Source organism: Erinaceus europaeus, chromosome 11 (assembly GCF_950295315.1).
Source record: "Erinaceus europaeus chromosome 11, mEriEur2.1, whole genome shotgun sequence".
Taxonomy (NCBI): domain Eukaryota; kingdom Metazoa; phylum Chordata; class Mammalia; order Eulipotyphla; family Erinaceidae; genus Erinaceus; species Erinaceus europaeus.
The window spans coordinates 36,142,727-36,214,815 of NC_080172.1; the positions used below are offsets into that span (position 1 = coordinate 36,142,727).

Genomic DNA, 72,089 nt, shown 5'->3' on the forward strand with positions numbered 1-72,089 from the left:
TCATCAGGATGCCGGCCAGGCTTCCCTAGACTGAAGACCCCACCAATTTGTCCTGGAGCTCCGCTTCCCCAGAGATCCACCCTACTAGGAAAAGAGAGGCAGAGTGGGCATATGGACCGACCAGTCAACGCCCATGTTCACTGGGGAAGCAATTACAGAAGCCAGACCTTCCACCTTCTGCAACCCACAATGACCCTGGTTCCATGCTCCCAGAGGGATAGAGAATGGGAAAGCTATCAGGGGAGGGGGTGGTAAATGAAGATTGGGTGGTGGGAATTTTGTGGAATTGTACCCCTTCTACCCTATGGTTTTGTTAATTAATCCTTTCTTAAATAAAAAATAAAATTAATAAAAAAGGTTCGGCTTGCTTCAACACATTATCTCTAAGCAATTAATTATCCCTCAGTTAAGTGAATAAAGTTGCCATCACAGTATGGCAAAGGGCCCATATGTAAGCTGATGTGATGGTCTCTCAATTGCGCTTCATATGTCAGAACCAAGTGGTATTTTATTTTATTTTATTTTATTTTATTTTATTTTATTTTATTTTATTTTATTTTATTTTATTTTTTTCCCCTCCAAGGTTATTGCTGGGGTTCGGTGCCCGCACCACAAATCCACTGCTCCTGGAGGCTATTTTTTCCCCTTTTATTGCCCTTGTTTGTTTTTTTATCATTGTTGTGGTTATTATTGTTGTTACTGATGTCATTGTTGTTGGATAGGGCAGAGAGAAACGAAGAGAGGAAGAGAAAGATAGACACCTGCAGATCTGCTTCACTGCCTGTGAGGCAACTGCCCTGCAGGTGGGGAGCCCGGGGCTTGAACCAGGATCCTTAAGCTGGTCCTTGTGCTTTGTTCCAAGTGCGCTTAGCCTGCTGCACTACCACCCAACCCCCTAAGTAGTTATTTTTAACAGGAAGGAGATGCTTCCATATTTTTTAAATGTCATTTTGAGCCTTTCTTCTTCCTCCACATGGACTCTCTCCTTATCAGATCTGACAAAGCTGATCTAACCAGTTAATGACAAATTACAGTCTTCTAGTTACCCCTCTCTCCTTAAAAGCAGTGTCTATGAGTTCTGGGAACATTTGCCTTCCAGAAACATGTCCCTGGACTTTAAAAAGTTGACAGAGAGCAACCTTTTGATGGGGCCTGGGAAAACTCAGCTCCCTTGCTCTCTCGTGTCTTTCACCCTCCAGCAGTCAGTATGACTTTCTTTCAATATTATTTTTATTATTTTATTACTTCCTTCACAAATGTGTCTTTCCATAATCTAGATTGTTAAACACCACTGCTTTAAATCTGTTTTAAATGGAAATAGGAACAGAAAGTTCATTCAGTTGTAGAAGTCTGACCTTGTAAGGATAGGAGTGGTGGTGAGGCACAGAATTCCATCACCAGAACCCAAGAGAGAGCAACAAAGGTAAAACAGTGGAGCAGTGTTTTTGTCTCTTTCTTGTTTAATCCCTCTCCTATAAAAGAACACATGTCTTGCCTAGGTTTGTTCTGTGGAACTTAAAAAATACATATTGTGCTACTATGAACATAGGTGTGTGTAGGCTTCTTTGGGTGTCTTGTTTCCTTTGGATATATTTGTAATAGCCCAAAACTGAATGCAACCCATATTCCTAACACACAAACACGACTACTACACAGCTATCAAAGTAATGAAATTATCTCTTGTGCCATCCCTTGGACAGAACAATTTGAATGTATTAACAAAAAGTACCGCTTCATGGCATTGACTAGGCCTTAAACAAATGGGGGCTTTATGACAACACAGGTTATTTAGGTACAGCAAAATAGGCAAAGAGGCAAAGATCAACCAGTCATGACGGTGGGAGCCATGACTCCATAAGCTACACATGTTCATGTCTTGGGAAAAGGGGAGCAGGCAAGGGCAGCAGGAACACAGGGAGCAGGAACAGAGTGTGCAGGAACCACACACTCAGGAACAGAGAGCAACATTCGCCAGACACTAACTTAAGTAACTTTCTATAAATCTACAAACCCTTGTGGGTTTGCCATAAGTCTGTAGTATGCTCATCAGGCTGATGTCAGCCGTATGTTAAGTACACTTATATCCCAAGAGAAAGTATCATATTGAGAAAAAGCCAGAAAAAGAAGGACAAATATCAAACGATTTCACTCATAGGTGGAACCCAAAAAGCAAGAACAGTAGGGAAAAAATAAGGTGAAACTTGAACTAGGCGTGACTAAAGCAAAGGACTCTGGGGAAAGACCCAAGGGATGAGGGTGTGGGTAGGGGTTAGGGTGTGTGTGCTAGTGCTCCTGGTAGAGCATATGCCTCAGGACTTGGATTCAAATCCCTGCTACCTGCAAGCAGGAGGAAAGCTTCATAAGCAGTAAAACAGTTATTCAGGCCTCTCTCTCTCTTTCAAATTATTTTTATTTATTTATTTGATAGAAACAGAGAAATTGAGAGGAGAGGGGGATATATAGAGGGAGAGAGACAGAGAGACACATGCAGCCCTGCTTCACCCTGCAAGTGGGGACCAGGGGCTTGAACCCAGGACATTGCACACCATAATATGTGTGCTTAACCAGGTGCACCACCGCCTGGCCCTGGTCTCTCTCTTTCTCTATCCCCCTTGCCTTTTGATTTATGTCTGTATACAATAAATAAAATAGAAAAAATAATGGGATGGAAGGGCTCTGGACTTCTGGTGTATGGTGATAAAAAAGGACTTAGGTTGAGGGATCATGCCTGGCAGACACCTATCATCAGGAAATGAGAGGCTGTAGTGATGTGTCAGTAGTTATATTGGAAACCATTAGCCCTCAAAAAAGTGAAAAATAAATAAATAAATAGATTTTAAAATACATAAAGTGGAAAAGGGTCTATGGAGTCTGAGACAGAGTTCAGTATTTACTGGACTAAAAAATATCCAATTATTAATTAAAACTGCCCAACTTAAAGGAATCAGCAAACTGATGCATATTTAAGATTCTGTATTTGATGAGACTTTCCCAGTCACATGGGCCTCTCTGTGCAACAGCTAAACTGTGCATTAGTGACACTGTGTATTATGCAAGGGAATAGATTAATTTCATAGTTACTATTATCTACAGTATTATTAGTAGTAATCACCCTATGTAGATACAAAAGAGGTAAACCTTATGGACATGTGAAAACATAGAAATGGTGACCTCCACCCCGTTTTCAGCTCTGATGTACAGATTACTTTCTGCTTAGTGGATTTGTTCTGGGGCAAGGTGTTGGGGAACTGAAATCTCATAGACAAAAGGTTGGGAACATGCTGTGTAGCCCACTTCTCCATTGATCTGGGTCCCTTCTTTGATGGCCATTAAGGAAGTCTTCTGGAATATTCTAGATAGAGATATAATTTGGATTTGGGAAGAGTCTGGAAGGAACGGATATTAACAAATAGAAGATTTTACTTTTAAAGGAAATGAAATAAATTCATTCATGGAATTTTGCAACACAGAAAATTGATCTGTGGTTCCTTCAGCTACTGCCAATCCTGCTAGAACACTGTTGGTTTGTTTTTCTTCCGCCATTTTATTCCACTGGTGTGTTTTCTCTGTTGTTTTTTTTTTTCCTTGAAGGTCTATAAGTTCAAGGACAGTAAATTTTAAGCCTTCAATCAGAAGAATAATGGGGTTCTTCAGGTCTCGTTCCCCGAGGGGAAGTATTTCTGGCCTAGAGTGAGTTCCTTGAAGCACAGAACATAGACTATTTTCTAGTCAGAGATTTTCAGACTTTCTTGTTCTTACACCTTTTCAAAGAGTCTTAATAAAATTCTATGATATAATTTTTAAGTTAATAGCAACATTTTTCCTAAGTTTAAATATTTTTAAGGTATATCGTTTGGTGTATAATGTAATTGTCACCATTTTCAAATGAAAGTTGAATTTCTCTTGTAACAATATAGTCTAAACACTATGGAAATTTATAGTCCATGATTCCAATTTGACTGCAGAGATAACAGAAGCAATAGGTGGTGTTACTCTATAAGACTCATTCATCTTTTTATAGTTCCATATTTCCAGAAAAACCAGGACAGATATACTAATTCATTGTAGTTTTGTCAAAATATGCTTTTGGTAAGGTGTTTGGACTTTATTCCATTACTTCGGAGCTGCATATTTTGCTGTTTTACAGAAAATGTTTATTACAAAACCACCTAGGTCAAGACAGTCTTCACTGTCAAATCATATATATATTTTTTTTTTCAGAGAAATCTTGGACTTTTTCAGCTCAAATGGCTGATTTGCTATTGAAAGATTATTAAGGCCAAATGATAACTGTAACTTACTAAATTGACCACTAAAAGCAAATTTAAATGACATAGTAAATGGCAATGTAATTATTCCATATTTGCATAAATTAGAAAAGCAAGATGATCAATAAAGTAAGAGGAATAATAAAATGTATGGCATATCTCTAGTAAGCTAGTGTGAATTTTCCTGAATACTACTGAATAATACTGATTTGCTTTGGAGAACAACTAAAAGGGGACTAATGCTGAAATCAGAAATCCCACTGTCAATACAATATTCCAGACTATGAATCAGTCACCCAGTTTTTTGTTATTGTTGTGAAAAAGGTATCAAATACTTCATAATACAAAACATCACGAGGATTGACTATAATTAAAATAAGTATTTCATTCTATGGATTAAGATTTTATTTATTTATTTATTTATTAATGAGAAAGATAGGAGGAGAGAGAGAAAGAACCAAATATCACTCTGATACATGTGCTGCTGGGGATCGAACACAGGACATCATGCTTGAGAGTCCAATGCTTTATCTACTACACCACCTTCCAGACCATTCATTCTGTATTTTGATACAATAGTTCTCAACAATTTTATTAACTAGTACAAATCAGCGTTGAAAGAACCTACATTAATATTTTCCTTGATTTTAATTTATTTTATCTTGAAAAAATATGCTATTTTTGAAAGGCACTCAGATTACACTTAAAATAACCTACATCACAAATGTTTATTGCTTTAACTACTTTTTATATATGTTTCTTGTCAATTAAGGTGTATCCTAAAGGAAAATTTGGTGGGAAAGAATTATAAATGCATTACCTCCGTTTTTGTGGTGCCTACTGATTTTTCTTTTTTAAAATTTATTTTTAAAAATCATCTTTATTTGTTGAATAGAGACAAATAGATAGATAGAGAGGGAGAAAGACAGAGACACCTGCACCACTGCTTCACTACTCCAGCTTTCCCCATGCAGGTGGGGATCAGGGGCTCCAACCTGGGTCTTTTGTGCATTGTGATAGGTGTGCTCAACCAGGTGTACCACCATCCAGCCCCTCCTACTGATTTTTCTTTGCTTAACTCTCTCACAATTCTTCCTCAAGAGCAAAGAATTCTGTAACAAGAATTACAAGGTAAAGAGAAAAAAGCATTAACAAAAATCCATCATTGGGAACTGGGCGCTAGGGCAGCGGGTTAAGCGCACATGGTGCAAAGCGCAAGGACAGGCGTAAGGAACCCAGTTCAAGCTCCGGGCTCCCCACCTGTAAGGGAAGTCGCTTCATGGGCAGTGAAACAAGTTTGCAGGTGTCTGTATTTCTCTCTGCCTCTCTGTCTTCCCCTCCTCTCTATTTCTCTCTGTCCTATCCAACAACGACGGCATCAATAAGAACAATAATAACAACAACAATAAAACAAGGGCAACAAAAGTGAATAAATTTTTAAAAATCCATCATTGTTATCACTCCACTTTTACCACATAGTGTATACTGAAAATTAATATAAGAATCATTTATGTTTTCTAAAATGGTACTTTTGTTCTGCAGTCAGATCTTCAGTGGCTTCTTGAGGGTGGCAGTGGGAGTTTAAACCGAGTCATGAAATTTCTCCCCTTGTGCAGCTACTCCCATGTGGTGTTGGAGCTCTTGAACCCACATCCTTGTTCATGATAAAGTGTGTGCTCTACCAGGTGAGCTATCTACTAGCCCCACATAACATTTTTAATCTGTGTTAAAAAAAAAAGAAAACCGAAAGCTCTATGGGTTTATGAATAATCATTAATCATTAAAGAACACTTTCTCTTTGCCACATCTGGGGATTTTGTGTCAAATTAAGGAATATTCATTCTCAGTATATCAATTTTTTGAAAATTGATTCTGAAATTCTGAAAATTCCCTTAAAACTATCTCACTGGAGAGACTTCATGTACATATATGTATTTCTGGGACTGAAAATTGTTTATTAGACTTCTATAAATTCTAACATGACATGGTCCAAATATATTTAGTAGAAGGATCTCATTGCCAAGGAAGAGTAAGTAAAAAGTTTAAAGAGTGCCTAGAGAAATGCAAATAGAACTGTAGCAGCATATGCTCCTGGTGATAGCTCACCAGGTGGGCTCACATGCCATGTGAGTGGCCCATATTTAAGCCTTGGTATCACCTGGAAGGTGGTACGACACAGGAGAAAGCTATCGTGCTGTGTTTCTCCAAAGGAAAAAATCAACCCAGAATGGTGATATCATTCATATATAAAATCAAGTTCTTCTGGCTCTTTGTTGGTGGAAATAAGCACCTCACTATTCCACTAAAACTCAAGAATGTGTCATAAACTCACATGCCCAATGAGGCTGGCAGGTGATAGTAATGAATAAAACAAGCAAGAGGTAATAAGGTCATCAGTGGAGACTTACTCAACTACAGCCCTAACCCTGAAGCCAGCCAGCACAATCTAATCTCTCAGTTCTGCATTAGCAATCACCTTTAAAAAATTAATAGTAGAATAACATGAGTATTATCCTGGTTCATGGATTGCCAGTGGTCAGTCTCGAGACCTTATGTTTTTAGGGCCAGACCTTTGTGACATTTCTTTTTTTGTATCTAACTTTTTAAAAAAATATTTATTTCCTTTTGTTGCTCTTGTTGTTTTATTGTTGTAGTTATTACTGTTGTTGTTATTGATGTCGTTATTGTTGGATAGGACAGAGAGAAATGGAGAGGAGGGAAAGACAGAGGGGGAGAGAAAGATAGACACCTGCAGGCCTGTGAAGCAACTCCCCTGCAAGTGGGGAGCTGGGGGCTCGAACTGGGATCCTTATGCTGGTCCATGTGCTTAACCCGCTGCACTACCACCCAATTCCCATCTGGAAAATATTATTTCTCCTTTCATCTTTTTAATAATGTATAATTCTAAACCACACCCAACATCACCAAAGCTATGTATCCCCATCCTTCAACTGTTTTTTTTTTTGTGTGTGTGTGTGTGTGTTTATCTTTGTTTTTTTCTTTGTTCTTTTCTGTTTTATCCCTGCCACCAGGGTTATTTCTGGGGTTCAGTGCCTGCACAATTAATCCACTGCTTCTGGCATCCATCATTTCCATTCTTTTCAATTTTTCTTTCTATTTTTTACTGGACAGGACAGAGCTAAACTGAGAGGGGAGTGGGAGATAGGGTAAAAGACTAAGAGACACCTGCAGACCTACTTTACCACTCATGAAGCACCCCCCATACACACACAGGTGGGGAACAGGGCCTCAAACCTACCTTGAGCATGGTAATGTGTGCACTTAACCTCATGAGCCACCACCTAGCTTCCAAAACCTATAGTTTTTTTTAGGGAGGCCTCACTCTCCAATGCTGAATTCTAGGCTAGGATCAATAGTATCTTTACAGGTGTCTATCTTTAGCTCCTCCCTTTCTTGCTTTGGTGCATATCTGAGAGGTCTTTTCATTGACTTCTGTTCAGGTGAAGCCTAGTTATCTGGATGTAATAAGTCAACTTGGTAGCTTATGTGTCAGCCACTTTGAAACTTAAATCTTGTATGTCTGAGAAGAAAACAAAAGGAGAATATGAATAGCCTTGCACAAGGAGAATATGAATAGCCTGCATTTCCAGATGAGGGTTCCAAGACCCTCAGAAGATTCTGTGATGCCATTTTACAATATGCTAGGTTTCCAGTTAGCAGAGTGTATCTGAGTTAATAACTTAAAATCCTGTCTTAGGAGTGTCTTAGGAGTGTGAGCTGGAACTCACCAGGCAGGGCTTAAGACCTGGCACCACCTGGGTGGCATTATGAAATTCTGGTGCCTCTCCTGTCTCACTGAGTGAAATAGGCAATGTGGGAACTATGAAATCATGTGTGATCTGCAATAAATAAATAAATATCTGATCTCTTGCAAGTATAAATATCCCCCCCCTTTTTTTGTATGTAAGTGTTAATGTTCTATGAGAAGTGAGATCAGGCATCTTTTGACATAGATGATAAGTATCACAAAATAGGTCTTGATGGTAAGGAGTAAGAAAGAGTAAGTTTTGGAATGTGTGGGAGTGCCCTAAAGTGTAGAAGTGACAGATCTCCTCTCTCTTCCCCTCCCCACCTGCCTCTCTGCCCCTCTCCTCTCTCTCCACATACCACAGAGGAAAAGCCATCATATGAAGATAAAGGAGAAGGCTGGCATTTAAAAGCCAGAAAAAACATTGTTCCAGGAACCAAGTCAGACAACACTTCTATTTGGGACTCCTAACTATGAGGGCTGTCAGAAAATAAATGTTTATTTATTGCCTAAGTGAAAAAAATACAAAGAGAAGGAAAAATAAATAAAAGGGGACTGGGTAGTGGCATACCCAGTTAAGTGTACACACTACCATGCATAAGGATCCAGGTTTGAGCCCCCACACCCTGCCTGCAAGGGGATGCTTCACAAGCAGTGAAGCAGTATTGCAGGTATTTCTCTGTCTCCCCTCCCCCTCAGGTTTCTTTGTCCTATCAAAGAAAAAATAACGGCCATCCATAGTAGTGGATTTGTCATGCAGGCACCAAGCCTCAGTGATAATCCTGGGCAAATAAATAAATAAATAAAACTGTTTTGGTTTAATTCTCCTATGAGTCCAGAGGCAGCTCTGTAAATGCCATCCTAATGAGCCACTGCATAGCCCCTAAATTTATAAAAACCTCAGAAGAGAAAATGCATGGAATGTTGAGTCAATTCTATCTCTTTTGCTATCCGCCATTGGGTCTGCTTTGAGAGCTCTGAGAACACATGAATTTACATGAACCAGTGAAGGTATTCAAAAGTAGGTCTTTTCCAATGATGAGCCAAGCCAGTTACCTTACAGCTAGCATATTTATTGAACAAATACTACTAAAATAGCTAAAATACATTGGGTACTTATCATGAGTGCATCAGTAAAGATCACACTGTTACAAGAGCCTGCATTTTTCAGCAGTACACAACTGCAACTCTACATAAATGCCACAGATGCACAATACTGTTTTCTTGCTCTATTTACAAAGCCAATATACCTATCCTAATAAAGGAGGGAGGGAAGAATTTGCACAAGAAACTCAGGCAAAAGGAGGAGCAAGAAGAGAAGGAAGCCTGGTGCATGCACTGTGGGTTCTAACAGTCAGAAGCAGAACAGTTCAGAATAAGCCTGTCCTGTCAGGAAAGAGCTAAAAGACAGTTATATAAAAACTCAAGGTGGGCTTTCAGACTGGCTAACACAACATTCCGTGAATAGATGGTATTAGTTTGATTGTAGTTTTTGTTAATTCATTTCACTGGGAGCAAGGACAAAAATGTAAAATCTGTATTCCTTGCTTATTAAAACTGCCAGAAAAGAGCGCTCTGCCTTTTTTTTCTTTAATTTTATTTTGTAGAGACATTTTTTTTTCCAACTTAATTTTTAGGAAAGGTGCAATTTTCATCTCCATTCTCGGATACTAGGTTTTTGGTCCCCCCGCCCCCCCCCCCCCAACAGGGCATTTATTAAAATAATAATAAAAGAGGAGTTTGCCCTTTTCCCCCCAAAGCTCTTTTTGAACAACAATAACCAAAAGAGACATCTAAAAAAAATGGCTGTTAAATTATTGCTTTTCTTTCTCTAAGTTAGGCAGGCTGTGCTACCAAAAGGAAGAGATTTGGTAAATAAATTACAGTTTTGTGATTGCTCCCGTAACAGTGACTGCACACCCATGAGTGCCAGCCAATGAGATGTGAGTCTCTCTCACTCTCTCTCTGGTAGCATTCACTCAACCTACAATGCTGAAGAAGAAAGCCACACTGAAGACACAAGGAAAACAAGTCAGTCCAGTCTAGAGAACAACATTCAGGGAAACAGAGTACCAATACCTTTCTTAGAACATGGAAATAAAAAATAACTCCATCAGAGCTACCTCGCCAAGGAGCATGTTGAAAGTCCAAAATAGCACCATTCATCAGTGTCTCAGGTCCTGTGGCAGCATCTCGGTCACTTACCACAAGGAAACAATGAGTTTCAAACTACTTCTATACATCAAAAGAGTACATGGATAAAATATAGAGATATACAGACAATTGATGAACATAAACTACTCGGTTTGTTACATCTAAATGAAAAATAAAAATAAAAAGGGGGACTCTCAGCCTCTGCAAGTAGCAGTCAGGAGCTGTGTGAATGAATGACAGGAGTGGACCGGTTGTGTGAGAGCAGTGGAAGTTTGAGTTGTGGAAGACGTCATTGCAGCGAACCAGGCCTGAAGGCCCACCTGTAAGGTTTGTAAACGTGGATTCACAGTGTGAAATTCTGAGCGTTTTCACTTGAGTCTGAATGATTAAAAACTGGTTTGATGATACCCATTAGTCCACTGTAAATTCTCTAAAGCAAGGCTCAGAGTCCCATATTTTCTTCTTATACTTGATGATTTACACAGAAAAAAATCCCATATATGATTACCATAACCTCATCAATACCCATACACCATATGTAATACAAATGGAGGTGTTTTACATTTAAGAAGAGTGGAGGTAACTGATTCGTGGAGAGTGGCTTTCATTGCTGCCAAGTGGAGTCAGAGAGGCAGCCTCACTCTCTTCCATCTTCTTGCGGTTCACTTCCTTAGGGACAGGAAGTCTTCCCTGAAAGGCAGGTGGACCCACACATGAACAAACATACACACAAAAAAAGAGAAACAATTAATCATGCTTCTGAATCATGGTTCTGAAACCACTTGAAAATTCTGACTTCTCTCTCCCACCCTTTTTCTTTGAATACCTGATGTTTTGCAAAGTTTACATATTAACACAGCTCACTTGAATGTAAATATTAGGTCTGTGGGGGCATGAAGTAATTAAGCACTAGCCGCCTTGACTTCTGTAAAATCAAGTACCTCTCTAATGGCTCTTCTGATGTGTGTGGGAGTCAGCATTCTCCAGAGTCAGACTTCGAAGGGCTGTTTCTTGAGTCAGAGAGGACTCAACATGAAACTGGGTGGGAGCCTCATAGGAGTATTGATATATACATTTGAACAGTTTAATGTGGCTGTCATATAGGGGTTTTCTGTTTTCTAAAATAGAGTAAAATACGTCACACCATGACAGAATTTGCACAAATGTAATTTATATGTATGATTTTGTCTATAAGCAGTTGATACAGTTCATGCAGTTCATCTAGTTAGAAGCAGAAGTGGGTAGCAAGCTTGGAAGTATTTAGAGGAAAGTAAAGGGGGCAGGAACAGTGGTTGTGGGAAAGAGGAGTCTTGAGGGAAACCGAAGCCAGAACAAAGTGAAATTAAGGTAGTATGAACTGACTGGGGCAATTCCAAGTCTTTTCTCACAATCCTTACACTGGTCCTTTCGCTTTGTGCTACCTGCGCTTAACCCGCTGTGCTACCTACCACCTGATTCCCCTTCTCACAATCCTGAGGAGTGGGATGGGTATATTTCTGACAAGAACACAAAGTGAACCTTAGACTGACTAAGTGTGGTGTTCTGCACCAAAGCAAAGGATTCTGGGAAAGAGAAGAGGGAATAAGATGGAGGGGATGTTAGGGTGCTACTGCATGATAGTTGAAAAGAATCTAAGTTAGGGTTGAAAGTGTTCTGCAAACACACATCAAAGATGATAAATGGTACACATGTGCCAACAACTATAGTGTAACCATTAACCCCCCTTTCAATAAAGCGACTAAAATAATAACAAACGAAGGAGGAGGAAGAGGGGGAAAGGGAGGAGGAGAAGGAGGGGGGAGGAGGAGGAAGGGAAGAAGAAGAAGGAGGAGGAGGAAGGAGGAAGAGAAGGAGGAGGACGAGAAGGAGGAGTCTAAGTGTGGTGGGACTGATGATCTCGAGTGCCCATAAGGAACAGCTTGCATTGATAGCCAAATGGCAAGACTGCAGGTCAACGAAGCCCATTTGCTCAAGGAGCATCAACATATTCTACCACTAGACTTTATGTCACATTCAATATGAAAACGCTGATTTCAGAAGAGAATGATCTCTCTTTTAGTCAAACTCTTGATGATACACCCACTGTAGTGTAAAAAATACTTTTTTAATTTTGTTTTCATTTTTTTCTTTTTGCTTTGGTAACATATCCTAACAAGACAATTATAATAAATCAACTAGATGGGATATACTACTATATTGAAGGGGGAAGGGTAAAGAGGTGGGATTAATGTGATAATCTTGACTTGTGCTTTGTAAATTATCACATTTGAATCTCTTCTCTCTCTCTCTCCCCCCATCCCCCCCCCTCTTTCTCTCTCTTTTACCCTTTTTGCCATAGCTGGAGCTTCACAGTTGCAGGTTAACTTATTTAGAGAGAAAGAAATATAGAGGCAGAGGAATGAAAAAAAGAAATACAACATAGCATCAAACTTCTTCCAGAGCAGTGGAGTCTGGGCTCAAACCTGGGTTGCATACAAGCACCTTTCCAGGTGATGCTATCTTATTAGTCTTTGGATTTATTTTTAAGAAGAGTTTAAATGTCAAAAATTTCTAAAATACTTGGAACTAAATAAATGGTTTGAGCAGAAGCAGAGCTAACTAAACCTAACAGATAATTCACCTTTGAGAAGTCTTCCTTACTATATAGGCTTTTTACATTATGTATGTGGTATGCTTAAATTTTGTGTTTGAAAAGAATCGACTTCGAGAAAATATAACATTTTGGGAATGTTTATAAGATCTGTTCTTTATATTTTTAATATTAATTTAAGATTGTGATTTAGAAGCTACTTGGTATCATTGAACACTAATAAAGCAAACACAAAATTAAATATAATTTAACACTTTCAAGCACTCTAGAGTCTAGGTGCTAACAAAGACTCTTTGCTTTTACATCACTTTGGTCTCTTGGTGATTTCTTTGGATAGCCAGACCCAACAATTTATCACTTTCAAACACTCTAGGGTCTAGGTGAGTTTTCAAAAGCACAATATTGGGTAGTTTCTTTCAGCTGTAGAATAGATGTAGTAGAGATGATGTGATACTGTTCAGTGTTGGGTGTCACATTAGACACAGTACCATAGTAACTGCTATGAAAATGCATAACTCTCCTTGAGGAAAACTAGAGTTCCCTTAGATTCTAAACCTCGAAAATTTGGCCTGCAGTTCCAAGACTAAAAAAAGGAAAAGAAAAGAAAAAGATCCACCAATCCTCGTATCTTAAAAATAATGTTTGCTCCCTCTCCCTCATCAACCATCTAGTTTGATTCCAGATATTACAAACTTGGGCTTTGAACAAATTGAAATTAATGGTTATTTATTGTCACAGGCCAGAAGGGAAATCAAAACTTCCCAAATGGTTGCTTTTTTCTACTGTGCTCTGACATGGTTGATCTTGAAACTACCTATTTCACTTAAGATAGACCCTGCTAAAGATAGAATAAATATATAGAATATTTGTCTCTATTGCCTCAATTTTACTAATATTCTACTTCTATGAAATACATATAGATAAATATGAAGAAATGGGTATGATCTGGGTAATTCAGTGATGGGTACTTCTAGGAAAAATGGGAAGGCTATTTAAGGTTGTAACTGGGAATTTTCTGTTATTTATTTATATTTTGAACCCCCAAAATATGTGTGCCTTTGGCATTTTCACAATTTATCTTCTGCATGCCTGCTATGACTTTGAGTACTCCACCTGATTTTAAATCTACAGAGATGAAACAGAGCCAAAATCAATCTCTGCCCATCTTATCTTTAACTGACTTGCTGTATGAAAGGCACCAACTGGACAGTGCACAAGGCCACTGAGTGTTAAGAGCTACTGTGCCAACCCCTCCCCCCTCCATACCTCAAGCATGGCTCAGTGTGGACAAGATCTGGGACCCCAACTGGCCTTCTATGAGGAAACCAAGTGAGGCATCCTGACCTTATTGAGGAACTTGTCTGATCTTATCTCTCTCTGGATGATATCACTAGTTTCAAAAAGACTTCTAGATGCCTGAACAGGGATCCCAGCTAGAGATATAATGACAGTGCAAGTGGTGTGGTGGTAGGTACATTTCAAAACTTCTAAAAACTTCAGTATTTTAGCTCAACTCCAATACAATTCTATAAGATCAGGACAAATCTGACTCAAGCAGGGCTAAGTCACCAACTTTCTTGCCAAGGATTTCAACCCTGACCTTCTGAAATTCTCTGAAAGAATTCAAAATGATTTAGAATTGTATCCATTTAATACAAACTGCCAGCTGACATACTCTCTTCAACTTCTTCCAGGCAGTAAAAGAGAATTGTTGAAATACTTTAGTGCAAATAAGAGTTCCTCAAACAGTAAAATAATAGAAATATGTGAGGAGGCCTCACCATTGGTCAACTATACTTATGAAACTTTTAAATGGGAGCTACTTTCAATGGACTCTACATTTCCTTATTCATTACAAAATCAGCAGGTCAGTTACCAAAAGTATAGTCCTCCTGCTTAAGGTCAAGTTGATATTTACTCTAACTGGCAATGTCCAACAATATCTACAGTAGAAAATGGTTGGCTTTTGTTTTTACTGTTGCTATCATTGCATTTTTAAGAAATGATGTTAAAATATAAAATGCTAATTTTACATATTTTCCTAAGGCAGAGAATTGTAACACATAAGCTATAAGAACAATGAAAACATGTTTGTGAAATATGCTTTTAGGTCTGAAAAATTAAAAGAAACAAATAGAATTATATTATATTCTTATCAGGCATTATTAGCAAATAAAAATTCATGCTGTAAGATATCACACTTGAGTTTGACTCAGGAGTGGAACAAAGTAAAAATTAAAATGCATATTTGATAAACTGACTCTGCAATTCTTAAATAAAAATTTACTCTAGAGTTCAGGACTTATCAAAAAAGGAAATAATCATAAGAGACATAGGGATTTAGAATATGCTTTTGTTTTTCTTTGTTTGTTCCTTAGTATTATTTCCAATATAACAGTATCATGTTAATGAATTATTATGACAGTGTGATGGATGTTAAAATGAAAAAAAAATCCTGATTTTTTAAATTGCTTATAAATTGGAAAAAAAAATCTAAACTAAATGGCAGCAAGGGATATAAAGTATCTTACCTTAGGAAGCCTCCCCTCCATTTCCTTGTTTGGAAATGGGTCTTGATTGACCCAGCCAGAGAGATCTGGGTAAAAAACCTATAGAAACATAAAAGCATATTCAGGTTACAAATAGGCTCCACTTGAAACTACATGGAGTTGGTTTACTGAAACCAATTTCTTTCTTTCTTTCTTTTTTTTTTCTTTTTTACCAGAGCACTGCTCAGCTCTGGCTTATGGTCGTGAAGGGGAATGAACCTGGGACTTTGGAACCTCAGGCATGAGACTCTGTTTGCATAACCATCAGGCATGAGAGTCTGTTTGCATAACCCTCTACCCTGAACTCAATTTCTTAAAGGTGCTAACCAGTTAGGAGCACTAGGAAAGTCTAGGTGGCCTGTCAGACTTAATGTACTTCTGAATGCACCCTGCATTCAGGAAAATTTTAGCTCATCCATCTTTCAAGACGCCATTCAGCATAACAGATTTGTCAATCATACTCTCTTCAGCATGCAAAGTGGCAGCTTCAAGACTTACTGACTGAGAAAACTTGGCTAATGAGGAGGTCTAACTTTCAGAGCAACCTATCCTATAAACATGTCATGTGCTTATGTTACAGGTTCTCCTGATCATGTATTAGAAGACATGGGATTATGTAGAAGGCATATGGAGCAAAGTCAGAACCCTAGATCTATGTGGCCACTAACAGTACTCATTTCAGCTGTCTGAAGATAAGTAGCATAACAATTGAGAGAGGGCTAGGGAGATGAGCATGAACAATGGTCATGAACACAATTTGGAAAATGCTAGCTGATGAATTCAAGGAGGGGGCTGGGATGGGGTGAGGTGGAAAAAGAGAGAGTAGAATTAAGTAACTCCTCTCTTTCAGCACATAGAGGGTTATTATCATAGGACAACTGCTGAACAGCTGTTCTCCATCTTCATTAAAGGAGGAGGGGGATGGCTTAAATTACAACTGTATATTTAGGTCATCTATAAAGAAGAACCTGGCATAAGAATCATTGAATTACTAAAAGAAGTTAGCAAAACTGTGAAATACTTTTTAAAGAAATTTAGAAACAGACTCTAACAACCATCTGCCAGGGCTAATTCACATTTGATACAGTCCTACTTGAAAGGAGGGAAGAAAATGAGCTAGAATTCCCTCCAGAGCTGATTCCATAAACTCTGTAAATAAACCTCATATGTGAAAAGTAATGGTGAGAATCATCTCAATTAGTAGGTTAAGAAGAAAACTCAGAAGTTATTTTGGGCTTTGGAAATACTAGATGAGGCAACTGTAACATTGGGCTTAGTGCAAGTCCCAATCAACTTATTTGGTTGGGGGCACAGGAAATGTGAATGAATGACTGTGTTGATTTCTAGGGAAAATTTAACTATCTTTTCTCTGCTCCAGTTCATGTATAGCATGCAGCTTACCAAGCAGTTTTGTATACATTACCTAATTTTCCAAATGACAAACCTGTAAGAAGGTCCTATCAAACTCACTAAGGTCACAAAACTTGCTCAAAGTCGCCTAGTCAGAAGTAGAACAAGGTAGGAATGATGCTAAACCAAACTAGGTTTTCTGATTCTAAACTTCAGTGCTTTCTGTTATCCCAGTAATGCCTCTGACTTATTCTACAACACAAATTACCCATCTCCTCTCTTCTAAAACAACACTCTGCAATCACTATATACATTTAGGTCTTAGACAGTTGAGCATTCATCCTGAAAGACTTGGTCCTATTTTCTGATTTTGCACTGGGTCCATAATCTAGGTCAAGTGATTACCCCAACTCCAACCTCCTTTCCTTTCCTTAGCTTCCTCATTTCTACTTAACTTCTGAGAGAATGCTACCATCTGTCTGATTTAGGACAAATTGCCACCCCTTACATTTCCTCTAGTTAGGAATGGGTTAAAAAATAAAATAAAATTGCAATCTCAAATACATCACAAGTTTTTTGTTTGTTTGTTTTTTTACAGTTTAAGATAAGGCCACAGAACATAATTCTAGCTATGACTTAGTGTAGGTGACCTTAACTATAAATTCACTTAATATAAGTAAGTATAAAATGGTTACACTTTTATATTACTACTTTTGAAACATGCTGTAAGTAGAATTAAAAATATTATGCACATTAACAAGTAATAAAGTTCCACTGGAAACCAGAAAAAGATTAAAAAAACACATGTAAACATTTAGTTGAGGAGAGATATTTCACTGGGTAGGTGGCACACCTAGCTATGCACACAGCCTAATTATAAGCCTCAGCATCACTTGGGAGATGCTATGGCATCAGTGGAAGTTCTGGTACTGTGGTGTCCCTCTGTCCTCAGTTTCTTCAGTAGAGGATGTAGTGGCTTAGACATACCATGTGTAGGTGTGAAAATTAGAACCCTAAAATCTAATAATTGTGCAAAACACTGTTAAATTACTAATAAAAAAATGAGAAAAGAGTGACCTAGAGCAGTGAAATTGCATGGACAAGGCCATGGCTCCATAAATAAAGTAATTAAGCAGGCACATAGCTCTAATGGACCTTGCAAAATCAAGTAATGTTCCTTTTTGTGCTCTTGAACTTTGTATGATAGCTATTTTATCAAAGCTACACTGGTTTAGCATTTATTTTCTAGGTTCAAAGCATCAATATTAAAGTCACTGTAGTCTGATCTGTACGGAAAAATACTTGCCTCCTAGCAATTATTCTTCCAATTTATTTTTACTAGAACTTTCCTTTTGATTAAGAAAAAATAGTCCATAGATTTTGCCAAAGAACTCAAAACAATAAGTGTCTGATAGCAAAGCCCATGACTAAGGAAACTTCGTCCCCACCTCAAATTTATTCCTTTGTAATTTGTTAATTTAGTCACTAGCTGACTAAAGGCATGTCTAGATAGGCAATTCTTAGTATTTGAATAATAAAATAATCGTTTTATGCTTTAGGAAAAAATAAATATCATTGTGGCCTTGTGGAAAATTCTTCCTGCCTCTTTCAGAGTCAGAACTTTAATTTTAAGACAAAAATGGCAGAAGTAAAGAAGTTTCTTTTACATTCTGAAGACCTGCTTGGCCAGTCTCTAAGAAATCATAATATGAGACAGGATATCTGAAGCAGATACTCAGACCTTTTTATTGTTTTGTTTAATTTATTTTTATTAGTACATTAATGATTTATAGTACAGTTTTTTAAAAAGTGGCAGGATATTGGAAATATATGTTACCTATACTACATATTTGTCTTTCTTTCTGCTTGTGATGCTTTGAGACTTTAAAATAAAGAACTTAAAAAAGTCTATGGCAATTATTTTTGCTTTCAAATAACACAGAATATTTATGTCCACACATTCATTCACCACAATTAGGTGACAAGGATTTCAAGAAGCCTTCTAGAAACTTAAGTTTAGGAGTGGGGAAGAGATAGATCTATTAGGGTTTAGGATGACACACACAAAAAATAACATTTAATAGTATGTGTTATGGGGACTGGGTGGTGGGGCACCTGGTTGAGCATACATGTTACTATGCTCAAGGATCCAGGTTTGAGCCACTAGTACCCACCTGCAAGGGGAAAGCTTTGCAAGTGGTGAAGCAGTGTTATAGGTGTCTCTCTACCTTTTGATTTCTGGATGCCTCTATTCAATAAATAAAGAAAAAATATATATAATTTTTTTAAAAGTATATGCTATGGGATGATTTATGTCCATTTCCAAAATTCATCTAAGTACTAGCCCCAAGTTGTTCAGGATGTGACTATACATGGACAGAGAGTCTTTTAAAAAAGTAACTAATCTAAAATCAGAAGCTAATCATGTGTGTGACAGGTGTTCACTTAAGGGGGGGAAACTGGGACACAAATACATGCAGGGGGAAGACTATGAAAAGACACAGAGAGAGCAGCTACAACACAAGAATAGATGTCTTAAAAGAAATACTGCCAATATTTTCTGCTCAGACTTCTAGCCTCTGTCATTGTGAAACAATTAAATTTCCATTGTACACACTCAGTGGTAGTACTAAGAAGCAGACATAATGTTCTATAAATGTAATTAATGTGTGTGTTCAAAATGTATTTATAGACTAAACAACAAAACCAACACTTAACAAAAAGTCCATCAGGGCTATCAACAGGAAATGAGGGCAGCAGTGGGCAAATCTGGCAGAGTGTTTGATGGATGCCAGGTACAAATGAAGGATGACAGAAGGTTCAGAGTAAGGGTGCAATGAGTCTTTTTTTTAAGATTTTATTTATTAATGAGAAAGATAGAAGAGAGAGAGAGAGAGAGAGAGAGAATCAGACATCACTCTGGTACATGTGCTGCCAGGGATAATCCATATTTAATTCCATTAGGATAATCCATATTAAAAAGCGGTCTAAAGTTCTGTGGTGTGTGTGGCCATGGTTTCCCTGTGCTGTGCTGTGCACTGACTTTTTCAGATAGAAAGAGCAATAGACCAAGGGAGAAAGAGAAAGACATCACAGCACAGAAGCTTTCCCCAATGCAGTGGAGGCTGGGCTTGAATTTGCCTTGTGCTTGTGGCAAAGAGGTTCTCCCATATGAGCTATTTTGCCAGCCTTCCTTTCTATTATACTCAAATAAAATTTGAATTATATCCATTTATTCTAAAGTCATATTTTTCACTGTTCAATTGTTATTTTCGTTAGTATTTTTTAGAAAAGGGGATTGAGAGTATTCCTTAACGGCATGGTTCTGGATTTAAGATCTAAATAAACCACACATAAATCAGTACATGCTGTTAACACTCCCCTCTCAGAAAGCTGCTAGGAAGATGTGACATGGTTGGTTGCTAACATCCACAGCTGTAACATTATCTTCTACCCACAGTGTAGTTCTATGTGCTTACAAATGCATATACATGACCCTGTAATAACTTAACAAGGATAGACACCGACTCCCTGAAGTTAAGAAAGTGGACAGTGGCGGCAGGTGTCCAACCCACATAATTAATTTTTTTTGAGCAGCAAAAGAATATATTGTATAATCTTTCTGCCAATTAAGAGTGTATGTTTGCAACATGAATATGTTTTACTCTGTTTAACAGGATAGAAGGTTGTGAAACCGAGTACTGAAACACAAGGAGAATTTGTGTGCTATAGCTATGCACTTCATTTCTGAAAACACACTTTGAAGTGGTGCTATTAAGAATTTCCCTCAAAAGCCACTCTGCTCCCAGGTGCTGTGAGTTACATTAGAGGGCAGAATGTAAACTGAAACCATAAGTGAGTTACAAGGGTAATTTTCTCTGAACAACATTACATCAAAGATTTGATAGTTCCAAAAGATGATGCATTATGCTGTCTCTCTAGGGACCTAGTCTTACCGATCAGTCTAACCCTGTGAACACTGCTTAGAGATCATGCACACAGTGAAGAAAATGCACTACAACTAGAAGACAAAACAAACACAAACCCAGGATATTGTGCCACACCAGTAATATGGGACCAATGCATATTTTGGAAAGCAGGATGGAAGCATCCATTTGTGAGCTGGAAGCATTAGTTGGCAAACATTCTGCTCTGGTAAATGAATGATTCTTTCTCTCTCCCTCTCCCTCCCCCTCCTCCTCCACCCCCCCCTTCCTCTCTCTGACATAGACGCGCGCGCAGACACACACACACACACACACACACACACACACACATACACACACGCACATACCGACTGACTTAACAACCTGTACTTAGAAAGAAAGTGTTACAAGCACCTGGTGTTTGCACTCAATAGATACCTTCCTGCTAGAAAAAAAAAGAATGGCCTTTTAGGGTGTTGCTGACACCCTCACAGTTTCCATGGCCTAGTAAGTCCTTATCCTGTAGGAAAAGTGGATAGGGAAAGACGAATGTGATTCAATATGGGAGACAATGGTAGCTCACACACTGGTGAAGTCTACTGACATTAATTTTGCTTTGGATACGCATGCCTAGTGTGTTTAATTAATTTTAAACAGCAGATTATGTTACTGCCCTATGTGGTATTTCAGGCAGGCAAAAAATGTCTAATTCTTTTCTTTGTGATCTGGGGTGCCTGGAGCAAGTCATATAGACTTGAACAGTGGAATCCTCTAAATTCAATACTCCTTATGAAGCAATCTTGAAAGGCCGCTGATGAATTTGTGGGAACCTGACAGCTGTGGAATTTTATTTCTAGATTTCAGCTAGGCAGAGAAAGGAAAAAGGAAATCTTGCTGGCAACAAAATGAAAGTGTTTACATGTGAAATTAATCGTCAGCACAAAGAGCTTTCACAACCACTCTGTTCCACAATATAATATGCTGCTAGTTTGGCTGCTGAGTCTTTTCAAATTTGATTTCTAAGAATAATAGTAAAGACCTTCGAAAGGGACAACGAATGAAGTCAGGAACAAGCCACAACAAACAGGCTAATGACATTATCCCAGTTGGCTTTTTTCACCATAGTTTAAAGTCATTGGTTATATGAGTTTCCAGGGTTTTGATGGCTTCAAGTTCGAGTCAGGGTGCATCCACAGCTGGCCCATTCAGCAAGGGGGACATGAAAAGTTGGCTGCAAACATTTGTGTTGCGCAAACTCCTCCTCTCATCCCAGCCTCATTCCTTTCCAATAGGAACATGCTTAGCACAAAGCAGTCCACCTAAAGACTCCATAAATCCAAAAAAGGGAGTTACTGATCGAGGAATTCTCAGATTTCTGCCAAGCCACACTCCCTTGGACTGGAGGTCAGCCTGGTACAAGTAATCAGAGCCAAACTGTGGACTGGATTCAAGGAATTAAGTTCAAATCTTGGCTTTTAGTAAGAATTTATTTCTCTGCAATGATGAAGACAAAACAAAGTGCCTACAGCTGATAGCAGCCCAATGTAAACCAAAAGGGGAAAAAAATACAAGCATAAAACTTAAAAAAAATCTCATAAGAGTTATCGAAGAAGAAATTTTTCCAGACAAAGGGAAAGGAATAAAGTAATTTTTTTTAGAAATCTGGCTTGAGATTAAGCAGTTTGTGAATAAACAATATGAAAGTAAAGGGGGGGCCAGGTGGTGGCACACCTGGTTAGCACACATTATAGTGCGCAAGGACCCAGGTTCGAGCCCCCGGTCCCCACCTGCAGGGGGAAAATTTCACAAGTGGTAATGCAGTGCTGCAGGAGTCTCTCTCTCTCTCCTTCCTCTCATTTTCTGGCTGTCTCTATCAAATAAATAAAGATTAAAAAATTTTAAAAAACAAAAAAAAGTAAAGGTCTCAAAACAAAATATTTACTCTTTTTTCAGAAAAAAAAAAGCATATGTAAGCCTTTGTCAGCGAGCATTTAAAAGACCTCTCGGGTATTTAAGCACAACATAAGCTTCTCCTTGCGCCTGTGACTCCAACAAATATGTTAATACAATCTTTTACTTCACTGGAATGGAACAGAGTAAATATTTACTAAACACATCTGTGTTCTAAGTCTGGACCACTTTATTCCCTTAAAGAAATAGTTTTCTTAGGGGGCCAGGTGGTGGCGCACCTGGTTGAGAGCACATGTTATAGTGCGCAAGACCCAGGTTCAAGCCCCTGGTCCCCAGGGAGGAAGCTTCACAAGAAGTGAAGCACCCATAACCCCACCCTACTAGGGAAAGAGAGAGGCAGGCTGGGAGTACGAATCGACCAATCAACGCCCATGTTCAGTGGGGAAGCAATTACAGAAGCCAGAACTTCCACCTTCTGCATCCCACAATGACGTTGGGTCCATACTCCCAGAGGGATAAAGAATGGGATAGCTATCAGACAAGGGGATGGGATACGGAGATCTGGTGGTAGGAACTGTGTGTTGTACCCCTCTTATCTTATGGTTTTGTCAATGTTTCCTTTTTATAAATAAAATAATAATAATAATAATAAAATAAAAAAGAAGCCAGAGCTGATAAGTGCTCTCATAAAAATGAATAAATAAATAAATCACAGTTAAAAAAAAAAAATGAAGCAGAGCTGCAGGTGTTTCTGTCTCTTTCCCTCCCTATCTCTCCCTTCCTCTTGATTTCTGGCTGACTCTATCAAGTAAATAAAGATAATTAAAAAATTAAAATTATTTTGTAATGGAGAGTTTACAAACATTGAATCTTATGATGTGTTTCTTATTTTCAAGGTACATTAAAAACAATTATATTGCACTCTAATATACCAAACTGCATTTCAACATGCTTGAGCAGTGTTTTCAGCCATGGATGATGCTGATAAATTTTCAAACACTGGAGCCAGGTGGTGGCGCACCTGGTTGAACACACATGTTACAATGCGCAAGGACCCAGATTCGAGCCCCCAGTCCCCACTTGCAGGGGGAAAGCTTCACAAGTGGTAAAGCAGTGCTGCAGGTGTCTCTCTGTCTCTCACTTTCTCTATCCCTCCCTCCCCTCTCAATTTCTGACTGTCTCTATCCAATAAATAAATAAAGATAATAAAAAAATTTTTAATTAAAAATATGAGAATTTTTTTTCAAACACTAGACATCTAGAGTTATCAGGCCTTTATCCTTGCCCATTCCAAGGTTAATAGATAACACATAGATTTGCTGCTGTTCTCTGGTTAAAATAATTTTAGATATATTGACTCTGTCTTCAAATAATGAAAAAAATCTTATTTCTGATTAACAGCCATGATAATTTTTCTTTTCTTTTGTCTTAAATGACTATGTTATCCTTTAACATCTTTTTGTTTTTTTTCACAGTACTATTAACCTTTGGCTAATGGTGGTGTGTGGGAGTGAACCTGGAATCTCAGAGTCTCAGGAATGAGCATATTTTTTTTTTTGCATAACCACTATGCTATCTCCCCCACCCTATCCATTAAAATCTTAATAATACTTTCACTACTACAAAAAAAAGGTCCTCAAAAATCAAAATTTCTTCTGTTAAAGCCTCCAATCAAAGGCTAGTGAAGAACTTAAGATATTTTAGGGGCAGGTGGTAGTGTACCAGTTTAAATGCACATAGTACGAAACTCACAAGGATCCTGGTTCGAGCTCCTACCTCCCCACCTGCAGGGATGTTGCATCACAAGTGATGAAGCAGATCTGCAAGTGTCTATTTTTCTCTCTCCCTCTCTATTTCTCCCTCCTCTCTCAATTTCTCCCTTTCCTATCCAAAAAAGAAAAATGCCACAGAAGCAATGGATTCAGATTTGTAGTGTAGGCACCAGGCTCCAATGATAACCCTGGAGGCAAAAAAAAAAAAAAAAAAAAAAAAGAATCATTTTTACAGTCTGGGCAAACCAAAAAAGTATCTGTTGCTTTAAGGAAGTTTGAAGAAATTTGAAGACATTCCAAAGAATACCTCTTGCTGACATGCATAAGACTGGGCTTTCCAGAAAGTCTGCATTTTCTCTAGTGTTCATTGCAAAAGAAGCTATGCTATCACCCTTTTCCATCAACGCACCCTCTTCTGCTGGCAGCTGCAAACCCCTTCACATTTAGCACAAGTCACTTCACAGTTCAGCGCTTGTGCTGCACTATCTTGGTCATTTACAGACCAGTATCTTTTCTACAGCAAGGGTACCATAACAGATCACTGAATTTGGAGGCAAAGTGGTTTATATTGCAAAAGGATGTAATTAAAATTAGTCTCAATCAGAGGCTAGTTCATTACAAAAAGTTAAGCTCTAAAGAATAAGGAAATAAGGGTGGGGGTAGATAGCATAATGGTTATGCAAACAGACTCTCAAGCCTGAGGCTTCGTCAAGTCCCAAGTTCAATTCCCCACACCACCATAAGCCAGAGCTGAGTAGTGCTCTGGTAAAAAAAAATAAAATAAAATAAATAAGGAAATATATATCCAAGTTTTTATCTACAAGCTTAAGTGATGAGGTCACAATAAAGTTACTTAAGAGCTTCTAATAACCAGTCTTCCTTGAAAACTAGCAAAAATACATATATATTTTAAAAATACATATGTATATACATATATGAGTGGACAGAGTGGTTTGAATGAGAAAAATATTTTCTCTAATCAGGATGTCAGGATTGGAAACAGATTTATGAGGGAAACAACTACCCCAAACCAATGAAGTATTTCAGAGCTAGAAGTCACCAAAAAAAAAAAAAAAAAAAAAACACATCAAGAGTTGTGAAGTTACCTGAGAAAGGAGTACTAGGTCAGGAAGCTGAGTTCCCTGGGAAAGGGATCACCAATATTCTAACTGACACGAGTAAAGGGTACTATAAATTCAGCTCTCCATGCTGACTCCTCTTGATTTTCATCCAGCAAGAAAATACTTGAACATTACTTTTTTGTTTTTTGCCCCATCTCTCTCTTCCATTGTAAACCAAACATCAAACACATCCTTTTCTTCCAAAGGAAGACAATATGAACACTACCTGGCAGTAGTCCTCAAAGGACATAAATTTGGGGACTCATGGCTTCTGGTGGAAGCCATAGAAGAATTCACTGGAAAATCTGTTTTTGGTTTATATAATTTAGGGGTGTCTCCACATGGACTTATTTCATCTTGATAGCACTGTCATAAAGACAAAATGCATCAATATATGGGGGCCAGGTGGTGGCACACCAGGTTGATTGCACATGTTACAACACATAGGACCAATGTTCAAGCCCCCGGTCCCCACCTGCAAGGTGAAAACTTCACGAGTGGTTAAGCAGTGCTGTAGCTATCTCTCTGTCTCCCTCTTCCTCTCAATTTCTGGCTGCCTCTATCCAAATAAATAAATATATAATTTTTAAAAATTAAAAAAAGATGCATCAATGTATGTAAACTGCTGGCAATGTGGCCAGGTATGTTAAGTGAATCTGAGTGAGTTGTCATTATCAACTCAGTCCTTAATAGATGAGAATACTGAGGAAGCAGGCAGGACCAGCCCAAGGTTACGTGAACAAGAAACAGAGAGATAGGTATGTATATTCATTCTTTTTCCTTCCTCTGAGAAGTTAGTTAGCAATCTGAGTAATTTTCTCAAAGTATGTGTTGCTCTGCTGCCTGTTTCTGATGGTTACCTCTAAAAAATAATTTACTATGTATTAGATACTACTTAAAAAATACTACTAAAGAAATAAAGAAAATGGAGCCAACTGGTGGCTCACCCATTAGAGAGCAAGCATTGCCAATGAGACCTTGGTCCCTAACTACAGGGAGAAAGCTTCACAAGCAGTAGAACATGGCTGCAGCTATCTTGCCTTTTCTATTTCTCACCCCCCCCCCAACACACTCTCTCTCTCACACACACACAGCTTCTATCAAAGAAAGAAAGAAGAAAATATGATTTCAAGAACCTTGGTATCATGCAGGCACAGAGCCCCAGTAACAACCTAGTGAATAAAATAAGGGAAAAAGGGAATCAAGGGAGGGAGGAAGAAAGGAAGAAAAACAAGTAAAACTTGCTTCTTGTCCATGTGGGATTTAGGAGAGGATGGCCACACATAGAGTGAGATATGTCTATAAACCTTAGGCCTATATCTACATACCTGGGATCACTAAAAGGAGAGCAAAAAAGGGACCAGGAAGGGGCTATTGCTCTGCTCTAAAGGGTACACTGATAGTGACTGAGGGTTGGTTCTAGTACATATTTGGAGAAGATGTGAAACTGTGCTCTGATAAAATAAGAGTCTTGAGAGCAGTCTGGAAAACTCTCAGAAGGCTAGACATGGACCTTCCATATGACCCAATAATTCCTCTCCTGGGGTTATACCCCAAGGACTCCATAACACCCAACCAAAAAGAGGTGTGTACTCCTATGTTCATAGCAGCACAATTCATAATAGCTAAAACCTGGAAGCAACCCAGGTGCCCAACAACAGATGAGTGGCTGAGAAAGCTGTGGTATATATACACAATGGAATACTATGCAGCTATCAAGAACAATGAACCCACCTTCTCTGACCCATCTTGGACAGAGCTAGAAGGAATTATGTTAAGTGAGCTAAGTCAGAAAGAAAAAGATGAGTATGGGATGATCCCACTCATCAACAGAAGCTGACTAAGAAGATCTGAAAGGGAAACTAAAAGCAGGACCTGATCAAATTGTAAGTAGGGCACCAAAGTAAAAACCCAGTGGTGAGGGGTAGGCATGTAGCTTCCTGGGCCAGTGGGGGGTGGGAGTGGGCGGGAGGGATGGGTCACAGTCTTTTGGTGGTGGGAATGGTGTTTATGTACACTCCTAGCAAAATGTAGACATATAAATTAGTAGCTAATTAATATGAGAGGGGGAAATCAATTGTATGTCTCAAAGTTTCTCAAAAGACAACCTGAATCTTTTTAATATATAGGCTATGTATTTGATATGCGGACTCTATCAAAAGCCTAGACCAAGTAGATTAGAAGCTTCCAATAGCACAGCTATATACAAGATACTGGGTACTGTACAGCAAACCATAACAAAGGGACTTTTCAAAGTTAACCCAATTAACAAATAATGTGATGATAATATTAACTATTGATTGTCTTTTTGAACCCTAAGACAGCAGGAACCTCACATCTTCACTATAGAGCCCCTACTTCCCCCAGTCCTGGAACCCTTGGATAGGGCCCACTTTCCCGTATGCATCTCCAATTCCAAACCAAATAACATTGCATCTGCCGATCACAACCTAACCAAAGCAACGATTGCTACCTCAACATGCTTCACCTCAGAATGTATCCAGAGACTTCACATGTGGAATGACAACCCTTCAGCTTCATTACTCGGGTGAGACCTTTCCTTTAATAGTACACTCTAATTTCATCTCAGGTAGTTCACTTTCTAACAAAGTCCCATAACCTAGATATACACCAGTTTCTGTGAGAGAGAGCTTATGTGCACACGTATCCATAAACTACTGCAAAATATATACCTGAAAGCAGGACTACACTAGAGTTTACAGTGAGTACCTCCCTAACACTTCCTCTCCACTATTCCAAGCTTGGGATCCATGATTGCTCAACAAATTGTTTGGCTTCATATGTTAACTCTCTTTTCAATCACCAGGTTCCAGATGCCACCAGGATGCTGGCTAGGCTTCCCTGGATTGAAGACCCCACCAATGTGTCCTGGAGCTCAGCTTCCCCAGAGTCACACCCTACTAGGGAAAGAGAGAGGCAGACTGGGGGTATGGACCGACCAGTCAATGCCCATGTTCAGCGGGGAAGCAATTACAGAAGCCAGACCTTCTACCTTCTGCAACCCTCAACGACCCTGGGTCCATGCTCCCAGAGGGATAGAGAATGGGAAAGCTATCAGGGGAGGGGGTGGGTTATGGGGATTGGGTGTTGGGAATTGTGTGGAGTTGTACCCCTCCTACCTTATGCTTTTGTTCACTAATCCTTTCTTAAATAAAAAATTAAAAAAAAAAAAAATAAGAGTCTTAAACAACATTTCCACAATGGAAATCAATTACAAGGGGCCTGTTTAAGTGCACATGTTATAATATGCAAGGACCCAGGTTTGAGCCACTCATCTGTGGGGGAAATGTTTCACAAGTGGTGAAACAGGACTGCAGGTGACTGTCTCTCTTCCCCTCTATCTTCCTCTTACCTTTTGATCTCTGACTGTCTCTGTCACATAAAGATAATAAAAAAACCTTTTTAAAATGTCAGTTGTTGCTGCAGTTTCCAACGAAGGGAATGGGGATACAGAACTCTGGTGGTGGGAAAGGTATGAAACTATATCCCTGTTATCTTATAATTTTGTAAATCAATATTAAATTACTGATAAAATTTTTAAGATAATAAATAATTTAAGTGCACATGGCGCAAAGTGCAAGGACCGGCATAAGGATCCCGGTTTGAGCCTCCGGCTCCCCACCTGCAGGGGAGTGAGTCATTTCACAGGCAGTGAATCAGGTCTGCAGGTGTCTGTCTTTCTCTCCCCCTCTCTGTTTCCCCTCCTCTCTCTATTTCTTTCTGTCCTATCCAACAATGATGACATCAATAACAATAATAACTACAACAATAAAAAACAAGGGCAAAAAGAGAATAAATAAATATTTTTAAAGGATAATAAATAATATAGATACCAAAAGAAAAAGTCAGTTGCAAGAATCTTACCTTTAAAAAACTATAGTACATATGAGGATACAGAATAATGAGTTTTCCAGTGCCCAGATGCTACTCCAGAAGTTGGGGAACGATTACCTTTGAGCATACCCTTCACTTGGCTACATTAAGACTTTGGGTCACATTAAACCCCAAGACACTCATCATCAGAGTCTTATCTTTTGTCAATTTTCCATGGAAGGAAATGTTCAGCAAAATACAAATCCCTAACAATCAATGCAATGGGCATTTGGTTAAAAACTGAATTGTGTTAATATGACCCCCCAAGTGAACTTCTAAACAACTTCTCAGATGACCTGCCAATGGCCAGTCTAACTCAGAATTTATCTTTCCTCAGACACATTTGGAATTACGCATAACATTACTTTTCAAATTTTAACTAATTTAAAACAAAATGCTATTTGAAGGAAAATTAAAATACTATCAGTGATCTACAGATACACAAGCCTAACACTGCCTAAAAATATAAGGTGATCTTCATTTAAAAAGGAAGAAAATAAACTCTTACTAGAGAAACAGTAAACTATTTATAATTTAACTCGGAAAAAAAAGTAGCCTGACTCTATTTAATAACAGTAAACTAATGTATCAGAAATGTAGACAGTTTCAAACACAGAAAAATGAAAATATGGGTATAAGATACCTATTACTAGTTATTAGCATCATGAAAGCAGCAAGTAGCATGGCAACTATTAGTGGGCTTTAGATTATATGCAGACCTTTGTATACAATCCCAGTGAAAGATGTGGTGTCCCTCTGGCTTTGTCTAAACAACATAAGGAGAGCTGATCAACTCAGTAAAAATTCACATCATCAGATGAATTGTTTCTATGATGCCAAAGAACAAATTTAATTGAATTTCTGATTGAATTGATTGTGACAGTGTAGACCATCAAGTCTCACATAATAAAATTAAAGTTTAAAAAACAGTCCTCATGAAGAGAAAAAGAAATAGGGAAAAGAACAGGCTTAATGAAGATGAAATGAAAAGATGTAGAGACATGGCTCCTAGACTTGATAACAAGATGAGAACAATTTAAGTTCTATTAGCCAGAAGTGAGTAAAATATCCAAGGGCCAGGGGAATCTCATGATATGTAATGAAGACCAAGTCTCCACAGGGCAACATGAAATGGAGACTTGGTAATAGTGCAGAACATCCAGGCTTTGGAAACAGTCAAAACCAGCTAGTTAAGGATCAAAATTATGATCATATAGGGAAGATCCAGTATTAACTGAATTGGTTTGACATAGAATTTCAATTGTCCAAATGATTAATAAAAACAGTTGACTAAACACTCTCTTGCAAAATAGATTATTGATATTAAATATTTTGCTATAGCTTTTAACCCTATAAAATAAACATCTTTGTATTTACCTACCTGTCTATTTATTGATCTGCTAAAGACATATAGAAACTGAGATGGAAAGGGAAGATAAAGAGGGAGAGAAAGAAATGCCTGCAACACTGCTTCACCACTCCTGAAGCTTACCCCCTGCAGGTGGGGACTAAAGGCTTGAACCAGATCTTTGTGCATGGCAACATGTGAACTTAACTGTGTGTTTCTCAATCTGACTCCTCTGTTTATTTTATTTGATCTTGAATAGAGACAGAGAGAAGTTGAGGAGGGAGAGACATCTGCAGCACTGCTTTACCACTTTTGGTAAAGCTACCGCCTTGCAGGTGGGGACTGGGGGCTGAAACCCAGGTGGTTTGCACACTGTAACACATACTTTCAACTATGGATGCTACAATCTGGCCCCCAGAATAAACATCTTACCAAAGGAAGAATATTTCCCACTAGTTAGGGCAGAAAAAGCCAAAGTAACAAAGAAAACTTCTTGCTGTCCCCAAAAGGTTTTGAATTCAAAATAAGAATACTTAACTGATCCCCCCCCCAACCCCAAATTCTTATTCTCTTACTCACAAACACTTGTTGGAATTCCTTGCTAGCACATACTTCCAAAGGCTGCCTTCTGTATGACAGTACCCATTATTTTAGCCAGGTACTGAATCCCAACAATGTCTCAGGCACCAGACTGTTTAACAAGGGACTCCCAACCCCCCATATGGCACACGGATATACTGACACTCAATGACAGCTTACAAAAATGGGTAAGGACAGCATTTTAGATCATGGTCCCAATAAGCCTTTTGGGTAACTTTCACAATAATGACTTAGTGAAAGGCAGTGAAATAATCTTGGTAAAGTACGTAATAATCCTTTACTTGAGTCATATGTGTAAGTATTTTTGACCAGAAGTTTTATCCATTCAATTACTGGATCTAGTTTTTCACTGATGGTTTTTAATGTTGGTAACCAAAGATATGGTATCTTCTCCTAATTTCACCTCTTTCCGATCCAAGAACAAAGTTCTATATCTGACACTGGCTTCATCCAATAAAAGTGCCCTAAAAAAAACACCTGAACCCATTTGAAACACAACAACTTTTGTAGATTTCTCCCTTTTTGGCCACTGGACTGCAGTACTTTTCCCTGCTGGAATTGTATCAAACACAATTCAGACAGGAAGAATGTTACCTGCCCCAGTAATCAAAGGACAGAGGTGTGTGATGGTGATCTGAGTAAAGGATGGAGTAGAGCGAAGAGCCAGGACTGGGTAACTATGCCAAAACTTCTGTGCACATTATGAAGCTCCCTCTTCTTTTAATTGCTTATTGGTACTGATCTTTGGCTTGCGAATGTTATTGGCAACAGCTATTCAGCTATTCTTCCTTTCTTTTCAATGACTCCTTTCCCAGTTTCAGCTTAAAAAGAGCAGACAGAACTACCTTTAGTTGACCATTCTTTCATTTCCTTCCCCTTTTGAACATAAATATTTGCATCTTAATTTATAAAAATGAGGAAGAGATCTAAAAAATCAAAGAACTTTTAATATCAACAACTAGGCAATCACAGCAGTTCTAAGGCAAACAAACAAACAAAAACTGCTGGTTAGGGTCCTGGAATTGGTGCACCTGGTTAAGCACTCACAACACCATATTCAAGGACCTTGCTCAAACTCTCTCTACCCTCTACCCTCCTGCAGGAGGCAGGAGCGAAGTAGTGCTGCAACCATCTGTCTCTCTCCCTCAGTGTTTTCCACTCCCTTTTCAGCTTCTCTTTGTCCTGAAAAATAAATGAAATATTTATTTATTTATTTATTTATTTAATTTTATTTTACCAGAGTACTCTTCACCTCTGGGTTATTCTGGTGTGGGGGATTGTACCTGGGACCTCCAATCCTCACGTATGAGAGTCTCTTTACATAATTAATATGCTATCTCTTTCACCCTAAAATATTTTTTTGCCCCCACGGTTATTGCCAGGGCTCGGTGCCTGAAACACAAATCCACTGTTCCTGGAGACCATTTTTCCCCCTTCTTTGTTGCCCTTGTTGTTCCATCATTGTGGTTATTATTATTGTTGTTGTTGCTGTCATTGGATAGGACAGAGAGAAATCGAGAGAGGAGGGGAAGACAGATGGGGAGAGAAAGATAGACACCTGCAGACCTGCTTCACCACCTGTGAAGCAACTCCCCTGCAGGTGGGGAGCTGGGGCTCCAACCGGGATCCTTAGGCCAGTCCTTGTGCTTCGAGCCACATGTGCTTAACCCGCTGCGCTACCACCCGACTCCCTCTAAAATTTTTTTTAAGGTGATAGTGGAGGGGGTCAGGAGATGGCTCATTAGACCATGAAGACTATTGCTTTTATTCATTTTTTTAGAAAGAAAACACCAAGTAACTTGACTAGCTTTTCTAGATAAAGAGTTCCTTCTCAATGATGAAACTTTTCCATCTCTCAATTCACCATCCTGCTGAGAGGCGAAAAGGAAAAAGAAGAGAGATCAACATCTTACCTGCTACCAGATAGATTGGATCAATCCTTAGGTACTAGTTGTCAAGGTTCTTGCAAGTTTTTAGTCTCAAAATCCAGGTAAACAAGAGCAATACACCACAACTAGAATGTGTAGGTGCAGTGAGTGTATACAGAGGCACATTAGATTATTCCTGCTGTATATACTGAAGTGAGCTTCATAGAGAAGTTGTCATTTCAATTCATTTTAGAAGAATGGCTGTATTTTACCAGAAGCATTCTTTCTAGGACTGAGTAAGTACAGGCACAGAAGGAGGGACTCCTGGGGCATGTTTAGAATAACAAGAGGTCTGGTTCCTCTAAGAAGATATGTACTGTCATGGCTAGAAGTAAATGACCATTTCACAAGGTTCCCGCTATGCCTGCACAGGCAGAGAAATTCAATTTATGAAGGTCTAAGAGCAGCAGTTGGAAAAAAAATCTGAAAACATGAGGTAAGAGTAAACAAAGAATCGAGGGAGCAATGCTTACTTCAGTCAATCTTAATGAGAAACTCAAGCAGAAATCCAATCTCATCTGAAGAGGCTAAGAGAGCTAGAGAAATCATCCCTTGCTCAAAACCCCACAGCTGGAGCATTTTAAGATAGGAGACTGTGCTATATACAGAAAAGTCCTTCTGAGTATCATGTGGTAAGATTCCCTCTAGGTAGTCAGTGAATCACTGACTTAAATTAGTAACAGCATGCAGGCCTCAAATTGTAAACAATTTTATGATGATGATGATGATGATGTAACTGTTGGCTTGAATTCTGAGTAAGTATGTCTGGATAATCAGGAAGAAGAGGGGAGGGAAAGAGCTGGGCTCATGTGGTAACAATGTAATCATCACATTGATTAATTTAAACCAGTGGATCTCACAGAAGGGAGGCTTGGTGCCTCCTATCCAGCAGCCTTCACAATAGCAGTACCCTTTCTGACCAAGTAGATGTGCTGGACCTACTAGCCTGGACCATGGGAGTGCTTTCTCAAGAGGAAGAAGTTAAGCATGCTCCCTTCTCTCTTTCCAGTTTCTTCTAGCAGTGGCCTTCCATCTCTCCACCACTACAGTTAAGTGGAGGATAACAACAAGCAGCAAGAAAGCAAGTTTTCCACTTAACCAGCGGATGTTATGAGTGTGAGAGTACTCTTTTCTGTTGTGAATAACCAAAAGGCAAAAATGTTGAGGTAGGCTGAAACCTGAGTGAGAGCCTTAGGTTATCTCTAAGATGGCTGTTCCATGATACTCAAGGATATGCATAACAAATCCTTGATTTCTAGGTATAGTTCTGTGAGAACTGCCCCTGACAGTACAGAGGCACTACAGAGGAATGAAGATACTCCCTACTACAGCAAATATGTATTATGGTCACTTCTGCAAGCAGAGTCTTCTAATGTATTATCTTTCTCTAAAATACACTTCTCTTATTTAAATCTATCTTTCACTAGGGTCTTGTGCTCAAACCACTGAGATATTTTCAGGCCCCTACTCAGTTGTTATTAAAGCATTAGTTTGAGGATTTTGAAAAGAGATGTTCAGAGGGAATAATAATAGTGTCAATGTAGGGTAGCAATGTCTGTCACAGTAGTATAGCAGGAATAAGTGGTAGCACATGAACCATATATTTGCCATTTCTGGCTCTAGTTTAATTTTCATGTACTTAATAAAGGTTACCCCCTACAATCCCTAGTCTCTATATCATTTCTCTTCATTTTACTCAGTCATACTTTATTAGGTTTACCCTACATCCTAGCCTTCACCCACAACTAAAATCTACACTTCTGTACTGCAAAGAACTAAACACAAATAAAATGCTCAAAAATATTTATTCAGCTGACACAGAAATAATCTTATTATTAACTTTTCATTTTCTTCAGTATTTTGGGTCATGTCACATTTATGTAGTAGGAATCATGTTCATAATATCATAGAATAAGATGATATGGAAATAAATTTAAAAAAAAAAGAAATGAGGGTTAGTCTAAACGTCCAATCTCCTGAGATCAGTCATTCTTTATGGCTGCAGAAACAGCTGCTGTGAGCTTTGAGTACCATAGCTACATCAAACTTAGCATCTCAGCAGGATGCTCAGAGTGTAGTTTTTAAAAAGATGATCAAGATGAGAAGTTGCAAGTCAATGTTTTTTTTTCCTTTCAAATAACAATTATTTTTCTCCTGTTAATAAATAATAAAATATATGCTTTGAAAACTAAAATTACGTTCATTTAAAACATTTAGCCTTGGGAGTTGGGCGATATCGTAGCTCAGCGCATGTGGCACAAAGAGCAAGGGCCGGCTTAAGGATCCTGGTTCCAGCCTCTGGCTCCCCACCTGCAGGGGAGTTGTTTCACAGGCGGTGAAGCAGGTCTGCAGGTGTCTATCTTTCTCTCTCCCTCTCTGTCTTCTCCTCCTCTCTCCATTTCTTTGTCCTATCCAAAAGTGACATCAATAACAACAACAATAATAACTACAACAATAAAACAACAAGGGCAACAAAAGGGAAAATAAAAAAAATAAATATAAAATTTAAAAAATAAAACGTCCAGCCTTTAGAAAGGGTAAGGATATAAATAACTTCTAGTTAATCAAAACTGAACATGATTAAGTCACTTAGGATGATTTTTCAAAGTCTAAGTTAGTAGATATTAGCATGCACAGGATAAATATTTATTAAGCTTGTAGCACATTTAATACTCTATTAAACACTGTATATGAAGTTTCTAATCCCTCTGGGAGACCATCATTTAGATGGCCAATAAAAGTAATGCATGTGACCAATTAACAAATAATGCAGGAGAGTATAAACTAGAGTTATGCCCAGGTTAATAACATGTCACTGCTACTAATAACTGAATTGATATTTAAAATTTATTTGAGAATCATAGAAATGCTTAAATATAAACCATTAGAAATGTTAATACTTGTCCTGCAGTTGAAGATCAATTTCAGGATCACTGCCATTTTAAAAAAATTTTTTTAAATTTATTTATTCCCTTTTGTTGTCCTTGTTTTTTTGTTGTTGTTGTAGTTAATTTTGATGTCATTGTTGGATAGGACAGAAAGAAATGGAGAAGGAGGGAAGACAGAGAGGAGGAGAGAAAGATAGACACCTGCAGACCTGCTTCACCGCCTGTGAAGAAAGTCCCCTGCAGGTGGGGAGCAGGGGGCTTGAACCAGCATCCTTAGACTGGTCCTTGTGCTTTGTGCCACCTGCGCTTAACCCACTGCACTACTGCCGGACTCCTAATGGCCATTTTTTAAATCACTGAAATAAGAAATTATTGGAGATTTCTGTAAGTGCAAAAGATGTCTTAGAAATATCCAATTCAGATTCATTTAGAGCCAATAAATGTTATTTTAGCAGTCATAATCTCTACAGATGTGGGTTATCCTGCTTTACACTAGAAAGCAAGAGAAACTTTTAAAATTGGAATCTTGAGTGGTCTGAGAGGTGGCACAGTGGATAAAGCATTGGACTCTCAAGCATGAGTCCTAGGTTCAATCCCCAGCATCTCATGTACCAGAGTAATGTCTGGTTCTTTCTCTCTCTTTCTCTCCTATCATTTCTCATTAATCAATAAATAAATTCTTTTAAAAAAATTGGAATCCTGAACAACCTAGATGACACAGAGCACAAATATTCAATATATTTTCTCTGGCATCTTCAAATTAGATTTCCTGATTAAAATTTTTCTAGTCCCCCCACCCTCTGATAATTTTTTAAAGTTATAATGAATACTTGATTATATTATGGCTTTTGTAAAAAAAAAAAAAAATCAGGAGCCCAAACCTCCCTGAATAAGGGAATTGCTAGAAAGTTATCTGGAATCACACACAGAAAATAACTGTTGGTGGTTTCATTTCAGGTAATGGACTTGTGCCAAAATGGACTGACATTGTGAGGAAAGGGTCACCAAAAAGTTGTGAGAATTTTTCCACGAGTAAAAGATCCTTCCAGGAGCAACAAATTGTCATTTCTCATTCTGCCATCATACATAAGTGACAACTGTAAAAAACTAGCAGCATATAGTAATAATTTTCTACATTCAAATCATTCAACTTTCATTCTCAGTTTTGGCAAACAGAAGTGCTTGCCTTCACAAAGCTCCTTCCACTCATTTCTACAGAAATAAGATATTTACTCTTTGAATTTGATCTAAGTAGTTTTTAGTGTAGTCAGTAATCAAATTTATGTTTAACTGACCTTGTCACCTGACAAATTACAACATACTTGAACCTTCATGGTCTCTTTATGGTGACAAAAAGGGTAAGGTTCAGGGACAAAGAACTAGAATGCAAAGTGGTATGGCCAAGTCACAAAGATTAAACAAAATGCATAAGTTCTTTTTTGATATCATCATAGTGTCCTTGAACAATGTAAACTGGAACTTTAATGTGAAGACAGGAGGAACTAGTTATGCAAAACTCACTGAGTAGTTTAATTTTATGTTCATATCTCTTGCCCTTCTACCTTAGTTCTTGCCTAAACATGGGTTGCTAATGATCAAATTAAAGAACCTATTTTATATGATGTTTAGCCATCTACCTGTTGAAATGCCAGGTAAGGTATATACAAAAATAAAGAGCTTGCTTCTTAATAAACTTTAAATTTGATTCATTTAATTACCTCTGATTCATTTTCTCCTGGGAAGTTTATACTCAGATTATTCTCAAAGAAAACATCCAGTACATCAGGTTCAATTTTGATTCATTAAATTCCACCTTCATTTAAAAGGAAAAAAAAAAACCCTAAATTTGGAAACCACACATTCTAAGTGGCAAAGAGGTGTTTTAAAGTGTATAAACATCTGCAGCAGAACATTCTGTACTTGACTGAAAAGTTTTATAACATTTCTTTCTTTTTTTTTCTTTCCTTTTATTTCTAAAGAGGATTTTTTTTCACAGAAAATGAGTATATTCATTTAAAAAAAAAAGGTATATTCCACCCAGTTCTTTAGTCACTTAAGAAACACTAAACTGACTTCCCTGGGAATCATAATGCTTTTCAGAAATAGTTACACTTTTATTTAAAGGATTACATGCTTCTTCTAAATCTGAACAGATGCCTCTCACAAAAGAGTTATAATCCAATAAAATAATGCTAACTGCTTCTGAGATACAACAGACAGAATGTATTTACAAGAAAGTTTATGTTAGTTATACATATTGCTGTTAAGCAGATATTATATCGGATGAGTTTTGTTTATCTTTAATAGAAGATTTACTGCATTGTTTAAATCCTCTGCTGTCACCTCTTCCATGCATGTCCCCATACATCAACTCACTCTCTTTTAACAACAGAATGGTTTCTGCTATTCAAATTCAGTAAATATTTTTGAGAGAGGAATTTCAGTTTTCTACTTAAAGATGGTAGAAAACAAATCAAAAGACCTAGCTCACCATAATCCCTGTAAATTGTCTGTTGTACCACAAGGCTCCCACATGCTAGAGATAGAAGCTATTTTAAAGGTCAGATGGGGTAAGAACAATGAAGGGCTGAGTTGAGATGAAAGTGGGAGGTTGGTATTTACATGTAATAAAGGCTGGTGAGAAACTGAGAATCTCCTCCAATGGCCAATTCTTACCATTTTGAGAATCTTTAACAGTCCTGGCCTTGCACTCTCTCTCTTCAGTCCAGGGAGACCAGCCTGCAAAAATACATTTAAAAGCAAATCGCCTCATCACAGGTCAACAAATGAAAAAATGTCTGTTTAAAGGTTACATACAAATCATTTTTCTGTGGCTAATATAAGTTACATGAAAATTATTATAACCAATGGGGCTTTGGAAAGAGCTTTCCAAGTGGTCCACAGGCTTAAGTAAGGGACAAAGGAATCCCTAGTAGCTGGCTTTGAAGAGTCCTGGGCTATTTGTAATGTTTGCTTCATCTTTAAATTTCAAGAGTTCAAAAGGTTTAGCAACTTAAAAGTAGAACCAAGTGATAAAAATAGATTGTTTTCTGGCTGCTCTTTGTTCCCAGACATACTACTGGCAGTATATTTGCAATCAAGACAGCAAAATAGAAATCAGCCTTCCACCATGTAGTGTAATGCCTCAGAGTGGGTATTTTTGGAAATGGCACTGCATTACATAACCTTCCGTGTAAGAAAAAAAAAAAAAACCTACATTGGGGGAAAAGTCAGGAATATGCACTATAATGTCCTTATCCAGAAATCAAATAAATATTAATGTGCATGCTGCAGTGACTGTCCACTCAACCTCCATATCATCAGAACACAGTTCTTTTGTTAACCAAAGTTATGACAAAAATTAAGCTGAGAAACTAAGAGTTCTCCAACAGGATATCATATCATAAGCTCTTAGAGTTTTCCCTGTTATTAAAGATACACAACACATGCAAATCACATTATCATTACGAAAGCAAAAAAAAAACAAAAAACAAAAAACCAGTCATTTATTGTCAAGTCCTACCTCTCCCAAAGTTCAGTGGCTTTATAAGAAAAGGCGGGGGCGGGTGTGGGGTGGTCTTTGCAAGATGGGGTGGAAAGCCTGAAAAGACCCTTGGTAATGGCAAGCAGTAGAGCAGCTCTTTGAAAGAGTAATAAAGTGCAAGGATGAAGGGAGGGATTAATTTGCTAAAGGGGAGGGGGGTTGCATGCATCAAAGTGCATCTGATGCAAAGAAACAAAACAGTTTCCAACAATGATGTATGAACAAGAACAAAATTTAACCACACCAACAAGCAAACAAAAACCCCACCCCTTCCCCAAAGAATTCTCCCTCCTAATTTGTGGGTTTTATTAATAATAACACAAGTTAAATTTCAGCCTTAAAAAACAATAAAAAAAAACAAGTTAAATGTCAGTTTTTCTCCAAGGTACATGCTTCAGCTCTTTAAAATTTAGAGGCAAGAAGCATGCACTCTGCAGGGTTGAAGGTTCCAGCTAGGAGGAATCGACACAAAAGAGAAAGCAGCGCGCTCCCGGCCAGGGATGGGAACGACATATACTTACAGACAAAAGCCCGCTCCCAGCTCACTCTCTGCTCTCTACACCTGAAACACAAATGTGGATGAAAAAGGGCATCATGCTAGAAAGACAGCTGGGTGTGAGGGGGAAGGGAAAGGGGGAGGGGAAAGGGGTGGAGGAAGAAGAGGGAGAAGGGGGAAGGGAAACAAAACCCAAACCGCGCACTTCTTGGAAGTGCAGCCTTGTCTTAGGGGGAAAAAGGAAAAAAAAAAAAAAAAAAAAAGAGGAAAGGAAGATCTCCCTGCCTTGTGCTCTCTCCAAGAGTGTGAGTCTCTTTCTCTAAGAGTGAGCTTCTTTCTTTCTCTCTCCCTCTCTCCTCTCTCGGCTAGTGTGCTAGTGAACAATGAGCTAATTCTGATGGGGCTGGCACGGAGCCAGCGACCCAGCCTTGCTGCCACTGTGCTGCAGCGGCGCAGCCAGACTGCTTACTCGGCAGGAATTCGCGGCTCAGAGCCCCGTGGGCCCCGGGCCAAGGCGCGCGCGCCCCAGCCCCCCCACCCCTGCACCCTGGCGCCCCGCCCCCCACCGCGCCCGCCGGGTTCAGGGGACAAAGGGGCCCGCAGACCCGGGCTCTGCTCGGGTATCCGCCCCGAGGTAGGTGCGCACACACACCGGCCCGCCTTCTCCCGCCCCCAGAGGGCTACTCCGCCTCGACGTGCAGTGGCTTTGCAGACAAATAAGGAGGCGGAGGAGGCGGTTTGGGGGCGTGCCAGGCGTGAAGGCGGCCAGGGTGCTGCACAACCCGGCGTCCCGCCAGGACTGCGTGGAGCGGCGGCGCGGCCCGTACTGTAATAATAAACCTGCAGTAAAGGGCATCTGAGGGAAACAGGACGGCGGCGGGCGGCAGCTGCCTTCCCTTTTATGTGTTTGTCCCGAGCGTAGCAGAAAATGGTGCCCGCGGCAGCGTGGAGCGGCTCAGTGACACACAAAGCCAACTCCGCACCGACGAGGTCCCATAGCCCCGGTTGGGACCCGCGCCCCCCGCAGGGAAGCCCAAAACAAAGAGCACCGCAAGGGCGCCCCCAAAAGGCCCTGTGCTTGCTCGCGTGCACATGCACACACAAAGGTGCACATGCACACACAAAGGTGCACACGAGCACTTGGACACTAGAGCGCACGAACTGCTATAACTGTGACCTGGCTCCACCAACCCAAGACCCACTCTTCTGATGTTTCCTTCTTACTTGAAGGTTTATGCGCAACCCTGGTCTTTGTCCTTGCCGACTTTGTACCTTTCAAAATTAACGATTGCTTGAATTACGAAAAAAAAAAAGTAATTTTTCGTTCATGTTTTAAAATACTCATCAAATTTGACTTTTTGTTTTTTTCATAGTGCTGTGTGATAACTCAACATTTTGCTAGGAACTCAAGCAAACTGGTTATGTTGCCAACAAAAAAGGATCTCATTTTATGCCAAGTGTTAGATGTTAGAGGGGAAGGTTATTTCCTAATTTAATTACTTTGTCAAGAAAAATAAAAAGACATAAAGAACCATATATATATTATCAATTTGCAGTCTACATTTAACTTATAACCGAAAATAATTTCCATTCTAACAAAGAAAAGGGAAAGAATTTAGAAGTGTACGTCTATAGAATTCCTATTTTTTCTTTCAGATTCAAGTATTTTGGGGTACAAAAATAATGCACAGTGAGAAACGCTTTATGTTCCTGATTGCAAAGTATTAATAAAACTATAAGACTAGGCCAAGACTCTATGTAAAAAAAAACCAAAAAAAACAAAAAACCTTGGCAGCAAATACTTAACACTAGGCAAAATGTTTAAGGGGTCAGATAGGAACCTCCCAGAATTAATTTAAAATATCACAGTCATGGGGGGAGGGGGCGATGGGGGGACAACCTCTCAGCCACTACTAAAAACAAAGGGAAAAAGGAAATGCTCTAAATTTTGCTGATGCCTTCAGAACCCATGTTCATCCAGAGAAATGAAAAAAGCAAGTTCTGCAACTTGAATAAACTGGTGGAGGAGAGCAGAAACTGAGGGGCTTGCCAGTGACTGAAGGCCCAGCAAATATATCAAGGGCTCTTTAATGATGAAATCATTGCCATTCACTTCTGAGTCAGACTCGAAAAGAAATCTATGAGGACACAAGTCAGTCCCAAATATATCCAAGGGGATAAGTTCAAAAGTCCAAAGTTCAAAAAGATATTCACTTGCATACATTGGTATTTATGCAAATTTAACCTAAATTCTTTCAAATTCCAAAGAATTTGAAATTCTTTTTTCTATGGTTCTAGAGTGAATTCAAGACCTTTGCATGTGTGAGATTTCTGAGTCTCCTCCACAGTCTCAACCTTTTTCTTTAGTTAAATATTTTGAGTGAGGGGCAGACACCAAAGTGTAACTCCACCATCCACAGACTTCCTTGGGTGCTGCCATATGTTGTAGGGATTGAATCCAGGGTCACCGAGAGAAGACATACTTACCTGATGAGGCACCATCTGGGTCCAGAATTCATTAATGTTTTCTTTATTGTAACCACAGACATACACATAACATAAATTTTTAATCATAACTATGCAGAATACCTTTTAATATATGTCTCAGAAAAATACATCTATACAGTTAGATCTGAATACTATGTGTTATTCAGAAAGACTTTCATACCTGAAGCACCAATGATCCTATCGTAAATTCAATCTACAGCACTACCTGAAGTCCAAATTTAGCAGAGCTCTAGTGAAAAAATATATATATTACAATAAACATTAAAATATATATTATAATATGTATATTTTTCTTTATTGGGAGGATTAATGGTTTACAGTAAAATACAGTAGTGTATGTGTAGCATTTCTCAATTTTCTTTTTTTTAATTATTCAAGCCACTATTTTTTAAAATCTTTATTTATTTGATAGAGATAGCCAGAAATTGAGAGGAAGGGGGAGACAGAGAAAGGAGACAGAGAGGCACCTGCAGCACTGCTTCACCACTTGTGAAGCTTTCCCCCTGCAGGTGGGGATCAGGGGCTTGAACCCAGCTCCTTGCACTCTATAACATTTGAGCTCAATCAGGTGCACCACCACCCAGCCCCACACTTCTCAATTTTCTACATAACACTCTAACCCACCATCTAGGTTCTCTTCCACCATCATGTTCCAAAACCTAAACATTTTCCCCCACCCCAGAATCCTACTTCCGTGCAATACACCAAATCCAGTCCAAGTTCTGCTTTGTGTTTTCCCTTCTGTTCTTATTTTTCAACTTCTATGAGTGGGATTTATCCATCTCTTTCTGGCTTATCTCACCCAACACAATCCCTTCAAGCTCCATGCAAGAGGAGGAGAAGGTGAATTCACCATTTTTAATAGCCGAATAGATTCTATTGTGTATATTGTGTATTGTGTATACCATGTCTTGCTCAGCCACTTATCTGTTGTTGGACACCTGAGTTGACTATTAGGTTTTGACTATTACAAATTTCAGGTTTTGACTATTACAAATTGTGCCGCCATGAATATAGGTACACAGAGATCTTTTTGGGTTGGTGTGTTGGATGCTAGGATGTATTCCCAGGAGAGGAATTTCAGGGTCACAGGGTAGGTTCACTGACAGATTTTTTTTTTTATTTAAGGGACAAGAACACTGGATCAGAATCATAGAACTGTTTCCTGTGTTCCAGAAAACAATTATAATCCAACTGTCCATAAATACTTGAACTTTTTCAGTTATTGGGGACTAATAAATGTGCTAACAAGTCATCTCACTCAGAAAATACAACAATGGCTATTTCAGAATGCCTCTGGAAATTGAGTTTTGCTCCCCTTTAACTATCCTGCAAACTATATGGTAGACCCACTGAAATATCTTTCTAATCATGAAGTTGCCACTAGACTCCATTATAGGCTAACGTCCGTACTAAACATACTACTCAAAAATCAAGACTGTATGACCACAGAGTAACTTTCTTTCTATTTTATTTTATTTAAAAATTTTACTTATTTATTCTCTTTTTGCTGCCCTTGTTGTTGTTTTACTGTTGTTGTTATTGATGTCATTGTTGCTGGATAGGACAGAGAGAAATGGAGAGACAAGGGGAAGACAGAGAGGGGGAGAGAAAGGTGGACACCTGCAGACCTGCTTCATCGATTGTGAAGGGACTCCCCTGTAGGTGGGGAACTGGGGGTTCGAACCAGGATCCTTACACAGGTCCTTGCACTTTGCGCCACATGCGGTTAACCTGCTGTGCTACTGCCAACTGCCACAGAGTAACTTTCTAGCTCTATCACTCATCTTTTCCTAATCATGAACTATCAGTTCATTGTTTCAATCTGAATAGTTAGAGCCTATGTGTTCATCTCTGTGTTATTAGGAAGTTATGTCACACAAACATTGACTTCAACCAAGGCATCTCAACCTAAGCATCATTTTTATTGGGATTGGATAATTCTCAGGAGACGGAGGGGTGTAAGGAGGTCAGAGGGGACTGTCCTTTAGGGCATTTAGCTGGATCTTTGGTCTCTATCAACTGGGTATCAACTACAAACTCCAGTTGTGACAACTAAATTTGAGTGTAGGAATTGTCAGATTTCCTTAGAGGTTAAGTACTTAAATAATAAGATCCATTTTTTGAGATGAGGCAGGGGTGGCCTTCCTTGAGTTATGATAACTGCCTGAAGGAAATAGATCTGAACATGGGGGCATGGCAGAAACACACCAGGTTAAGCGCACATGGGGCGAAGCACAAGGACCTGCATAAGGATCCTGGTTTGAGGCCCGCGTCTCCACCTGCAGGGGGTTGGCTTCACAAGTAGAGAAGCAGGGTTTCTCTCCCCCTCTCTGTCTTCCCATCCTTCCTTGATTTTTTTTTTTTTTTGGTCCTATCCAACAATAACAGCAACAACAACAAAATGGAGCAAGTGGCCTCCAGGAGCAGTGGATTTGTGGTGCAGACAACCACAAAGTCCCAGCAATATCCCTGGAGGCAAAAAAAAAAAAAATTCTGAACAAGAGCAAGGTTTCCTTGGGGAAAGGAGAAGAAAAGTAGGCAATGTTTTTATCTTCATGGGATTTAAATTCTAATGAAAGAGTGGAGAAACAGCCAAATTTATAGTGAGTATGATAAGACCAATAAGAGATGTGTACAGGGCAAAGTGTAAGTGCAATGACTTCTTTCTAAATAGGAACAGGGGTTCAAAGAAGTTTTCCTGAAGAAAGTGGTGCTTAAGCTGAATTTGTGAAGAATAAATAAAAGCCAACAGATTGAAAGATAAAAGGCACATTATAGCAAAGGCAGAAGCAGGTCATAGGCAAAAAAATCTTCTTAATGACTTGTGACCGGCAGATGACCTAAGAAAAGATGAGTTCTCTAGCAAAACTGCACTTTTTGTTCTGTCCCTGATCCAAAAATGAATGCATATTCCAACAATGGATTTGATCAAAATAAAAGAATGTATTTTAGACACAGAATTATCCTTACATCTCCCATAGATTTTTTTTCACTCTCGCATGTATCTTTGTATACCCAAATGCACCTCAGATACATATCACTGCAATGTTGTTTATTTTGATTCTATGTTATTGCTTAGGATAACATGTTTTATGATTTTTGATGCAAAAAGACTCTTTATTGGGGGAATAGACAGTAGTGCACTTGTTTGGGCTTGTGCCATGACCAGGGTTCAAGCCTCCCCCTGGGGGAAATCTTCACAAGTAAAATAGTGATGCCAACACACCTCCCCCCCCTTCTCTCTCTGCCTTCTCAATTTCTCTGTCTCAATTCAAAATAATAAATTAATAAAAATTGTGTATGAACTCTGGTTAACACCAACTCTATGTACCCTGGAAAGGTTATTTAAGCTTTTAGATTGTGCCTTCATCTTTCAGTTGAGATTTATACTGTTATCTGTGCTGTATTATGTGGAATTTCATGGAGTGTTTGGCTTTTAGTTGAGTGATACAAAAAAGTAGCAAGAGAAACCACAGGTGAATTTATACAATAAAGATATTTTGTGTCAGTATCTACCCCAGCTTTACCTTTTTTATCATTATTGTTATTAGTTATTTAATATTGATTTACAAATTTATAAGACAATAGGGGTATAATTCCACATCTTTCCCTCCACCAGAGTTCCATGTCCCCATTCCCTCCATTGGAAAGTGTTTCTAACCTCATCATTGGTCCCTCACAGATAGGGCTGAATGCTTTGCAACTTCCCAACAAATTGTTTTAATTGCTGTATTCTTAAGGTTTTTCAAATGCCGATCTCCATTCCAGAATGTTCCATCCAACTTCTTTCTTCTTGCTCATTTTACACAAATTTAAGTTACATCTCATTTCTTTTACTAAATGTTGATCCCAAGGGGCCCAGGAGCTTTTGTAATCATAGTACACACACTATGCAGAACTCTACAATTGTTCTTAGCATATTGCTTTGTCACTTTAACTATCCTTTTCTACCCTCACTATAAACTATAAGCTCCTCAGAGGAACAGACTACAATAATAAACACTTTTAGTGACCTGCCTAATGTTTACTGTCTATTCACTTCTACTCTTTCTTGATGAAACACCAATTTTGTCCTCATCATTACCCCACACCCTACCCCCCTCCTTCACAGTCCAAAAGTTCCAGGGAGCTTGACCCCAAGGAATAGATTCAAATTGTTTTAATTAATCAGCTTTTTAATGCTTTCATCTGACAAATAGGCTAGGCATGAGCATGTGGTCTAAATTCAATAAATCAGCACAATGGGAAAGAATTTTGTTGCCTGTTTGAGCTAAGAAATTGGAATTTTCTACTTAAAACAATAGAGAACCATTGACAAATTTAGCCTCAAAGTGGTATACCCAACTTTATTTTTATTATTGGTAAATATTGTCTTACAGCAACTTAAGGGGTGGATTTGAATAAGAAGAAGGAGCAGAACAGAAGAAGTGAGATCAATGAGAATACTATTATTGTAATCCTAATAAGTAGTTAAAAATGAACCAATATTTAGTTAAACAAAACATCATTCTGGCATGCATTGATCATTAAATTCTGAACCTCAGGCTTGCAATTTAGGTAATGTAGTCATTGTGACTGCTTCGGTAATTGTGGATCCTATAAAACAAACAAAAAAATGTAGGAAGAATGATTTTGAAGCAGTGGATTATAATGAGTTCAGTGTTGTATCGGTAGAACACAGAATCCACCTTTAATGTTCAATGTTCCAAAAGCTACCCTCAAGTGATCTTCTTGTCACCATTTCTCTTTCCTTCATGTTTCTTTCCTAGTATGGTTTGAATTGTGTCCCCTCCCACAATTTATATGTTTAGTTCCTCATATTCACTATACTTATGTGTATTTGAAAATCAGGCATCAGAGTGATGTCTGATTCTCTCTCTCCTTCTGTCTTTCTTATTAATAAATAAAATCTTTTTTAAGAAAAAAGCTATGGTATATATAAACAACAGAATGATACTCAGCTATAAGAAAAGGTAAGATCAGGAGTCGGGCTGAAGCGCAGCGGGTTAAGCGCAGGTGGTGCAAAGCACAAGGACCGGCATAAGGATCCCGGTTCGAACCCGGCTCCCCACCTGCAGGGGAGTCGCTTCACAGGAGGTGAAGCAGGTCTGCAGGTGTCTATCTTTCTCTCCTCCTCTCTGTCTTCCCCTCCTCTCTCCATTTCTCTCTGTCCTATCCAAAACGACAACAATAATAATAGCTACAACAATAAAACAACAAGGGCAACAAAAGGGAATAAATAAATAAAATAAATATTAAAAAAACATTTTTAAAAAAATTTTAAAAAAAAGAAAAGGTAAGATCTTCTCTTTTGCTACACCATAGATGTAACTAGAGAGGATCATGCTAATTAGAATAAACCAGAAGTAGAAGAAAAAAATACTAGGTGATTTCATTCATAGGTTGGATTTAAGAAATAAACTGAGGGAAAATATAAAATGAAACATTAATAAGCCATGGTATATTTCAAGGATCTAAGAACTCAACAGGGGGAAGTGGAAAGAGGTTAAAGGAAGTTGAGGGTGGGAGGAGATGGCAATTTTGTAGCTAGTGAAGTGTGCTGACAATTATTTTTAGAGAGATGTAAAATTATACTCCATGATTATAAATACTGGAAAAAAGCAACTGACTGCCTCATGTAATGATGGCCTTCTTGGCCATCACCTGGGGCACTAGTCAGGTAATCCTTGAATCTCCTCCCCCCCAGATTCAATGGTCCTAACCCTCTTATAGATCCCTCTCCTCACTATCACTGGTCATTTCCTTCAGGAAGGTAATTATAAGCCCTTTTGTGAGCTTTTTTAGGATCGTACCTCACTATGAACTATCGATGATAAGGATTGCCCTGCTCTTTAAAGGGAGGCTGGGTCATCCTATTCTGCCACTTGAGGAAAACTGGTCCTGAAATGAGTGCAACCTAGAATATTCCCAGCTGTGACTATGGACTGAGAACACAGACTGACAGGGTCTCAGAGGGTACATAGGGTCCTGTACTAAATATGAATTGATATGGGCCCTGGGTCAGATTGATGTGGTAAATAAGTAATTGTATTTACATATTTTCTTCAAGTTTGTAAGCTACTCTCTACCCTGATACTACTCTAACTCTGACACCATTGTCCCAGGCAACACTTTTAGTCCACCTGCATGTTAACTATCAAGCTCATGCAAAAATTACCACAGTCATGGGCCCCTAAGAACATATCTAAAATAGACTTCCTACATCCTCTAAACCCTAAAATCTCTTTTCCTATCTGCTCTATTCCTAATTTATGGCTCCTGTTCAGTAAACATCTTGTCCTGTTTTATATCTTAGTGCATCTCAGCCACAAAGTTGCGGATGCTATTACTATTCCATCCTGAACTCCCTGGGCAGATGATCTCACCAGTGAATCCTAGAACCTGACCTCTCCAGAGCTCTACACCCCTAGGTGTAGAGAAACCAGCTGAGGTTAAGAAGCGATCTGCCAATTCCCATGTTCATCAGAGAAGCAATAAGAAGCCAGACCTTCCACCATCTACATCCCATAAAGAATTTTGATCCATATTTCTAGAGGGGTAAATATTAAGGGAAGATGTTTAAAGGGCTCTGAACTCCAATTCCACTGGGACTCAGAGAGAGAAGAGTGAAGGGAAAAAAAAAAAAGACACTCAGAAATAGAAGATGTGACTTAGGAAGAGATGAGAGAAGGCAGGTTCATAGAAAAAATAGGCAAATATATGTAAATATAGATAGGTAGTTATATAAATAACAGTCAACCCATATCTGTGATCGTGGGAGAACTAATTCAGTTTCCAATGGAGGGAATGGGAACACAGAACTCTGGTGATGGGAAAGATATGGAATTATACGCCTGTTATTTTTATAATTTTGTAAATCAATATTAAATAATTAATAAAAATGTGCCCTTGTGACAAAAAATCTTTTAATTAAAAATAATAAAAGAGAATATTAGGATAAAAACATACACAGATGGTGTATCACACCAAAGTAAAGGACTCTGTAAAGAGGGGAGGGGAGTGTTCAGGTCCTGGCAGGGGAGGACCTAGGCGGAGGGTTAGAATATTATATGGAAAACTGAGAAATATTATGCATGGATCAGCTACTGTATTTTACTGTCAACTCTAAACCATTAACCCCCTCAATAAAGGGGAAAAGAAAAACATACACAGAGAAAAGACATAATGAAAAGATGGCTACCTACTATGAAGTGATATCCAAAGAAACCAACTGTGCTGATCCTTTGATCTCCAAAATCATGATACAATTAATTTCTGTTACTTAAGCTATATAGCTTGTGATGTGTTGTCATGGTAGTCCTAGAAAATGAATACACTTTTCTTGCATCAAATATTCAATTGAGTAAAAAAAATATAATCTTACTATGATCTTTAGCATACTGTAAAATGGAAAATCCAAGAAAGTGTCTGATTATACCCATCTGAAAACATCTATGTATACCTTTGTTCACAGCATCATAATTTGTGACAGTGCAAACTTGGAAGCAACTCAGTTGCTCAACAAAAGATGAATGGCTAAGAAAGCCATGAATATATATGAATACAGTTTAGCTGTTTAACATGGTGATATCACCTCCTTTGCCTCATTTTGGACGGAACTTGAAGGAATCACATTAAATGAAGTAAGCCAAAAAGAGAAGGATGAATACCAGATGAACTCACTTCTAGGTGAAACTTGAGAAACAAGGACAGAAAAAGAAATCACAAAGTAAAACTTGGACTAGGTGTCATGTGTTGCAACAAAGTGAAGGGCTCTGGAGATTGAGGAGTGAAGAGCGGATGGATAAGTTGGAGAGTGTTTCTGAAAATACCTATCACAGAGAGATGAGAAATTGTGACTATATTTCAACTATTGAACTGTAAATCCTTAACCCCTTCCATAAATTTAAATACATAAATAATCTTTTTTCTTAAAAAGAAAATATTATGAAGCTAAAGGAATATGACTATGATAAACAAGACTTGGTTCAAACCCAGTCAGGTTAAACATGTGTATGAAAACTGCATACATGGAGGCTCATCAGAAACCCCTAGTACACAGTTCTCAGAACAACATTCCAAAACACATAAGGAAGCCTACTTACAAACCATCCTGTCTACTTGCAGTTTTTCAGCTGTATTTACACAGCTGCTGAGGGCAGTACTGATGAAGGTTCTCCAATTCACCACTGAGAAAACCAAGTGGAGGATAAGTTAATACTTCATATTTAAGAATTAAGAAACTCTCAGGAAGGAACTCAAAGCATCATAACTGAGCAAGTGATACTTGGGATACCGGTAATGAAAGGAAAACTAAGTGTGAATTTTGAAAAAAAAAAAAAAAGGAAAAGAAAAGAAAATCGAGTGTAAAAATAAGTATAGGGTGATTTATATCCTATGTAATGTTAGAAATATGATGATGAATGCAGCATTTAAAAGAAAAAAAACTGTAAGACTTGAGGAACTTTTTAAATCACAGAATGTTCAGGCTTGTATTCTATCCAACATCTGTGAATAATTGAAAATCCCTGGAAAAGTCAAGTTAGCCCTCTGGAGGTGTAGAATAAACTGGCTGTTGCAGAAACAAAAAAGATAAATGGAAGGAATGTCTCAAAGAAACATTTTTCCAGATTATTCTACCACACAAAACAGATAATATGAAACACATTTAAAATTTAACCTCTGATTGCCTAAATGTGGTGCAAAACTAAAAATAATAATGGTGGTTGATGCTGTTTCAAAACAAGTAAGAGGAAATTATTTTTAAATCTCAGTGTGTTTGCAGCACTTGTCCCACCCCCCATGACTATCCAATGGGAAATTTTAAATGAGTTAAAGTGATCAGTGAGTATTCTCCATTTCATGGGGGAAAAATGCAAAAACATGGTCTAGGGGCCTGGCGGTGGTGTACCTGGTTGAGCACACATGTTACAATGCGCAATGACCAGGGTTCAGGTCCCTGGATACCACCTGCAGGAAAGCTTTATGAGCGGTGAAGCAGTCTGTCTCTCTGTCTCTCTCCCTCTCTATCATCCCCTTCCCTCTCGATTTCTGGTCGTCTCTATCCAATAAATAAAGTTAATTAAAGAAAAACCTGATCTAAAAAGTTTACAGGGGCGGGGAGAATAGATAGCATAATGGTTATGCGAAAAGATTCTCATGCCTGAGGCTACAAAGTCCCAGGTTCACCCTAAAGTCCCACACCACCATAAGCCAGAGCTGAGTAGTGCTCTGGTTAAAAAAAAAAGTTCACAGGTATATACTATTTTGTTAATTAAAAATAGTGCTTACTTCATTATTCAAGAGGTATAATAAAAAGTTTCTGGATTTAATTATTTTCTGAAACTATTCTGTGATTTTTTTTAAAAAAAACTTTCATAGATATTAAATCTAACTTTAAAATTAATTCAGACAGTTGGAATATTAATCAAAAGTCCTGACCCACTACAATGGTTTTTTTGCCATCCTGGACCCTACAATTCAGCATATCTTGAGACAGCCAGGGTGATAGTTTAGGGTACCCTCCTTACCTGACTGCCATTTTTACCTTATCAATTCACAGAAACAGAAAGAGGAAATTAACCAAATAAAGGAATAACAGGTTGGAAGACTCTTCTTTTCTCTTTTTTCTTTTCTTTTCTTTTTTAGAATGAATAGTGTTTTCTCTGTTATATTTATCCACACACTGAATTTTCATGTGTGTATAGTTTTAAACATTAAAACATTTTTTTATTTTCATATAGTCTGTGTAATTCATCTTCCCTCTACTAGTTCAAAATTGCAACAAAATGATGAGTCACTGGATTTAGGCCTATCAACCTGGCCAAGACTCTAAAATTTTTTGTGCTTTCCCCTTTCTGGCATTTTAAAAAATATATATTTAAGTGGGAGGGGGAGTGGCAAAGGTTTACTCTTATTGGCACATGGACACAGTTTGTCATTTCCTCATGACAGGTGTCTGTAAAACTCTCACCATCAACTTTGATCTTTTTCTATCATCATAAATCAGGACCCCAGTGGCCTCTTCACTTCCTCTCTTTCCCTCTTTCCACAGAATCTTTTACTATAATGCAATGCACCATACCCAATCTAGGTTTCACTTTGTCTTAACCCTTTCTGTCTTGGTTTCTTAAGCCTAACTATAATTAAGATCATCCAGTATTTTTCCATCTCTTATTGGATCATCTCACTTAACATGATTCCTTCAAGTCTGATGATTCAAGATGACACAAAAAAAGATGACTTCATCATTTTAACAACTTTCTTAGCTACTTGTCTTTTGTTGAGCAAGTAGATCTTCCAAGTTGGACTAGTATGAATCCTACTGATATGAACGTACGGGTATAGAGACCTTTTTGGATACTTGCTTTTGTTTCCTTTGGATAAGCCCTCAGAAGAGAAATTGCTGGGTCATAGGGTGGGTGTATTTCTAGTGTTTTGAGAAATCTTCAGTTTTTTTCCCGCAATAATTAAACCAACTTACATTCCCATCAGCAGTGGAAAAGATTCCTTTCCCCCTACATTATTGCCAATATTTGCTGTTTCTATCCTTCCTAATGATGACATTCTCATCAGTGTAAAGTGGTAACTCATTAATTTTGCATTTCTCTAAGAACCATTGACTTTGAGTATTTTTCATGTCTGTTGACCCTTTGCATCTCTTTTTGGTAAAGATTGTGCCCATGTCTTCTTTGTGTGTGTGTGTGTGTGTGTGTGTGTGTGTGTGTGTGTGTGTGTGTTTCTCAGAAAAGGAAAACCAAAGTATTACTTGGACTGGGTATTGTATACTACAACAAAGCAAAGGACTCTGAGGACAGAGGGAAAAGGACAGGATAGAGGGGCTTAGGGGTCCTGATTCATGATGGTGGAGAAGGACCTAAGTTAGTGGTGAGAGTATTTTTCAGACATCTATTATTGGAATATTAGAAATTATACTCCTATGACAACAATTGTATCTTATGTTAAACTATTAACCTTCCCAATAAAGTGATTTAAAAATAATTAAAAAATAGCTTGTGGTTATCTGATGTGAATGATTTTGAATTAATACTGTGTTCCTGTTATGCCACTACACACTCATTTTGTTGTTGTTTTTGTATTCGAGGATTTTATTGGTGGTTTAGGGCCTCTCAGTGGCACACCTGGTAAACCACAGAAATTACCATGTGTAATTGAACTGGCCCCACTTACAGAAAAGAAGCTTAAAGAACAGTGAAATAGTGTTCCAGCTCTCTCTCTCTCTCTCACACACACACACACACATTTTGTCCATACTTACGATGATAGAAAAAGATCAAAGTTGTTTGATACACATGGTCCACACACATATGAAGACATACTTCACTTCTCATTAGAGAGAAGTAAATTAAAACCATATTGAAATTCTACCTCACACCTGTGACAATAGCCTTCATCAACAAAATAGTATAACAAATTTTGGTTAGGATATGGAGAAAAGAGAACTCTGTTATACTATGCAAACTGATACAACCCTTGTGAAAAACAGTACAGAGAGCCCTCAAACAAATAAAAATAGAAATATCTTATGGTCTGGCAATATCACTCCTTGCCATGTAACCAAAATATATCAACGCATGAATTTGAAGGGATGTATGCACCCCTATATCCATAGCATTATTCACAATAGCCAATGAATAGAAACAGTCTAAATGTCCATCAAGAGGTAAATGAATAAAGAAGCTATGGAATATACGAGAAGAGTGTGATTGATATAATATGGCTGGTGTGTAGTGTGTGGGAGGCTAAAGTGAGATAAGAAAAATAAGCATTCTCTATGGCTCAATAGAAGACTGATATTGCACACTTTGGGACAAAATGAATGCAACCAAAGGTAATTATGTTTAGTTATGGAAGCTAAAAGCACTATCTACTGATGGTCTCAGTTTTATGTAGAATATAGAGAACTGAAACACATGAGCTTGGGTAAGGGGAATAAAGAAACTTCAAAAATGTTTTAAAGGTGTGCTTATTTATGAGAGAGAGAGAGATAGAGAGAGAGAGAGAGTAAGAGAAAGAACAGAGTTTTTTATATACTCAAATTAGAGCTCTTGTTCATGAGAATCCAATGTTTTATCCACTTTGCCACCTCCCAGGAAGTGAATTGTAATACTTTTGAGTCGTTTACCTACTTTACTAATAGACTTTGGGGATCATTACTTTCGATTTTTAAGTCCTCAATATCTGACATAGAACTTAGCAGTAAGTAGGTAAAAACATCTATTTAGTGCATAACTATGAAAGAACATATTTTTCTTCAAAAATAGTTTAAATTGACTAAGTTGGTTCAAGGTAATGACATTTTATCAAGTATTTATTAAACCATTGATGTTCCATTTTAAAGAAGCATATAATTTGTGCATTATGAATGCACACTGTGCCTTCTCTTTTCAAACTAAGTTTAGAATTCATTTGAAGAGTTAAAATTATTTTTTCATAATTATTAATCATACCAGGCTCAGCTGTGATTGAGTGCCAAAGTTGAAATTAAGTTGATACTAATTTAACCAGACTTAGGAAAAAATGGGGAGTTGGGCGGTAGTGCAGCAGGTTAAGCGCAGGTGGCACAAAGCACAAGGACCAGCTTAAGGATCCCAGTTCGAGCCCCTGCCTCCCCACCTATAGGGGAGTTGCTTCATAGGGGGTGAAGCAGGTCTGCAGGTGTCTATCTTTCTCTCCCCCCTCTGTCCTCCACTCCTCACTCCATTTCTCTCTGTTCTATCCAACAACAATAATAACTACAATAAAAAACAAGAGCAACAAAAGGGAATAAAGAAATAAATATAAAAAAGATTTAAAAAATAAAAAAGAAATAAAAATGGTTTCTGGGCAAGAAGGAGTGAAAGATGTTATGTCTCTATTTGAACGAGCTCTTTTAAAGTACCTCTAGTGCTTATCTACAGGATAGTTCTCTCAGGAAAAAAAAATCCATACAGAAAATTTTTATTTCACCTCAAGAGCAGGATAACAGCTCTTATACTTAATTTAGAAACCATGATACTATGTAGAGTGCATGTAAGTAGTAAGTAAATACAAAGTGATGGAAGAAACAAAAAGAACATCTAATGAGCTGAAATACTGGGAGAGGTGCTGTATGCAAAACATTGACCTATATAATCTCCCCCATAAACTTCACAAAATTACTTGCATTAGACATTCTTTAACTCAGCCAATTTGGGATTACTGACTAAATAATTTAGTTATTTATTTACTCAGTAATCTCTCTCCCTCTATATATATATGATATAATCTACTCAGAGATCCATATATAATGTGCATATGTATCAATATAAGAATGGGATGCATTGGATCGACCTTCTCGTGGTGCATCCCGTGAGTACCCATTCATTGGGGAAACTGCCGATCCTTCCTATGACGATTCAGCCGACTGAATCCACATGGATCCCAGTCACTTTCAAAGCCAGCAACAAGCAGGTCCTGACAGCTTTCAACCTGACCTGTTGACTGGCTACGGAAGAAGGGCAAACGCTAGAAGAAGAAGAATATAAGAATGCTTGTATTATATAATACACAAATAGTAATATATAATGTATATAAGCCTATAGTTACATATTAATGATACATAGATTAAATACATATACGTATATATGCATATATATGTATACACACATATCTAATGATCTAACATTCTTCTTTTACCAAAATGAGGCATTGCCTTTTCAAATGTATTGTCTTCTATTAACTGCTTAATGTTCTTTCCTCCTGTCCCTCTCTGCTAACAGGGTTATATCACTAGGGCTTGGTGACTACCACTGCTCTTGCAACATTATTTTCTTTCTAATAGAGACAGAAATAAAGAAAAGAAGAAAAGATAACTTGCAGTATTTCTTTGCCAGTTGTGAAGCTCACATCTCCAAGTGGGGACTGGGGACTTGAACCCAGGTCTTCCCACATGGCAACTAGTAGACTCTGTCATATGCACCACCACATAGTCTCAGGCTTGTCTTAATATGGTATCTTCAAGTTTCATTCAAGATGATGCAAAGGAGATGACTATCATTTTTAACAGCTGAGTAGTATTCCATCATATATATATATATATATATTTACGTATACATATATATATATATTTCAGTAGCTTTTCTTTTTAAAATATATTTATTTATTTTCCCTTTTGTTGCCCTTGTTTTTTATTGTTGTTGTAGTTATTATTGTTGTTGTTATTTATGTTGTCATTGTTAGATAGGACAGAAAGAAATGGAGAGAGGAGGGGAAGACAGAGGGGGGCAGAGAAAGATAGACACCTGCAGACCTGCTTCACCGCCTGTGAAGCGATTCCCCCACAGGTGGTGAGCGGGGGCTGAAATGGAATCCTTACTGGTCCTTGCACTTTGCGCCACGTGTGCTTAACCCACTGTGCAACCACCCCACTCCCTCTTTTTTTCTTTCTTTTTTTTAAATATGAAGTCTTTCCAGTTCTTTGGGGTTTGCATTAGGGTCACCTTTATTTTTAATAACCAAGAGAGTACTTTTATACATAAATTATTTTCTAGTTAATGATGGTCAAAATGTATCTTATAGTCAGTAGAAGGGTTAGATTAAGGATTTATAAATTATGCTTAGAAATATAATATAGAAGAAATGTTCCCAATTATTCTCTTAGCTATTAAAAGAGACAGGAGAAAAAGCAGAAAAAAAATGGGAGGGGGGATATGTATAACTTATACAAAGAGAAAAGATGAATTTTGTTAAGATAAAACTTTCCTGAATCAATAAAATTTAACCCAATAGAATAATAGGTAAAGTGTGTTAAAAGTCATGGAAGGAAATGCAAATGATTTCTAACAGAAAAGATACCCTTACCACTTAAAATAAAACTTTCAAATTAAAACTTTAGAGACCAGGTGATAACACACCTAGTTAAGCACAGACATTATCATATGCAGGGATCCAAATTCAAGCCCATGACCCACAACAGCAGGATGAAAGCCTCACAAATGGTGTAGCAGTACAGCCAGTGCCTCTCTCTTCCACTTTATTCCCCCACCCCATGCCCTTTGCTCTCAATTTCTCGCTGTCTCTATCCAATTCTCAAAACAACAACAATAAAAAAAGTAAACAATAAGGGCTGGGTGGTGGCGCACCTGGTTGAGCACACATGTTGCAGTGAGCAAGGACCCGCGTTCTAGCCCCTGGTCTCCACCCGCAAGGAGAAAACTTTGCAAGTGGTGTAGCAGGGCTGCTGGTGTCTCTCTGCCTTTCTCCCTTCATATCACCCCCTTCCCTCCCAGTTTCTGGCTGTCTCTATCCAATAAATAAATAAAGATTTTAAAAAAGTAAAAAATATACTTTTATTCTTTTTTATTTAAAAAAGGATTAATTTTTAAAAAACCATAGGGTAGGAAGGGTACAATTCCACACAATTCCCACCACCCAATCTCCATATCCCACCCCCTCCCCTGATAGCTTTCCCATTAACTATCCCTCTGGGAGCATGGACCCAGGGTCGTTGGGGGTTGTAGAAGGTAGAAGGTCTGTCTTCTGTAATTGCTTCCCCGCTGAACATGGGCATTGACTGGTTGGTCCATACTCCCACTCTGCCTCTCTCTTTCCCTAGTAGGGTGGGTCTCTGGGGAACTAGAGCTCCAGGACACATTGGTGGGGTCTATAGTCCAGGGAAGACTGGCCGGCATCCTGATGACATCTGGAACCTGGTGACTGAAAAGAGAGTTAACATACGAAGCCAAACAAATTGTTGAGCAATCATGGACCCAAAGCTTGGAATAGTGGAGAGGAAATATTAGGGGGGTACTCACTGAAAACTCTTCTGCTTTCAGGTATATATTTTGCAGTAGTTTATGGATACGTGTAAACATAAGCTCTCTCTCAAAGAAACTGGTGTATATCTAGGTTTTGGGACTTAGTTAGAAAGTGAACCACCTGAGATGGAATTAGAGTATACTATGAAAGGTATACTCTAAGTATACTATGAAAGGTCTCACCTGAGTAATGAAGCTGAAGGGTTGTCATTCCACACGTGAAGTGTTTGGACACAGTCTGAAGTGAAGCATGTTGAGGTGGCAATCGTTGTGTTGGTTAGGTTGTGATCAGCAGATGCAATATTATTTGATATGGATTGGGACAGGCATATGGGAAAGTGGGCCCTATCCAAGGGTTCCAGGACTGGGGGAAGTAGAGGCTCTATAGTGGAGATGTGAGGTTCCTACTGTCTTAGGGTTCAAAAAGACAATCGATAGTTAATGTTATCATCACATTATTTGGTGATTGTGTTAACTTTGAAAAGTCCTTTTGTTAGGGTTTTCTGTACAGTACCCAGTATCTTGTATATAGCTGTGCTATTGGTTGCTTCTGATCTACTTGGTCTAGGCTTTTGAGAGAGTCTGCATATCAATTACATAGCCTATATATTAAAATGATTCAGTTTGTGTTTTGAAAAACTTCGAGACATACAATTAATTTTCCCCCTCTCGTATTAATTAACTAGTGATGTATATGACTACATTTTGCTAGGAGTGTACATAAACACCATTCCCACCACCAAAAGACTATGACCCATGCCTCACACCCACTACCACCCCCACTGGCCCAGGAAGCTGCATGTCTACCCCTCACCATAGGGTTTTTACTTTGGTGCCCTACTTACAATTTGGTCAGGTCCTGCTTTTAGTTTCCCTTTAAGATCTTCTTACTCAACTTCTGTTGATGAGTGGCATCATCCCATACTCATCTTTATCTTTCTGACTTAGCTCACTTAACATAATTCCTTCTAGCTCTGTCCAAGATGGGTCAGAGAAGGTGGGTTCATTGTTCTTGATAGCTCCATAGTATTCCATTGTGTATATATACCACAGCTTTCTCAGCCACTCATCTGTTGTTGAGCACCTGGGTTGCTTCCAGGTTTTAGCTATTATGAATTGTGCTGCTATGAACATAGGAGTACACACCTCTTTTTGGTTGGGTGTTATGGAGTCCTTGAGGTATAACCCCAGGAGAGGAATTACTGGATCATATGGAAGGTCCATATCTAGCCTTCTGAGAGTTTTCCAGACTGCTCTCCACAGAGGCTGACCAATTTACATTCCCACCAGCAATGTAAAAGGGTTCCTCTGTCCCCACATCCTCTCCAGCATTTGTTGCTGCTGTCCTTTTTGATGTATGCCATTCTTACAGCAGTGAGGTGGTATCTTAGTGTTGTCTTAATTTGCATTTCTCGACAATCAGTTACCTAGAGCAGTTTTTCATATGTTTGTTAGCCTTTTGGATCTTCTCTGAGATGAATGTTTTGTTCATATCCTCTGCCCATTTTTTGATGGGGTCATTTGCTTTCTTGGTGCTAAGTTTGCTGAGCTCTTTATATATTTTGGTGATTAGTTTCTTGTCTTCTGTATGGCATGTGAAGATCTTCTCCCATTCTGTGAGGGGTCTCTTTGTTTAATAGTTTCTTTGGATGTGCAGGAGATTTTAAGTTTGATGTAGTCCCATTGGTTTGTTTCTGCTTTAGTCTTCCTTGCAATTGGGTTTTATTCATCAAAGATGTCCTTGAGGTGTAGGTGGGAAAGTGTTTTACCAATGTTTTCCTCTAAGTATTTGATTGTTTCTCGTCTGACATCCAGGTCTTTGATCCATTTAGAGTTGATTTTTGTTTCTGGTGAGATACAGTGGTTCAATTTCATTCTTCTGCATGTTACAACCCAGTTTTCCCATCACCATATGAGAGCCTCCTTTTTCCATTTAATCCTTTGGGCCCCCTTACCAAAGATTAGATGTCCATAGGTGTGGGGATTTATTTCTCGGCTTTCAATTCTGTTCCACTGGTCTGTGTGCCTATTTTTGTTCCAGTACCATGCTGTTTTGATGATGATGGCTTTATAATATAGTTTAAGGCCTGGGAGTGTGATGGCTCCATTTCTGTTTCTTTTTCTTAAGATGGTTTTGGCAATTCTAGGTGTTTTCAGGTTCCAGATAAATGATTGTAGTGTCTGTTCTATTGTCTTAAAGAAGCTTCTGGAACTTTGATGGGTATTGCACTAAATTTGTATATGGCTCTGGGGAGAATATTCATTTTGATGATATTTATTCTTCCACTCCATGAGCATGGGTTATCTTTGCATTTCTTGGTATCAGTTTCTATTTCCTTGAGTAGCGACTCATAGTTTTCAGCATACAAGTCTTTCACTTCTTTGGTCAACTTTATTCCTAGGTACTTGATTGATTTTGCTGAAACAGTAAATGGGAGTGATTTCTGGATGTCTTCTTCTTAAGATTTAGTGTTTGCATAAAAAAATGCCACTGATTTTTGTACATTGATTTTGTAGCCTGATACCTTGCTATATTGCATAATAACTTCCAGTAGTTTTCTGCTGGATTCTTTAGGTTTTTCTATGTATACTATCATATCATCTGCAAATAGTGAGAGCTTGACCTCTTCCCTTCCAATCTGCATTCCTTTGATTCCTTTCTCTTGCCTGATTGCTATGGAAAGTACTCCCAATACTATGTTGAAGAGTAATGGTGACAGTGGACAGCCCTGTCTAGTCCCCAATCTGAGGGGGAATGCTTTCAGCTTCTGTCCATTGAGTATGATGTTGGCTATAGGATTGCTATATATAGACTCCACTATCTTGAGGAATTTCCCATCTATTCCCATTTTTTGTAGAGTTTTGAGCATGAATGGGTGTTGGGTTTTGTCAAAGGCTTTCTCTGCATCTATGGAGATAATCATGTGGTTTTTGGCTTTGCTTTTATTGATGTGGTGAATGACATTGATTGACTTACGGATGTTGACCCAGCCTTGCATTCCTGGGTTGAATCCCACTTGGTCATGATGAACAATCTTTTTGATATGTTGCTGTATGTTGGCCAAGATCTTGTTTAATATTTGGCATCAATTCATCAGAGATATTGGTGTGTAGTTTTCCTTTTTTGTTCTGTCCCTGTCAGCTTTTGCTATCAGGGTGATGTTGGCTTCATAGAAGGTGGAAGGGAGTATTCCCGTTTCTTCAGTCTTATGGAAAAGCTTAAGAAGTATGGGTACTACCTGTTTCATGAAAGTTTTGTAGAATTCATTTGTGAAGCCATCTGATCCAGGACTTTTGTTGTTGGGGAGGTTCTTAATATCGGTTTCAATTTCTTTGTCTGTGATTGGTACATTTAGATTTTTTAGTTCTTCTTGGTTCAGTTTTGGAAGGGCATATGCTTCTAGGAATTGTTTCATTTCTTCCAGATTCTCTATCTTGGTGGCATATAGTTCTTTATAGAAGTTTCGCAGCATCCTCTGGATTTCAGTGGTGTCAGTTGTGATATCTCCTCCATCGTTTACAATTCTATGAATTTGAGTCTTCTCTCTTTTTTGTTTGGTGAGTCTGGCTAGGGGTTTGTCAATTTTGTTTAATCTTTCAAAGAACCAACATTTGGCTTCATTGATCTTTTGTATGGTTCTTTTATTTTCGACATTATTTATTTCTGCTCTAACTTTAGTGATTTCTGTCCTTCTGGTTGCTTTAGGATTCCTTTGTTCCTCTTCCTCTAAGTCCTTGAGGTGTGCAGTAAGGTCATTCATTTGAGCTTCTTCTTGGTGTTTAATATGTGATTGTATGGCTATAAGTTTCCCTCTCAGTACTGCTTTAGCTGTGTCCCAAATATTTAGATAGGTTGTGTCTCCATTTTCATTTGTTTCAAGGAACATTTGAATTTCCTGCTTGAGTGAATCTCTGACCCAGTGGTTCTTAAGGAGTATGTTGTTTAGTTTCCAAATTCTGTGCCATTTAATAATTTTCTGTTTGTTGTTAAATGTTAGTTTTACTGCACTGTGGTCTGAGAAGATACTTGGGATGATGATTTCAATGTTCTTGAATTTATTGATGCTGTCTTTGTGGCCTAACATGTGGTCTATCCTTGAGTATGTGTTATGTGGATTTGAAAAGAAGGTGCATTCCAGTTTTGGGGGGTGAAGCCCTCTGAAAATATCCAAGAGGTCTAGTCTGTCAATCTCTTCATTCAATTCTCTTGTATCTTTGTAGGTTCTCTGCTTTGTTGATCAGTCTAGGTGTAAGAATGGGGTATTGAAGTCTCCCATTTATTATTGTATTACTATTGATGTATTTTTTGAAATTTTTTCAGTAGGTGCCTGATGTATTTAGATGGTCCCTCATTGGGTGCATAGATGTTAATAATTGTTAATCTTCTTGGCTGATTGATTCTCTAATCATTATATAATGTCTTTGCCTATCTTTTATTACTTTATTTAATTTAAAATCTATTGTGTCTGAGATGAGAATGGCTGTTCCTGCCCTTTTTTGTGGTCCGTTAGCCTGTATGATAGTTTTCCATCCTTTCACTTTAAGTCTGTGTTTATCTTGTTGTGACAGATAGGATTCTTGCAAGCAGTATATGGTTGTGTTATATTTTCTGATCCATCCTCTATGCCTTTTAATGGGTGAGTTTAAGCCATTGACATTTATTGATATTATGGATTTAATGTATTGTAGTGCCATTGTTCAAAAAATTTTTTTTTGTTTGCTCTGAATATATTGCCAGTATTATAGTGATGTTCTTGTTTATAAGAGGTCTTTTAGAACCCCTTTCAGGGCCAGTTTGGTGATGGTTGCCTCCTTTAACTGTTGTTTGTCTAAGAAGGTTTTGATCCCTCCATCTAGTTTGAATGAAAGTCTAGCAGGATATGTTATCCTTAGTTGAAACCCTTTTACATTCAGGGCTCGATAGATATCTTGCCATTCTCTTCTGGCTTTTAGAGTTTGAGTGGAGAAGTCTGCAGATAATCTTATGGGTTTTCCCTTGTATGTGACTTTTTGTTTCTCTCTTGCAGCCTTTAGGATCCTTTCTTTATCCTTACTTCTTCACATTGTAAATATGATGTGTCTTGGTGTCTTCAGGTCTGGGTTGATTCTGTTTGGTACTCTCTGGGCCTCTTGAATCTTGATGTCCTTTCTGTTAATCAGGTCTGGGAAGTTTTCTTCTATTATTTCCTCTAGAATATTTGCTTCCCCTTCCTCTCTTTCTTCCTCTGGCAGGCCAATTATGCAAATGTTACTTCTTTTGAGATCATCCCATATGTCTCTGTTGTTGTTTTCAGTGTCTCTCAATATCTTTTTAAGCTCTTTCACCTCTTTCTTAGTTTTCTCTAACTCATGCTCTGTCTGAGTAATTCTGTTTTCTGCTTCTGTTAGTCTGCTTTCCCTTGCCTCAGCTTCTTTTTTCATTACAGCTATTTCAGTGTTCAGTTCTCTAATTGCCTGAAGATAATCAGTATTTTCCTTGGGGGTCTCAACTCTTGTTTCCCTCATACTGCCATTCCTTTCCTTCAATGTTGTTTTCATTTCTGTGATTAATAAGTTTATTATTGCTTGCATACTTTTCTTATCTATGGTTACTTCTGGCTGATTTGTAGTTTCTTCTGGGCTCTTGTCTTCATTCATTGGAGTGGCAGTTTTATTTGTTTTTGATCTACCCATTTTTTTGATTTATGTGTTTCTTTTTTTATGCTCTGTTGTTCCTCCGTTGTTGTGTCTTGAGCACAAGCAACACTGTACTAAATACCTTTATGACAATAGCACTCACCAACCTCAGGAATTACAGTAGCAACTGAAGCAAGGATTGAAGCAGTTTAATCACTACCAGTTAGCCAAACAATTTCTCCAGTCCATGAAAAAATAGCAACCAAGTCCAAGTGAAGATGAAAGAGAAAGGAAAAAAGGGATATCAAGAATAGACAGTTATGCGAATCTACTATCCACTGTATATTCTTTGGGTAACAATAGGGGAAAGGGAAGTAGAGCAGAGATCCACACATAGAGAGTACACTCTGAGTCAGATTTCTTCCCCAGAATAATTCACAAATTCAGGAAGGCAAATAAGAAGGAAGGAAGAAATGTATGACAAGATAAAAAAAGAAAAAAGAGACAAGAGAGAGAAAAGATAAGAAATAGAGCTCTAATTAAAGAGCAGTGAAAGGAAAAAATTTTTTTGATTACTTTATTTTTAATTTAATTTAATTTAATTTTTTAATTAGCTAGGAGGAGGAGGGAGAGGAGAGTCTGTAGAGGAGGTAGGAGTAAAGAGACAAGTTCCTCCCACAATAGATAAGATGTCCACTACCCTAGCAATGAAAGATACCCTAAGAGTTAATTCTGATCAACCTAAAGGGGTGGGGAATGATATATGCCTTTATATAATATTAATAATAAAATAGAGCAGGGTAAAAAAAAAACCCTGTCCCAGAACCTCGTGATCAGAGGCAGCTGATTGTTAAGAAAGAGAAAAACAAACAAACAAAAAAACTCAGTACTAGACAAGGATAGCTGAAATAGACACTTAAGCAAATCTACTATCCACTGTATATTGTAGGGGTAGCTAAAGGAGGAAGGGAAGTTGAGCAGAGATACTTGTAGTGAGAGTTGAACTCTGAGTCAGAATTCTTCCCCAAAATAATTCCCAAATGTGTATCAGTGAATTCAAAAAAGCAAACTGTTTGGTAGTGTGGGGGATGGGGCCTGTGGCTTGCAAGCTGTAGGATTAAGGTTGAAAGGATGACTAGAATGAGAAAAAGAAAAAAAAGAGAGAGAGAGAGAAAAGATAAAGATAAGAAAAAGAACAGTCATAAAAGAGCGGTGAAAGAAAAGAGATTTATTTGTTTATTTTTAATTATTTAATTAGCTATGTGGGATGAGGTGGGGAGGTTTGGCTACTTAGAAAGAAAAAAGGCCAGAGGTTTCAGAAGGGTATAGACTTAGAATAAATGATACTTCCTGGTGGGACAGAAATTTTGGTAAAGAAAGAGGCTCAGCAGGGGAGCCTGCTAGGAGCTGGTCGCCAGGGACTGGTTATGGGGGGGAAGGGGAGGAGGTGTGCTTAATACTTTAAAAGAAAGAAAATATTTTCCCCTTTTTTATCTACTCTTTTTTAACTAAAATTAAGTTATAGTCACCTTCTAGGACCCCTTATTGACTGGCCTACTAAAGGCAGAAAATCCTACCGTTTCCAGATGTGGTCAGAGCTCAAGCCACTAGCAGCTTCTCACTCTGCCATCTTCCTGTAAAAAATATATTTTAAAAAACTTCAAAGAAACATAATTTTACCCATGAAGCAAAAATTACATTAAAAATGTGATGATTTGAGGGGGATTCCAGAAGATGGCGGACTGAGAAGCTACTAGTTGCTTGAGCTCCGATAACATCTACTGGAAATGGTAGGGGTTTTTGCCTTTAGCAGGAAAGTCAATAAGGGGTCCTAGCAGTGACACCAAGGAGGTGACTATAACTCAATTTGGTTTAGAAAATAGAGTAAAAAGAAAGGAAAGAATTTTTTTTTAATTATTATTCCTGAAGCACACCCCTGATCCCCTCCCTCCCCATAACCAGTCCCTGGGGGCCAGAGATCTGCTCCTTGCAGGCTCCTCTGCTGAGATTATTTCTTTACCAAGATTTCTGTCCCACCAGGGGGTGTCATTCCAACTCCAACTATATTCCTTTCTGAAACCCTTGGCCTTTCTTCTTTCTAAGTGGCCAATTACAGCTACAAATATTCCACCAAGCAGAGCCTTATTCAGACAGGGAAAGACCAGGGTGTTTTGTTTTTTTTTTTTGCTTTATTTTCTCAACAATCAGCTTAGCTGCCTCTGGTCAGGGAGCCTGAGGCAATCTGGAGCCATTCAAGCTGAACACAGGGCAGGTTTTTTACTCTGTTCTATTTTATTATCAATACTAGATAAACGAGTATCCCTTTCCCCCTCTCCTTCAGGTTGAACAGAATTAATTCTTAGTGTATTTTCCACTGCTAGGGGACTGGGTTTCTTATCCACTGCTAAAGTAACTTGTTTCACTCTTTCTACCTCCCCTACCCACCCTCCTCCTCCCCCCTAGCTAATTAAATAATAATAAATAAATAACTCTTTCTTTTCACTGCTCTTTTATTACTGTTCTTTTTCTTTTTTTTCTCTCTCTCTCTTTTTATTCTTTTTCTCATTCTTGTCATCCTTTCTTCCTTCCTCCTTCACCTTTTTGAATTCATTGATATACATTTGGGAATTATTTTGGGGAAGAAATCTGACTCAGAGTGGACTCTTTCTGTGTGTATCTCTAATCCACTTCCCTTTCTCCTTAGCTACCCCTAGATATACAGTGGATAATAGATTTGCATAACTATCTATTCTTGCTATTCTGGTCTATTCTTGCTATTCTTGTGTATTCCTGAGATTCTTTTTTTTCTGATTTCTTTTTGTTTATTTGTTTTACTTTCTTAACAATCAGCTGCCTCTGCTCAAGAGGCTTGAGGCAATCTGGAATAGGTTTTTTATCGTGCTCTATTTTATTAGTAATATTATATAAAGGTATATCTCTTCCTCCCCTCCTTTCGGTTGACGAGAATTAACTCTTAGGGTATCTTCCATTGCTAGGGTACTGGGCATTTTATCCATGCAGAAGGAACTTGTTTCACTACTCCTACCTCCTCTACCCACTCTACACTTCTCCCTCCTCCTAGCTAATTAAAAAAATAAAATAAAATAAAAAATAAATTAATCAATTAAAAAACTTTCCTTTCACTGCACTTTTATTACACCTCTTTTCCTTATTTATTTTCTTTTCTCTCTCTTGTTTCTCTTTCTTTTTATCTTTTCTTCCTTCCTTCTTCTTTGGATTTCTGAATTCACGATATTCATTTGTGAATTATTTTGGGGAATAAATCTGACTCAGAATGAACTCTCTATGTGTATATCTCTGCTCTACTTCCCTTTCTCCTTTTGCTACCTCTAGAATATACAGTGGATAGTAGCTTTGCATAATTGCCTATTCTTGATATCCCTTTTTTCCTTTCTCTTTCATCTTCACTTGGACTTGGTTGCTATTTTTTCATGGACTGGAGACATTGTTTGGCTAACTGGTAGTGATTAAACTGCTTCAATCCTTGCTTCAGTTGCTATTGTAATTTATGAAGTTGGTGATTGCATTTGTCATAAAGGTATTTAGTACAGTGTTGCTTGTACTCAAAACACGACAACTGAGGAAAAACAGAACATAAAAATAAGAAACACATAAATCAAAAAAATAGGTAGATCAAGAGCAAATACAATTGCTACTACAATGAATGAAGACAAAAGCCCAGAAGAAACTACAAATCAGCCAGAAGTAACCATAGATAAGAAAAGTATGCAAACAATAATAAACTTATTAATCACAGAAATGAAAACAACATTGGAGGAAAGGAATGGCAGTATGAGGGAAACAACAGTTGAGCCCCCTAAGGAAAATACTAATTACCTTGAAGCAACTAGAGAACTGAAAGATGAAATAGCTGAACAGAGGAAAGAAGCTGAGGCAAGGGAAAGCAGACTAACAGAAGCAGAAAACAGAATTACTCAGACAGAGGATGAGTTAGAGAAAATGAAGAAAGAAGTGAAAGAGCTCAAAAAGAGATTGAGAGACACAGAAAACAACAACAGAGACTTATAGGATGATCTCAAAAGAAGTAACATTCACATAATTGGCCTGCCAGAGGCAGAAAGAGAGGAAGGGGAAGGAAACATTCTAGAGGAAATTATAAACGAAAACTTCCCAGAACTGAATAACAGAAAGGACATTAAGATTCAAGAGGGCCAGAGAGTTCCAAACAGAATCAATGCAGATCTGAAGAAGCTAAGACACATCATAGTCACAATGAGAAGAAGTAAGGATAAAGAAAGGATCCTAAAGGCTGCAGGAGACAAAACAAAAAGTCACTTACAGGGGAAAAACCAAAAGACTATCAACAGACTTCTTACTCAACTCTAAAAGCCAGAAGAGAATGGCAAGATATCTATCGAGCCCTGAAGGAAAAAGGGTTTCAACCAAGGATAATATATCCTGCTAGACTTTCATTCAAACTAGATGGAGGGATAAAAACCTTCTTAGAAAAACAACAGTTAAAGGAAGTAACCATCACAAAACAGGCCCCGAAAGAGTTTCTAAAAGACCTCTATAAACAATAACATCACCATAATACTTGCAATATAACAGAGCAAACAAAAATTTGTTGAACAATGGCACTGCAATACATTAACTCCAAAATATCAACAAATGTCAGTGGCTTAAATTCACCCATCAAAAGGCACAGAGTGGGGGGATGGATCAGAAAACATAACCAACCATATGCTGCGTGCAAGAATCCCATCTGACACAACAAGATAAACACAGACTTAAAGTGAAAGGATGGAAAACTATCATACAGGCCACAAAAAAAGGCATGAACAGCCATTTTCATCTCAGACACAATACATTTTAAATTAAATAAAGTAATAAAAGATAGGCAAGGACATTACATAATGATTAGGGGATCAATCAGCCAAGAAGACTTAACAATTATTAAAATCTATGCACTCAATGAGGGACCATCTAAATACATCATGCACCTACTGAAAGAACTTCAAAAATACATCAATAGCAATACAATAATAGTGGGAGACTTTAACACCTCACTCTCACACTTAGATCAACAAAGCAGAAAATCAACAAAGATACAAGAAAATTAAATGAAGAGATTGACAGACTAGACCTCTTGGACATTTTCAGAGTCCTTCACCCCAAAAAACTGGAATACACATTCTTCTCAAATCCACATAAATATACTCAAGGACAGACCACATGTTAGGCCACAAAGACAGCATCAATAAATTCAAGAACATTGAAATCATCCCAAGTATCTTCTCAGACCACAGTGGAGTAAAACTAACATTTAACAACAAACAGAAAATTATTAAAAGTCACAGAATTTGGAAACTAAAAAACATGCTGCTTAAGAGCCACTGGGTCAGAGAATCAATCAAGGAAGAAATTCAAATTTTCCTGGAAACAAATGAAAATGAAGACACAACCTATCAAAATATTTGGGACACAGCTAAAGCAGTATTGAGAGGGAAACTCATAGCAATACAATCACATATTAAACAACAAGAAAAAGCTCAAATAAATGACCTTACTACACACCTCAAGGAATTAGAGGAAGAGGAACAAGGAACTCTAAAGCAACCAGAAGGACAGAAATCACTAAAATTAGAGCAGAAATAAACAACGTCGAAAATAAAAGAACCATACAAGAGATCAATGAAGCCATATGTTGGTTCTTTGAAAGATTAAACAAAATTGACAAACCCCTAGCCAGACTCACCAAACAAAAAAGAGAGAGACTCAAATTCATAGAATTATAAATGATGGAGGAGATATCACAACTGACACTACAGAAATCCAGAAAATCAAGTGAAACTTCTATGAAGAACTATACACCACCAAGCTAGAGAACCTGGAAGAAATGGAACAATTCCTAGAAACATATGCCCTTCCAAAACTGAACCAAGAAGAACTAAAAAACCTAAATGCACCAATCACAGACAAAGAAATTGAAACCGATATTAAGATCCTCCCCAACAACAAAAGTCCTGGACCAGATGGCTTCATAAACGAATTCTACAAAACTTTCATAAACAGGTAGTACCCATACTTCTTAAGCTTTTCCATAAGATTGAAGAAACAGGAACATTCCCTTCCACCTTCTATGAAGCCAACATCACCCTGATAGCAAAAGCTGATAGGGACAGAACAAAAAAGGAAACCTACACACCAATATCTCTGATGATCATAGATGCCAAAATATTAAACAAGATCTTGGCCAACCAGATACAGCAGAACAACAAAAAAATTGTTCATGACGATCAAGTGGGATTCATCCCAGGAATGTAAGGCTGGTTCAACATCTGTAAGTCAATCAATGTCATTCACTACATCAATAAAATCAAAGCCAAAAGCCACAGGATTATCTCAATAGATGCAGAGAATGCCTTTGACAAAATCCAACACCCATTCATGCTCAAAACTCTTCAAAAAATGGGAATATATCAGAAATTCCTCAAGATAGTGGAATCAATATATAGCAAACCTACAGCCAACATAATACTCAATGGACAGAAGTTGAAAGCATTCCCCTTCAGTTCGGGGACTAGACAGGGCTGTCCACTGTCACCATTACTCTTCAGCATAGTACTGGAAGTTCTTGACATAGCAATCAGGCAAGAGAAAGAAATCAAAGAATACAGATTGGAAGGGAAGAAGTCAAGCTCTCACTATTTGCAGATGATATGATAGTATACATAGAAAAATCTAAAGAATCCAGCAGAAAACTACTGGAAGTTATTAGACAATATAGCAAGGTGTTAGGCTACAAAATCAATGTACAAAAATCAGTGCCATTTCTTTATGCAAACACTAAATCTGAACAGGAAGACAGCCAGAAATCACTCCCATATACTGTTTCATCAAAATAAATAAAATACCTAGGAGTAAAGCTGACCAAAGAAGTGAGATTTGTATACTGAAAACTATGATTCACTATTCAAGGAAATATAAACTGACACCAAGAAATGGAAAGACATCCCATGCTCATGGATTGGAAGAATAAATACCATCAAAATGCATATTCTCCCCAGAGCCATATATAAATTTAATGCAATACCCATCAAAGTTCCACCAAGCTTCTTTAAGAGAATAGAACAAACACTACATTAATTTATCTGGAACCGGAAAACACCGAGAATTGTCAAAACCATCTTGAGGAAAAGAAACAAAAATGGAGGCATCACACTCCCAGACCTTAAACTATATTATAAAGCCATCATCATCAAAACAGCATGGTACTGGAACAAAAATAGGCACACAGACAAGTGGAACAGAATTGAAAGCCCAGAAATAAATCCCCACACCTATGGACATAGTATCTTGGGCCCAAAACATTAAATGGAAAAAGGAGGCTCTCTTCAATAAATGGTGCTGGGAAAACTGGGTTGAAACATGCAGAAGAATGAAATTGAACCACTTTATCTCACCAGAAACAAAAATCAACTCCAAATGGATCAAAGACCTGGATGTAAGACCAGAAACAATCTAATACTTAGAAGAAAACATTTGTAAAACAGTTTCCTACCTTCACCTCAAGGACATCTTTAATGAAATAAACCCAATTGCAAGGAAGACTAAAGCAAAAACAAACTAATGGGACTACATAAAATTGAAAAGCTTCTGCACAGCCAAAGAAACTATTAAACAAACAAAGAGATCCCTCACAGAATGTGAGAAGATCTTCACATGCCATACATCAGACAAGAAACTAATCCAAAATATACAAAGAGCTCAGCAAACTTAGCACCAAAAAACCAAATGACCCCATCCAAAGATGGACAGACGATATGAACAAAACATTTACCTCAGAGGAGCTCCAAAAGGCTAACAAACATATGAAAAACTGTTTCAGGTCACTGATTGTCAGAGAAATGCAAATTAAGATAACATTGAGATACCACCTCACTCCTGTGAGAATGGCATACATCAAAAAGGACAGCAGGAACAAATGCTGGAGAGGCTGTGGGACAGAGGAACCCTTCTTCACTGCTGGTGGGAATGTAAATTGGTCCAGCCTCTGTGGAGAGCACTCTGGA

At 38.1% G+C, this 72,089-nt stretch overlaps 1 protein-coding gene across 3 annotated transcripts; it reads right to left on the reverse strand.

The window, feature by feature from the left end:
• Positions 1-9,089: 9,089 nt before the first annotated feature.
• NREP (neuronal regeneration related protein) lies at positions 9,090-40,748 on the reverse strand. 3 transcript variants are annotated; one of them, XM_060201265.1, is made up of 5 exons: positions 40,714-40,748; positions 40,134-40,174; positions 38,745-38,807; positions 15,313-15,390; positions 9,090-10,881 (listed from the first exon to the last, which is right to left on the reverse strand). In XM_060201265.1, the coding sequence occupies exons 3-5, from the start codon at positions 38,745-38,747 to the stop codon at positions 10,756-10,758; spliced, it is 207 nt and encodes a 68-aa protein (XP_060057248.1). In that variant the 5' UTR covers positions 38,748-38,807; positions 40,134-40,174; positions 40,714-40,748; the 3' UTR covers positions 9,090-10,755. The 3 variants fall into 3 exon arrangements, with proteins under 3 accessions (XP_060057248.1, XP_060057249.1, XP_060057251.1); XM_060201266.1 differs by lacking the exon at positions 40,714-40,748 and adding an exon at positions 40,314-40,331; XM_060201268.1 differs by lacking the exon at positions 40,714-40,748 and adding an exon at positions 39,592-39,708 and having other exon boundaries at positions 40,134-40,259.
• Positions 40,749-72,089: the final 31,341 nt, after the last annotated feature.

Coding starts and splice junctions, on each gene's coding strand:
- NREP (XM_060201265.1), bottom strand. Junction 10,882..15,312: donor TGGAGGGGAGGCTTCCTAAG/GTAAGATACTTT, acceptor CCTGCCTTTCAG/GGAAGACTTCCTGTCCCTAA.